Genomic DNA, 60,000 nt, shown 5'->3' with positions numbered 1-60,000 from the left:
CTCGACTGTGCACCATGATACCATTTACATATAACTTTCTATTTATAGTGACAAGACTCCTGCCATCAATTGGGTAATTCCTTCACTTTGAAGTACCTTGTTGATAGCAACGATGTACTTGTCATCAAGAAAAGCTCCTTTTGGATGACCACAAAAAGTACTGTAACATTTTCCAGCAGTGCTAAAGAAACCCAAAACTATAAAGATTGTGAATGTCAACTTCTTGAATGTCAAATTAATTAAGTGACTGTTCAGAAAAATGCAGTATTTTTAATCAATGCTACAGCTTCAGGTGAGAGCATATCCTCTTCTACAGAAGCAAACAATTGTGGAATCGACTGCACCAATGATACTGCAGTTGCAATCTTTACAAACAGACATTATGACATTATCAACAAGTCCAAATAGTTGTCTTCAAGTACCAATAATTCTCACCTGATTAGACACAAATCTTGTCCCATGCACAAACGTTTTAGTAGTCCATTTAAATTTTCAAAAAAGAAACAAGAAAAGGCACATAATGGTCTGGATCTATACAGAAACTCTGAAAGATACTGAAAGATATGCATTTTCATAGTGCAAGACGTTGGACCTATACACTGTTTGATACATATGATGCTATGACAACCAACCAAAGTTAGCACACATTACAAACTTAGGGTCCACTGTTTGGATATCATTATTTTCACTACACATAAGTAATCACATAAATACACAGATTTCAGTTACTCTACCAGGTGTGTACAGTGTACCTACAGTAGAATCTGCCACCTAATAGAACACCATTGTAGAACATGTTCTAACAAAACATTTTAGTAGCTTCTTTCCAGATTTTTCAAATTAATTATACACAACATATGCTTAATTAAATAAATTTTTATTCGTTCATTAATTAGTTAGTTATCATAGATACAAGACATACTAAATATTTCTCCAAATAACATTTGAGTCAACAAGAAATTAAACTAAAAAGACTTATTTAATTAGCAAGAATAGAAATGGCTGTTCCTGTTTTATAGTTTTTGAATAACAGCAACTAAAAAAGCCTTGTACATTTATAACAGTTCTGAGTTACCCACTGCATAAGTTACTGCCACAACAGTAATAACATGCAAGGTTCTGATCATTTACCTTGCACTAAATTTAATCACCTGTGTTAGCATTGCAAAGAGTTCTTGCTATAATCTCTCATGCTCCAAACAAACAACTACTTTGGCCATTGTGATCAGATAACACAATTGAAAGTAAAAATACCACATAATAGTCCAAGAATATCTTTAGAAATACTTTATTCTTGTGATGCCACAATGCTATCAAATTAATGAGTAACACATTATAATCATATGAGACTAACAGTATTCATATACGAGCACATGGTGTAAATTGGTAAATTGTATACTCTAGTATAGTCTTCACAAGTCGAAAATTGTACGTGATTATCTAATGACAAAACGTGGTAGGTGTGCTACCAGTAAGAGCAGCTACATAGTGTGTAATAACAATGTTACACAATAGAATAAAAGTTTAGTTACTTAATGAGTTACAGAAGGCACCATTAGTCTCTTGATACGTTTAATCATAGATTGAGTGTCTTTGATAGGAATAACTATTCCCATATTCATTTCCTTCCATCAAAAGCACCTAGCAGATAATCTAAAAGACAAAAACCTGGCTGTGTAGTTTCTAAAAACCATGTCAAACGTCTAAAAGACAACAGAGATATTGCAAACATTTGCAGTCTATTCTAATCAAAGAATAGACAGTAGCATTGAAATAGATCCTGGGCAAACAAGGTGGCATGCCTTGCTGAAATGGCGTCGTAAAAACCCTGCAAAGTTTCACAGTGCATGCAACATCTACGAAAAAATTTAGGGCACAAACGAACATGCATTCAAACTGAGTTCCTTTACTTTGAATGTATGTGCAAAGGTATTTCAATAGAGTAGTACATACCATAAAGCAGTTCACGCCTTTCATAAACTTCAGCAAAAGTTGTCGTGCTCTATCAATATCATTGGAAGATATCTTCATTCCACAAAGGAGACGACATTCAACAACAAGTAAGCTGTAATGGATATATAGAGAGTACTATAGTACTCTCTTGGCAGAATTCCTCTAAGCACTGGAAGAGACCAGTAAAACAGCCATGATCTATATTCACTAGCTACAAAAATATTATCTTACTGTTGAAGACAACCAATAAAATGTCTGATTATTAACAATACCCTTCCATGTGGAAAACTCTTCCAGCGTATGTGAATTCGACTAAAGTGGTCAGGTACTTTAATTGAAAGGAGACACTTATCGAGGAAAGTAAATTGCACAACATTAAGACTCTTACATGGCAAAGTTTACAGTAGCTATACACATAAATGTAGGTATTTACCTTCTCACCAATAAAGTAGATTTCATCGGAGAATGTCAGCCACCTGTCAAGCAGTGATCGAGTAATGCCCAAGCAAACTACATGCATCCAGTCAATAGCTGTTCCCTCTACTACGTCAAATCCTGGTAATGCTAAGAGTGGAGATACTACATTCAGCATTCCATTGACCTGCATCAAAACAAAAATATAACTGTAAAAATACATACATATTGTTAATAACTAATGTCAATCGTACTGGATGTCGTAGATCTACTGCCTCAGTCACATCACCAGCAACACTAGCATGGGTTCTGCAAATAGCATCGTGTTTAATTGGCCAATATCGATGAAGGTGATCACTGCCAATAGTAACGCCTGGATTATAACAACAAGGACAGGCATACTGTCCATTGCGCTGCTTCATGCAAGGACCATTGCCCTGGCTGGTAAATCACAAGTAATGAAAATCAGATTAACTTTGCAGTGCTGCAATCCTTCGGCTGTCTTGAAAATTTCTCCTACACGTGAACAATGAGTTAATAAAGTTGAAATAGCAAGACATAACATGTTACCATTTGTGGACAGTTCCTTCAGCTGACTCATCAGAGGTTGTAGAAATGCCTGTATAGGCGGTTTCGATGGATGAAACCAAAGAGCACAGACAATGGCATACTTGAGTGCAAATCTATGACATGGCATAAGAAGTAGACAAATTAGCACTTCATTTCATTGCCTACCTGTGTGCAGGAGGAAGTTCATTAATTGTAAGATGCACAGGCTAAAGAGACCCAGTTCGTGAAGTTCTAAAAACAGATACACCATCGGTGTTCAAAGTCAGTGTGATATTCCATTTCGATAATAATCCGGTAGTCATATTCCTGTATCTTTTGCCGCTTGTTATATCAGACATATCAGCATTATTTCCTTTCCTCAAAACTAGCAGAAAGTTTTCGAACAAAATTCACTGTCTACAAAAACATAATCAAAACAAACATAAAAATTAAACACTGCTAATGAATTCAAACCTTTAATTAAACAGTCGAGCTAAAGCATCTTCCACATAAAAAACAAAAATCCATATAGTTTTGCAATTGCTTCTTGATGTTGTTCCCTGCTACACTGGTATGCACTGTTTGCAATTAAGTTTTCACAGCTGGAACATACAAATGATTTCATTTGTTTCATAGGAGCACGGGTTTCATTAAGATATGATTTAAGGCATTATGAGGTCATAACATAGTGACCTAATGGAAAGTGAGCCGAAATAAGCTGCATTAGGTCTTTACAAGCTTGAGCAGACAGTGTATGATGCAAAATGAACAACATTATTAAAACTGAGCTGCTCCTTTTTGTTAGATGACAGCCAGGAAACAAGAGATCCTTGTCACCAGCAAGACTAGGTTCATCACATGAAAATGAACCAGTGCCAGTGTCTACCATGTCATATGCAGTCCTTTCATCATATTTATCATCGTATTGAAGTAGGATGTGAGTCTCCCTCTCTACTTAGATCTAATATTTGACTGTTTCGATCACTGCCTAGGCTGCCTTCAATGACGTCATCTTCAAAGATTATGCTGTAACCATCAGACTGGCAGCCTTCCTCGTTGTCCTCATCTGAAGGGCAATGAGACATTTGAATTGAGTTGTACTAAAAACGAATTGCAAGGATGGTGTTTACCGATAACATCGTCAACATCAAAGTTCGAATCTTTAGACTGTAAACCCTCCCCACATTCGTCTAAGCAAAACAAGACATTGACACAAAACCACTGTGTTAGCTGCTCCATTTGATAAAACAAGTTTTAGGTAACCACATTATAATTATTGAGCTATATATTATATGCATGAATATTTAACAACAACACTAAGTTCAGACATGGACATTAAGACGTTTGAGTTAAGAGACAATTCAGGGAAAGAACAAGAGGAGCTTGTGTTGTACCTACTACCATCTACAATTTAATTAAATAAAAATTATCGCGCTAGTTAATATAACTTGTTTCTATCTTCCTGTCTCTTATAGAGTTATACGAAATATAAACATGTCCACTTCGTTTGACCTACAATAATATCTATAATCTGACCATTTGCTGTTATGTCATCCTCCACAGCTGTGCTAAGCCTCTGCTTCAACACTAGGCCTACTTTCCCGTTCCTCAGCGATAAGGCCTTGGTTCTGACGCTTCATCACACAAGCATTGTGCTTGCATCTCGAAGATACTCTCTGGTTTTGGGAAGCCATCAGACAACTGTTTATACATGCGTAGGACATAAAATCCCGGATGTGTTTCAACACTGTTGACCAATGCAGAATTTGACGAAGGAGCTTCAGGATGCTGAGCACGTGGAATTCGCGCAGCCAGCGTCCTACAGTTTGCTGAACGGAAAAGTCTCTTATGGCTGGCAGAAATCCCAGGTCGAAAAAACCCTCGTCAACTTTGAATTGAATCGAACGGCTTTGACGTTACATGTGTAATGCTACTATACGAGTAGACAACACAGGCGAGGATCGCTTGGATACCAAGACAACGACACTCCTTGACGGTCAAGTACCGACTCTCAATATTTATGATTACAAACGTTTATATAGCAAGTGCACGCTCACTAATCACACTACTACTGTTACATATACCACTTCCTTCCCTCTTTGCTCCAAACATACTTCTAAGATACAATCAATTAACGCAAAACTCAACGCAACAAGTCAATTATTAGGTAATATCATAGTCTCTATGCCACACAGGTGGAACCCGGTTTCTTTCTGGACTGACTGGTAAGTGTATGTTTGGTTCTTCTTCTTGTAGCTCATGCTCCCTGTTCTCTAGTTCTGGTGGAAGTACAACTATCGATATCTCCTCTCCAAGCATTTCAACAGCTGGAGCCGGAAGACATTCTTCATCTTCAATTGCTTCATTCTTCTCAAGTCGACCTTTCTTTTCCTTGTACGTCAGTCCTTCTTGTTGTTGTTCCATGGGATGTCTATAACATGGTTTCAGTCTGTTGTAGTGCACCATTATGGCAGCTCTCTTCTTGACATTTTTCACCAAGTAATTCACGTCTCCTTTCTTTCTCAGTACCCTGTATGGCCCTCTCCACGAACTTGATAACTTCTTCACATGACCCTTCTTTACTGCCGGACTATATAGCCAAACCAAGTCTCCTTGTTGGTATTCATGCCTTACTTCAATTTTCTTGTTATATGACTTTGCTTGATTCTGTTGTGCCTCTGCCAAACATTCTCTAACATTTTCCATACCCTTCATCTACTTCACTTAGAGCTGAAACGTATTCTGACGTTAACTGTGGTACTTGCTCTTTTCCTTCCAAGATAACATCTAACCGTTGTCGTCCATCCCTTCCAAACATTAGTTTAAACGGTGTTTCCTGTGCTGATGACTGTTTAGCTGATCTGTAAACCATCAACACCGTCGCAATCCACTCGTCCCAATTCTTCTGATTCTCATCCACATGTTTCGCTAAAAGATCTAATAGTGTTCTGTTTAACCTCTCCACCAAACCATCACACTGCGGGTGGTATGGTGTTGTTCTTGCCTTTTCCATCCCCAGCAACTGTATAGCTCTCTCATCACTGATCCTTCGAAATTCCTTCTCTGGTCACTATGCAACACAAGTGGCACCCCAAACCTTGATATTACTTCATGGTACAGTACTTTTGCAACAGTGGTAGCTTTCTGATCAAGCAACGGAAAAACCTCTGGCCACTTTGTATAGTAATCAGAAACCACTAACAAGTATTTATTTTTGTTGTTCGAAACAGGAAGAGGACCCAAAATATCCATGGCCAGCATTTCCATGGGTGATCCAATCGGTACGCTCATCAATGGCGCTCTCGGATTCACCGCTGGTCCTTTCCTTCTTGCACACACCTCACAACAACAAACCCAGTTCATCACATCCGTAGTATACCCAGGCCACCATGCTCTCTCCTCAAGCCTAGCCAAGGTCTTCTCAACACTCATATGTCCTGCCTTGTCGTGTACCTCCTTGAGTACATCATGTATCATTGCACTTGGAATAACTAAAGCTTCTTTCCTTTCCCACCGTCCACCAGGTAAAGCCACGTACTTTTCCCTATGTAACACTCCATCCCTGATGCGTAACTGGTGATACAATCGTTTGTATGATCTCAAACATCCATCTTTACTCCAAGACCTAGGTGGCTTATGTTGGTGTTCCAGCCAATAGATGACTTCAGCTAATACCTGGTCTTGTCTCTGCAGCATTGCCATTTCATCTAACTTCCAATCTGTTTCAAATCCGACTGCATTTACAGAGTAAGGAGTCATTACCTCGTCCAGAGTCTCTGTACCATCGGCCTCTACTTTCTCTTGTTCTCCACTGTTCTGCCACCCCCTTCCCACTCTTCTTGACAGAGCATCAGCTGGCACATTTGCTTCCCCGGGAATGTGTTGTACAGAAAACTCGTATTCTGCTAGTGCGGCTAACCATCTAGCTAACCTTCCTTGAGGCTCTTTCATGCTCTTTTACCAGACCAGTGGTTGATGATCTGTTCTGAGCAAGAACGGTTTACCGTAAAGGTAACATCGGAAGTGGCCTATGGCCCAGACAATTGCTAGCATCTCCTTTCAATGGTTGAATAGTTCTTTTCATGTTGGTGCAATGTCCTACTCGCAAAACTCACTACACGTTCTGAGCCCTCAACTGTCTGTTGGAGTACTGCACCCAAACCAATCTCATTAGCATCCACAGATAACTCAAAAGGTAGACTAAAGTCTGGAAAAGACAACACAGGCCTTGTAGCCATCTTTTCTCGTATCTCTGTAAATGCTTTCTCACAGCTTACAGACCACTCAAATGGTTTCTGCTTCTTCAAAAGTTCATATAGTGGTGCAGCCGTCTCAGAGAAATTAGGTATAAATCGCCTATAATACCCGGCCATACCAAGAAAGGTTTTCAGTTGGTTCACATCCTTGGGACTTGGGTATTCGCTCACTGCTTTAACCCTTTCGCTATTCGGTTGGAGTCCCTTTTCCGATACTGTATGTCCAAGATACCACACTTCTGATCGCACAAACTGACACTTACTAGGCTTTAGCTTCAGATTAGCCTTTTCCAATCTTTCAAACACTAGTCCAGCCTTTGCATGTGCTTGTCAAAGCTCGACGAAAACACTATTACGTCATCAAGGTAAATGAGGCACTCCGGCCACTGTAACCCTGCTAGTACTACCTCCATCATCCGCTGAAAGGTTGCAGGCGCATTGGCCAATCCAAAAGGCATTTTGTTAAATTGCCACAAACCCTTTTGCGTAACAAAAGCAGTTTTCTTTTTGTCTTCCTCTGCTACAGGCACCTGCCAGTACCCTGCTGCCAAGTCTAAGGTAGTGAAATACCTCGCACCCGATAATTCATCCAACGTGTCATCTATTCTTGGGAGAGGGTAACTATTCTTTACTGTGACAGCTTTCAAACGTCGGTAATCAATACAAAATCTGACAACACCATCTCGTTTCTTCACGAGAACTACAGGCGAGGACCACGGACTATTTGAACAACTCACTATTCCTGTGTCCAACATTAGTGTCACCTGTTTGTCAACCTCCTCTTTCAGTGCGTGTGCTATTCTACGTGGTAGTTGTTTCACAGGCTGTGCTGTGCCCGTAGGTATTTTATGCTTCACTACCCCTGTCGTACCTATGTCCATAGGTCCTGTCGAAAAGACACTACGATACTTAAGCAGTACTCGTGACAGCTCGTTTCTTTCCTTGTCACCAAGATGGTCCAAATGAAAGATACTCAAAAAGTTCTCAGTGTCGTTCATCTCCGTACCCACCATTCCACACACTAAACCTGACTGCTCTACTGTACTCACCTCCTCAATGTCAACCAGTTCTGCTAATACTGCTCCTGTCTTCACAAAACTTGTGTCTCGAAGATTCAATAACTGCACTGGCACTTCACCTTGTTCTCCGTCTACTAATGCTCTAGCAACCATAACACTTGTTTTATCAACAAAACCAGCATTCGGCTCAATAACCCTTGCCCCAGTAAGACAGCATGGCCTCCCTTCAGAATCCACAATTTGACTCTTGATCATACGCCTACTGGTATCCGGCATGGTAAAGCTATGCCTTACTGCAAGAAAACACAAACCAACTGAAGGTGTCTTCAGTGGAACTGAACCTCCTGCCCAACGCAACAGTCTCTTCTTTAGATCCAAAACTACTGCATGTTGTGACAAGAAGTCGATTCCTAAGATGGGTCCTGGTATGTCAACATCAGCCACAACAAACTTGTGGGAGATAGTCCATTTACTTATCCTAATCACTAATGACAAACTCCCTGTCACATGAATGTTAGAGCCATCTACATCCTGGAGTGCAAACCCTTCAGGCAAAGAATCTATTTGCATGTCCAAATATGATTGTTCACGGCTAAATATTTCTAGCCATTTGTGTGAAATCACGGAAACTGACGCCTCAGTGTCTACCAAACACATTCCATGCCTTCCCCCCCCCCCCAATGACAACGGACACCAACAACGACGACGAATCACTAAATACCTTCTGAGTCCAACGACATGATGCAATGTGCTTTCCCTTCGGCTCACCAAATGAACTCTTGCTTCTTCTCGAAACCGTCTTCTTCATTAGAGGCTTTATTGTACTCTGCATTTGTTCCGCATCTGTCACTTTGTCACGCTCCAACACCATTCTTCTGCGAGAACACGCCCGTGCCAAATGACCTAACTCACCACAAACATAACATGGACCAATGTCCTTCCCACGATATCTGGATACATCATTAGTAGGACAAAACCGCTTGTAATGTCCGTACTCACCACAACCAAAACATTGCACTTGTTTGCAATTCTGTTGTGTCTGCTTCGCCTCCCCTCTTACCGGGTGTGATGTCTTCTCGAGAGTGTCCAGTCGATCTGATATAGCTCTCACTGCTCTCATAATGTGACCCGACGCACTCTCTTCTTCGTCGTCATCCTCACACGCCGTTACTCCAGCGATTCGCCTAGCTCGCAAGCCTCTGCGCTTCTCCAACAGCATCAACTCCCTAGCTCGCGTAACCGTATCTCCAAGCGTTTTAGGCGCTAGGATGAACAATTGATCCACGACAGGCGTTGGCAAACCCTCCAGAAAGTAATCGATCAATTGCCTATTACGAAGTTCGTTAGGCAAATTCGGCGCTGGCCGACCGATCAGCCGCTCTAACGCTCGTAGGAAGACATCCACATCCTCTCCAGCCTGCATCTTCCGGTCTTGCAGCTGTCGATGCGCTAATCGACGAGCTTCTTCTGTGTCCGGGGCAAAAGACTGCTTGATCCCTTTTACCAGCTAGGTCATCGTACGACTCGGCAGTTGCGTGCCTTTCATATACAGCGAATGCCCTTCCTTTCAGCAGCAGAGGAAGCCTTAGTAGTTTCTCGTCTGCATCCCAACGATTCGCCTTCGCGCAGATGTCAAAGCGCTTCACCCAGAGTTCGAAATCACCAACACCAAACGATTCTGGCAGCTGTGGCGTACTAGGGACTTGAACAACTACGTTCGGCTGCTCTTCATGCTGCACCTCTTCGGCCATTTCCGCGATGTTCGATTCCTGGTCGCTCAAATCCACTCAGGAAATCCAGCTCCTTGACACCAGATGTAATGCTACTATACGAGTAGACAACACAGGCGAGGATCGCTTGGATACCGAGACAACGACACTCCTTGACGGTCAAGTAACGACACTCAATATTTATGATTACAAACGTTTATATAGCAACTGCACGCCACTAATCACACTACTACTGTTACATATACCACACATGAAGTCTTGCCTGTTGAGGAAGGTACGTGTTCGTGCGTAGCATACGATCGAGTCGTATAATGCACGTGTTCTTTGCTTGCACAAAATCGCTTCAATCGGCCACAGTTAGCTCTGTGTTGGTTGAGGAACGGCAACGGGTGTCTGAGTGTAAGTATGGAAGTTGCGGACTGGCTGTGAACAAGAGGTGGTCTTCAGCTCTCTAAGAGAAGGAAGCAGCTTACTGGAGTTCAAACAGAGAGTAATACGAGGCGACAGTTGTGGAAAGAAACGACTCATCACACAGTAAGATCTAGACGCCCGTCCTGTCATGGTGTGGAGTTTGGTTTTGGTAATAACTTGTCTTCGCGCTGATTACTTTTGTATTATATACTGAGATGTCCAGTTGGGGTCCACTTATAGTGCATCAATCAGGACTTGCTGGATCATCTTCTGACAAGTTTATTTGTAAATATATTTTGTGTGCAGGACACCACAAGCTTCCAGCCAAACGGCAAATAGACCTAGACCTAGACCCATCTGTAAGACATTCAGACATGGCATATAATTGCAAACTGAAGTTGATTAGTGCAGCTGCTATCTAGGAACGTGAAGTCGCGCCCATGCAAGCAGGTAACAAACGCAAAAGGAAGTCTGATGTCATGATCAAGGCCACAGCTCACGAAGATAGAAACAGGATTCCTTTGAAACCAGCTGCCGAGGTGATAACTTGATCCTTCAAGGCTACTGACATTTACTTCTTCCGCATGCTAGCAAAGAAAACGAAAGGTGGAATCAACTATGAAAAGCCTTTTGATTCTTGCAAGGTGTGTTTGCAATCAAAATTCAAATATTAAATACACTTATCATAAAGTTGAAATCTTTTGTTTCTTGCGTAAGGCAAGAGTGTGCCATAGTCAAGATTCATCAGAACCATCATAGAGCATGGTAGGTCAATTGTTCATATATCTTAATTAATTAAATAATACTTTTTAAATATTTTGTTAGACATATTCTGAAGATGGTAATAATCTGGAAGTGACTGCAAAATTAGCTGATGTAAGTTTGAATTCATTTTTGTACAGAGCAAATACATGTAAAATTAAATTATGCAGCTGTCTGTGTAGAGATTGATGTCTAGATATGTACAAGAGTGTATGGATGGGTGGGTGGATAGAGATTATTACTAAAGTGATTTGGGTGGTTGTGTTCTTGAGTTATGTGCTGTGATTCCTGCAATTTTTAAGATTTCAAACTTATTCTTATACGTCATGGTAAACTATAGAATGCGAGACATCCTTGAATAAAACTCTTTCAATGTTTAACGATCTACTTCATGATGGATCTGTACCAGTCTATGTAACCAGTCTATGTACAGTTTATAATTGTGCTATTCCAACATTTTGTAGTCAAAGGAAGTGAGCAACAGGGTATACATATGAGATCACTGCATGTGTAGACCAGTTGTATAGAAACATGATCAACTCTTTGATATGATATATTTTTATACCTATCTCAAGTTACAGTCTAAGGGGTAGTTTTTAATTTACTTGGTAGCGTGTTGTGTAGAAAATTGTGTTTAGCAATCTGGTATGTACGTGTATTTGCATTTATCTATCCATTAATTCAACGTTGATATGATATAAAGTTGTATCCTACCTTGTGTCAGATGCATCACATATTACTTGTTTGTTTTAGTGTGGCACGCGAGAGGTATCCAAAGACTTTATTCAAACATTGCACAACGACATGGTCAGTGTTACGGGACGACTGGACAAGATCATCAGTCTTTTGGATTCTGCAGAAGTAATGGTTTGCTTGGAGGATTTCCCAAATTAATCTTAACTATTTGTTTTGTCTTTGAAAAGCGACAGACTCAAGCAAAAGAAGCAAAAAATATATGCCTGTGACACTCCAGAAAGAGGTTAGGAACATGTTGAGTGTCTATTGAACAAACTGCCCTTTGATTTTGCGTATTTGTAGAAGTTTATATTGGTGATCCAAGCCTTAACATGAGTGCCAGCAAGTTGGCTGTTACCAGAGCCATCATTAAAGCTGGTAGGAGGTCTCTGTTGGCCCTCAATCTTGTGGATATCTTGTTGGATCAGGATTGTGTGTGCGTCTAGAGTCTCCTCAAAAGAGGAACCAGAGTCTGAGACCTTAGGAAGGTCGAAGCCACAACAACTAATATGATTGCATCAGGCTAGGATACTGCTTTGTTTCAATACTTTATAGTATGTGCATTGCAGGAAATTGTTTTCATAAGTTTCCAATACAGGAGGCAGAGACAAAAAATGAGGCATGGCAGAAGATGACAAAGGCTATCACAGACAAGTGTTTGCTAGTTGCCAAAGCTATAAAGCAAATTAGAATTATTTTGAGTTAGACTGTAACTAGCAGAAGCAATTTCAGGATGATAGCATGTGCAGGTCTTGATTATGGAGTTATTCTACCTTTGAATATAGCATCACGGCTTGTTCTATGGCAGTTCTGGGTGAGCAACATGCGAGAGTATTGCTTATCACGTATTAATAGTACGTACTTCTTCAAAAAGTTGTCAAATGAATGATTATTTACAGAAGAAGATACCATCCTTAGAAACAACGGCAGATGTCACTAACATTACAGAAGAAACTTCGAATGGTAATTTCAAGTGATGTTTGCTTTATGATCAGTTGAATTAGCATATGCTAATGTTAGACAATGTAAGGCAAAGTGAATTTACAAATCCAACAGGTACATTGTTGCTGTTATTTCATTCCATAGTAGTAACCTAAATGTTTATAATCTAGACATTGATGGAACAAGACATGGTGATGCGCACAAATTTTACTGCACTGAAGTAACGAATCAATAGGAACTGTTGTATAGTAGGTCTGAGGGAGGTATCAACGCCTAAGAGGCCAAGAAGAAATGATAACATGTTACAGCTACCTGGTAATTTCAACAACATTGTACATTACTCATCATTGCTAACTGTTCCGTGACAGATGCTACCCTTCCACTGCACTGGATGTTTCTCTGTCTCCTCTGTTTGCTTCGTCTCTATCTCCTATAGGAAACGATGATACTTTACAGCTACCTGGTAATTTCAACTCGTTCAATATTTTATCATTGCTAACTAATTTCTCTGTAATAGATGCTCCCCTTTCTCCTACACTAGAGGCTTCTCAGTCTCCTGTCATACCTGCTCGTGCTTCTCGATCTCCTGCCATCCAAACTCGTTCTACTCGGTCTCCTGTCGTACAAGCTCGTGATTCTCAGTATGTCGTACATGCTGGTGCCAGTAATTCTACGGTCTGTATGCTGTCAAAAAAAGTATGATTTTTGTTCACAGTGTTGTATGCTATAGATACTGCTCAAGACACAAAGTTCAGCTCTGAGACGTATAGCACCTTCTACAGTGACAATTCCTGTTCGTATGCTGTCTAAAACAATTAGACCTTTGTTTACTGTGTTGTATGTTACAGATGCTGTTATGTGACCGAGGTCTTACGATGACTACAGTGCCTGACATGATAGCTCTGTCAGCTCTTGGTACAGTTCAGTCAACGACAACGTCAACAGTTTCCACAGCTCAGTCTACTGCTACTGCTTCTAGAGTTAGTTTGCTGGCTAAATATATTTTAGATTTATGTTTACGGTGTTGTATGCTATAGATGTCATTAGAAACTCCACCAAGTCTTTCGTCAACTACTACAACTCTTCCATCATATAATACTACAGCTGTTCAACCAGCCGTCGGCCCTCTTTTCCACATCCATGCTACCAGACCTGCAAGACTTGCCAGGCAGCAAGCTGTTGCTCAACCGCCTCGACTAGCTCCTGCTCTATGTACCTCCAGCACCAGCTCCAGCTTAATTGTCAACAATTGACAGTCTTGATAGTTACAAGCTGGAATGGGAGAAAGCTGACAGGTTGCTGCCCATTCCTATGTATGGTGGTCCGCCACCTGGAATAACTTTCCAAGACCCCGGCAACACAGAGCTGTCCATTTTCAGCAAAATATTTGACAATGAACTGTGGCAGCTCATAGTGGATTATACCAACTTATACGGGGAGGTTTTCCGTACAGCTGAGCAAGACAAGCACAAAGGTAAATGGGCACCTCTGTCAGTCGGGGAGCTACAAAGCTACTTTGGAATCATAACTGCAATGGGGATCACTAAATGTCCAAGAATAGATTATTACTGGCAACAGAAATACCCCACTACCTGCCACATAGGGATACAAGCGGTCATGTCAAGAAATCGTTTTCAGGCCATGTCAAGGTACCTTTAGCAATATTTATTTACCATATTTTTATTATGGTAAATAATATAAGTCACTATGTCATTCTCCGGGTAATTCCATATCTCGACAGAACCCAGGAACCTGCACGTGGGTCAGCAACTTATGACAAACTCTATAAAGTCAGAGAGTTTCATGACCTACTTGCAACAAAACACCAGCCCCTATACAACATTGGCCCTCAAATTGCAATCGAGGAAGCCATGATTTCCGTAAAATATTTTACTTGGATTTATGTGTACTTCTCAGTTTATGAATAAATATTTCTGTTTAGCTAAAAGGGCGGATTGGCTTCCGTTAATACATGAAAGATAAGCCAACAAAATGGGTCATAAAGGTTTGGACTCTCAGTGATGCCAGAACCGGCTACATCTACCGTAGTCTCGTATACAGCAGGGAAAAGCCTCACTGAGAGACAGCGTGGTCTCCTCGGCAACCGGGTTGTCTGTGGACTGTTACCTGGTTTCGAAGATACAGGTATCCATTTTTACAAACAATTGTTTCACTAGCATCTTCTCATTTCTTTATATACAGGTGTCCACCTGTACACCCACAACTTCTACAGCAACCCGAAGTTATACCTTCATCTGCAAGAATGCAAGATCTTTACTTGCGGGACCATCAGGCAGAACAGGAAAGGGTTTCCGCGAGCCCCTCATATGAGAAAAGCCGAGGAGAATCGCACAGCAATGGAGACAGTTGACTGGACAGAATCATCTCATCTCCACTATCCATCCTCTCAAAGAAAACAACACCCGGTGTCAAGTGCCATGCAGCAGAGGGGTACTCCCACCATCTTGAATTGCCCTGTCACAATACAAGATTACAATCTATATATGAGAGGAGTGAATAGAGGAGATCAACCCGTCAATATCTGCAACGCTGGCCCACAGACAAAAATTGTGGAATCGGATCTTCTGGCATGAATTGGAATGTGCACATCATTTATAACAGCCAACAGCCAGAAAGACGATCGTTTCTCATCTTGTAATACAAGCTGGTTCAACAGCTAATCGACGGAAAGACTTATAGACGACAGATGGGACGTCCGAGAATCCACCCAGTCCAGAAGCAACTAAATAAACTCCTGGGCCATAACGTCCTATACTCGCATACAGTGATACTTGATGAGTCTGCAGACTCTGCTGCGATACGACAAAAGAAGCTGGAGAACTTGTAGGTAGAGACATGCATGTCAAATCATAATGCTATGTTTGCAAGATACATTTGTGTTGCACTCCGACTAGGGATTGTTTCTATCATGTATACCATAACGAGAGAAATTATTGAGAGTAGAATTGGAAATAATGTAGCAATAAATTGTAATACTTCAATATATCACGTATCAACAACTACATTTGGTTCTTGACTATATCAAACATTATTTGGTGCTAGCAACGCCGCGCATGCTTGTTTGAATGATCATAAGTCAGAAAACACTAAGTACAATTGATACCACCACGTCTAACATGTTACAGAAGCGCCAGAGCATTACTAATACATATTACAAGTACTGTTCTGACCTTGACTATCCGTAAATTGGTTCCTCAAAATTACTCAGAATTGAAAACAATCCACAATCAGTAATCTATAGAAGAAAAAAATGTCAAATTTGTTTTTCGTACTACACAACAACTAGGAAACGTCTTACCTACCTAATCTTTGATGTCAACTGCTGTTGCTCTTTTCTCTATGGGTGAGAAAACGTTAGTTTCGGCAAGCGGAAGTTATGTTCCAGCAAGCGGAAGTTGTATTGTTCTTTCTAGAGTCGTTGCGACAAACTCTAAGAATCCAGAACAAACGTAACACATTACTCCAACAGCTTGGGAAAGTATTCTAACCGTTGCCAGTTGCATTAATTTTCAATATCACTGACTTCCAACCCTCAAACTTTGCTCATCACTGACAAGGTGTATTTGACCAAAAATACGCTGCAATCAAAACAAAGAAGACGAAATAGAATCCGAGTTTCCTTTATCCGCAGTTCTAGAAACGAAAAAGCAATTTACCTCTCTCGTCCAGTATGTTGTTTGTGCATACTTTCCCAGGGTACAGCAGCAACCTCAACTTCCAGTAAACGAATGTTCTGCTTTGTCTTGCTGGCGTCGTTGTCGCTAACTTCCAGAATCTAGTAACAACGCAAAACCGTGTATCAGCCAATTACAAACACATCCTGACATTCCGTGGTTTCAACCAACTGTGATTCGTGCTAGATCTGATTGCTTCACCGTTTTCAGTACTGACAATGTCCGCTAGCCAACAACTAGTTGAGAACCAATACAGCATCAAGGCTTCTTCTACGGCAGTTCTGGGTGAGCAACATGCGAGAGTGTGGAAGTAGAAATGGCGGCGAATCGAAAGCGTGCACTAAACGAGAACGAACGCATTAGTTGCGCCTTCGTCGAGAGTCCAACGGGAACTCGCATATCGACGCGCAGCCCCGGCGAACCCGAGACGCATTATCAGTATCCAATTAATTAACACGTATACGGAGTCGAGCAAGTCGGCACGTGCCTATATTATTAGAGCGACTATCCGCAGAGAAGGAGTGGCGAACGGCGCGTCAGATTCACAGTACAAACGTCAAAACTGTGACTCCCAACGTCGTCCGAACGTGGTAGCTCCCATGCGATAGTCATCGATCATGGCTGATGCGTAGCAAAGCAATATGATATAAAAATTGTGGCATTTTTGGACACGTTTCAGAACTAAGGTAAAAATCGGAAGTAATATTAAATACCTGTGCCATCCATTTCACCAAATATGGCAGCCAATATCTAGGCGTGCTAATCTGTAATATGACAATGTGAGAAACACTATAGGTGACACCTGCTCGAACGAGCTCTCTACAGTAAGCAGACGAGCCAACTGCTTTTCACATAAATGCCCACTTGTGCACGTAGAAGTAGAGTTGGGCGTACAGTACAATAGACTAAACAAGCTATTACGCAGAAACTGTTCTTCTATTTCAAGTTCTGTATTTGTCTTCCCTAGGCTATCAGCAATGTTGGGCGACGGGTAAGGTGATGCCAGCGTATTGCGTCATCTAATACTTTGCGTCCAGCCTTCTTTTTCGACTTGCTGACCTTATGAGGACAATCTAAATGTAAGTGAGAACACAACGAACTGGCGAAAACCAGAACACTGGTGAACGTGGTAGCCATACATGGAGCACGTAGGCGTGTTTGTACAGTAACCCATACCCCTATCTCATCGGATAAAGCTTCAGGACAAGCCACGAGCAGTCAGTCATAGGTATTTCGAGCGACAGTGACACAAGACTACGAATTGTGTTTCGTACGATTGGTATGTTTTAGATTTGCTGCTGTAATCTGTATACCTATCACTATGGACTAGCTCTAGGCATGTTTGCATTTAGCTTGATGATCGAGTTGTATGACACGCTTGAATGAGTTTTGTGCTGCTTATTGTTGTGTAACGATTACGATTGTGCAGATTGCGATACAATTGGATATGAAGAGACGTGAGTTGTTGCTGATGTTCTTGTGCGAGATTATCATAGCAGCTTTTGGAGTGGGCGTGGACTCTGTGCGCGCAACAGAAAAGGGAGAAATGGTACGAATGGATAAATCAGATGCTGTAAAACGAACATATGTACATGTACGTACTAAAAGGAGATTATGGCTTAATCTACTGCTTGCTAAATGACTTGGATTCTGCTATGTTTATCATTGACAATTTTGCCTGTTACTTGCTGCGTTTGGGATGGCAAACAATATTTTTTGAGTATAAAATAAAATAAAGATATTTTTCTTTTTAATTTTTCTGTGTTTAGGGTTCACCTGGTCATCCAGGCTTACGTGGAGTGAGAGTATGAAATGCCATCAAAGTTTTAAGTTTAGTTTGAAATATGTTTATATATTTTTGTCGTACACAAAGGGTTACAAAGGTGAAAAAGGAAACGATGGAGTTAATGGTTCTACTGGAATAAAAGTAATAATATCAAAATAGGTAAAATCTATTAATTAAATTTATAGTGCATGTGCATGGTGTTATCTTAGGGAGATCCAGGAGTAAGAGGAGTTCCAGGGCTGCAAGGGCCTCAAGTAAGCTGGACTTCCACCGTAGTCACATCTGATAAGAATCTAAATAATTGTGATAATCTTTAGGGACCTCCGGGCTCAATGGGGAATACTGGCAGACCAAGATTAAAGGGAATAGTTGGGCCAAAAGGTTCTGCTGGACCCCCAGGACGAGATGTGAGCACAATATCTTGTCGTCATTTTAGGGTATCTAATACGCAAACTTTTGTACAAGGTCCATTCGGACCACCTGGTTTACCAGGATTGAAAGGAAATCAGGGGCACAAAGTATGCATTCATTATTACTTGTTGAGTTGACGTGTAGAGAGTAGTAGAGTGATTGATTTGTAGGGGGAAAAAGGAAGTATTGGATTAGGTGTTGCAGGATCTGATGGAGATCCTGTCAGTTTGATTTGTAATGTGTTTAACAAACTGTCTGCTGCAATAATGACATGTATTTTGTTCTGTAAGGGTTCACCTGGACACACTGGCCCGTCTGGTTCGCGAGGGTTTAAAGGAGATAAAGTCAGGATTAAATAGAAATACAGAAGCGTGATGTATTACTTGTAATTCAAGTTTTGTGGGGTTGTGGTTACCGTTAGGGCCCACGAGGTTTAACAGGCCATAAAGGAGAGAGAGGACCTCAAGGAATTGCGGGACCTGCTGTAAAACAACTATTTCATTTATGTTTAATCATTTCGCTATATATTATTGTATATACTTTTAGATCGATGAAGAAACGAGAGCGACTATGAAGGTATGTTGTGATCCTGTTGATGCGTTCAAGATTCAACTGGCTTCTCTGGAATCCAAGTTAAACACGAAAGTAATGGATGTCAAATTGAGACTGCGTGGAGAAGAAAGTTTGATTTTATTTGTTTAGATTTCTGCTTTAGAAAGTCAAATTCGGGTGCGTTGTATAGCTTACAACTATATGATAAAAGTTGTTTATAAAGTTTACTTAATTAATTAATAAATATATGCAAAAGTCAATCTTTCCATCTTTGCTTTTAACGATTCTGTAAGTGTATTTGCACGAAATTGTTGTTATATTGTCTATTTGCAGGATGTTGCAACTCCTACCCAGCCAGCTGCTCACTTGTCTGGAAATGGGAACAGGGGTAGTTTTAGTCCAGGTCATTCCATTTGAATTGGTTTTATGATGATGTCATTTTCGTTGATAAATTTGTACGTTACTGATGTTTTTTTACTAAATTGTAGAAAATCCTGTAACACGTTGGCGCACAAGCAGCGGCTCAAATCTGTTTTCTCCTTTGTTACGTGGAGGAATGACTTACTCCAATGGATACCTTACTGTACCAACTGACGGCGTCTACTACGTGTACGCTAAACTGTTGTTCGGAAGAACGTCTTCTAGTTACCGATTTAACTACTTCTACATTGTGGTGAATGGCGTTGACAGTGCTCGTGGTTACCATGAGACTCAAGATAACGGAAATGTTTTCAGTGTGTACATTGGCAGGATAATCAATCTGCAGAAACGAGACAAGCTAGCTGTTAAAACAGTAAGGACGGGCGGGATAGAATACGACTCTGACCACTCTTTCTTCGGTACGTTTCGAATCATGTGATTGACATGCGTTTCTCCATCGTCTTACATCACCTAAAAATCTTGATATTACGTAAAGTTTTGCTAGGTCGTTGCAAACTGTAAAGCAGCTACAGTGTTTGTTATCTTTATAGCGCAAACTGCAGGGGTTTGCATTCAAGTGTTTTGTTTAAATTGTTTAGCCAGCAAGCACAACATTTGTCACAATGTCTATCTACAAATAGTAAAAATAAAAATCTGTTTTCTGTGTATTTGCGTCTCTGCATATCAAATATTTCGATTCATATATAGTTTGACATATTTCATGCGACTTGCTCGACATGATGATCGAGATAGTGGCATTACGTGACGTCAAAGATGACATGGTCTTTGCGTTTGAAAAGGGAGGATGCAATTGGCAAATTTGAGAATAAACGGTTGAGTGACTGGCATGAATCATCTTCACGTCGACGTCGCCAGCCTTTCGTGGTTGGGAACACGGACCGCCAGCTGCCATCGAAGTCAATAGATTTGGATCGAATACATCGAAAAGCGCTAGAATTTTGTCAAATCTAAGGCAAACAGAAGCAGTAACTAGAGATAGGTATAGGGTTTTTGTATGCATATCATAACTGAGGTGTCCGTTCTTCGCACAGAATTAATCAAGAGTGCGAAGTAAAACCCAGAAAGACAGTTAACAGAAACTCAAATACGCAGTTAATACCTAGAAAGCTTCTTCTTCAACTTTGCAAATCACCAGGTATATATATATATATATAACTTTGCCGCAACTGGACAAACTTCGCCAGACTTACTGGAGGGAAAGTCTGGTCGCGATGCGGGGATCGAAGTCCAAGTAAGCACATGTGTGTATACCGTACCGTACTGCAGGAGACGGTCATCAGACCGGGACTCCGACCCTCGGCCTTTCATGTTGGAATACCAACGAAGATATGCATGAGTTGGAGGGTAAGGGACAGCAAATCGCTTTTGAAGCTGAAGATTGCAATTGTTACAATGACCGCTACACGCCTACGGTGTCAATTAAATTTGGTGCTTTGTGTGTATAACTCTGCCCATAGCCACAACGCACGTTAGCGGTAACCATAGCGCTCACGACTCTGGGTGGGGTCAACTAATCTATCGTTGTTAGAAATATTTGCTTTCTTACATTTGTCGGATCTTCAACGTCTAGTGTCATCAGGTAACTTCGCCGCCAGATACCTTCACAGGACAAGCTACGCCAGACTTGCCGGAGGGAAAGTATGACCCCAGCGCTAGAATCGGAGCGGCAGTATGCTCATACATGTACCATGCCGTCCTGAAGGAGACGGTCATCAGGTCGGCCGCAAGGGCGTAGAGTGATATGGGCTAGACCGGGCTATAGCCCATCATTTGTAGGAGTGTTCATAATTTTTGAACTGTAAATACGTGGTAGGAGAAAATACTGTATATAGTATATACACCACCATTTTTCCAGTCTGGGTCTGCCCCTGATTCTACCGTATTAGTCAATTAAAAGCCGATAACCGTGGGCGTGTCTGTAAAAAGTGAGCGCTGCCTCGTGAATTGTTACTTCCATTTTTAGTGGTCACGCTTTTCTCTTGGGCCGGACTCCGGGAATTTCCTTAATTAATATTACCAGTCCCAAGCATGGTACTGTGCCAACTATCATCACCTACCTGACGATATGTGGCATTTCCATGCACCGTAAGAAGCTGAAACAGCAGCCGTTTATTTTGTGTTTACTATATAGTTGTGTTATAATAAGACGCACTGACACAGTCTGCTTCTGGCACAAAAGAACAAACATTACAACGTTTCTGCAACACATGGCGATATGTTACAAATGGTTGCATGGTCAGTAGTCTTCATTGCTTAAGTAGCTAAATTAATTAAGTTCTGTCTTTTAATTTCATATCGTTTGGACGTTTAGAAAGACTAGGGTGTTGCAGTGCGCTTCCGGGTTTTGATTCAGTAAGCTCAATTACGATATACGTGATCACGAATTACCATGCACTAACCAAACTAAAAGTAAAACATCTGTTATTCGTTATTTTCATCTTTATATTATTTTCCGCAGCAAGTCACCTAATACGACCACGCCTACAAGCACCCGAAACTGCAGGAATATCATTTTAAGAAATGCAAATGCATATCATATAGACAAGTAATACAGACTCTTGCAAGATTATAAATCCACCCTACTCACGTGACGGACAAAATGTGTGAATGGTGTAAAATGATACCAGGAGTTCCTTTCATGATTACTTTGAACTACCAACATATAGCAATACTCGTGTTCTTAGAGTTAGAGCTACAACTAAATAATTTTGTTCGTCTTTCACTAAAGAAATCCAAGTGCGTTTGTCTGGCAGTAAACCACAAATGTCCAATCTAAACAGTTTCCTTCGTATGCTTTCTAATACTGAGAGAACCTAACATTAAATTCATCGTTAAGTTGCTATAAATTGCCGTTTCGTCTTTGTTTGGCAGCAAATGAGCAAATTGTTTATGATGTAACAAACTCATTCTTATGATCTGTAATTGTTTGAGAAAACAAACAAAAGCACTAAATCTATGCACTAATTATTACAAGACGCAAAACTGTTGGCTTCAATGTTATTTCTTACTGTATAACGTAGAAATTCCTAAATTCTTTACTTCCGGTTATATTCTGTGATGGCTCAGAATAGTGCAAGTTGAGACAATGGCGCCAAATTGTCCTGTTTCTATACGCTGTTGGAGTTCACAGAGCGGCGAACGTCGGCAACCCTACAGTTCAGTTATAATTTTTTTCCAATTTCCGTCCTTGAATTGATTCTTTGCGTTGTTCGTGTGTAATCATGCCTCAAGGAAAGTAGTGCAGCCCCGTGACTCTACAAGAAATAGAAGTCCATCTTGAGAACGAGTTGTCAGAACGTGAAGTGGCAGGAGTTGTAGGAGTCTCTCGTTGAGTGATTCAGAATGTCATCAGACGCCTTCAAAATGGCAGCATCAACTACAAAAGAAGACCAGGCCGAGGTAGAAAAACAACAACTCGAACTGACCAACATCGAATTTGCTGTTCTTCGAGATCGCCAAGTCACTCTGCGAGAGCTTCAAGCAGACTTGACTGTCGTGACTGGCCAACCTGTGTCACATTCTCTCATTAGTAGACGCCTGTCAGAGAAAGGTCTCAACGCTCGACGACCTCGTAAAAATCTACACTGCGTTTCGACGAGAGAGTCGCTTCGTGCTAATGACGTCAATGTTCTTGAGTGGCCGTCTCGCTCTCCAAACGCCTCTCCAATAGAACATCTGTGGCTCTGGCTGAAAGTGAGGGTAAATCGTCTGCACCCTCGAACAACAGCCGATCTCTGGGCGGCGGTGCAGACAGCGTGGGCGTCAATTCCTGTTGATCTTGTACAGACTTTAGTTAACAGTCTTCCCCGTCGCGTAGAAGCGATACGTAGAGCTAAACGCGGTTGGACGAAATGCTAGAAAGTAGTGTGTAAATATTAACGAGTTCTTGCTTAGAAACCAATTACACTAAACGCCACAAATTTGTTTACTATGATAAAATATTCACTTTACAGCACATGCGCAGACAAGATTTACGAAGATAATGATGTTTTCCCCAACTTGGCAACTTTAAATTCTCTAGTCAAGGTGTGAAGGAGATTGAATTTAGACTTAGATAAACAGCAAATAATTTTGTAATGAAAATATAACTTAGAAGCTTCTCTGTGACTAACTAGACGGTCAAAAACACAATAAAATGTACAACAGGTAGGGTGGATTTATAATTATGCAAGAGACAGTAATTAATAACAGATAATATAAGATATACTGTATACCTATATAATAGACTAAAAATATACACCTATAAATTATTTGTAATGCATATATTAAATTTAACAAAAATTGTTAAGACAACATCGAAATGTGCTCTTTTATGAGTCTACACAAACAGCACAAAGTGCAAGCAACTACAACTATATTCTATTCTAGATATGCGACAAAACCCTCAAGAAGTATGCACTAGAAATACTCTACCAAAGTGTGTGGCATCTAGTTCAACTCGCTTTTTCTCAACGCTCCACCCCCATTTCACCGTTCACCTCCAACACTAGCGGTTGGTACACCTACTTAATTAAGTATAGGTATTGTGATATCGTCCACAAAGAGCCCGCTTACCTGTTGCTGGCTTTGAGACAACATGACTGCACACTGTCAGTAAGATAGTAATATGAAGAGGTGTAAAGTTCCAGCATTTGCTATTTTGTGGTCTCGGATCTAAAAAAAGGTTGCAAGTTCCCACGGTGAGTAGATTTGATGGTTCTAGGTTGTATGGTTGTTCGCATGCAGCATCGAGCTGCTAGCCTGCCTACTGGGCAACCGTTTGCCACTTGCACGTTGAAGCGTTGATTTGATTTGCATCTTTCGTAGAACGTGATGTCAGATATGCACACCCAAAATCAGTATGTAGTGACCGTTTTATAACGCGCGAGAGTACGTAATTATATAATATGTTAAGTTGAGTCAGACGGCGATGGTTGCCAACAACCAATAAAGCGGCTAACGTTGAGCTGCTGTATCGTTGTATAAGTCAATTTACGTAGTGTTATTGTCTATACAGTTTACTAGAGTTAAGCTCCACTAGATGCAGAATTTTTACTTTATCCTGTGTCTTTGTTTATTAAAAGTGGCCGTTTTTCCTTTGATCAAGGTGCCAGTCTCTAAAACGACAAATTTTTGGCAGTTGCTAATATTAATTCTTTTGGCTTAATTATTAATTGTCTAGCAACGGTTGTACAAAAAATCCTACAACCAATTCATCAATTTAGGACTTTGCATGCCTGAGCCCGTGATCTCAATTTCTCTTCACAACAACCTCCATAGACTATCACATTATTATCTTACTGACTTAAAGAAACAGCTACAGCTAAGAAAGTGATGACAAATCCTTGGGTGATACGTGTGCCAGGTTGGTGTGTCCTAACTGCCTTTATAGTGTCAATAACATTAAAACCAAACTTTCTAATTGGCAGATCTTGATCAACGAGCTCGAGTCGAAGACGCTGCCAAGCGTGCATGGAAACGGTCATCACAACATGCACGCTTAATTGATATCGATGTCAGCGTCTTCTATAAAATGTTTCCAATTCTAGTCTATAATAGGAAAAGACCCATTGACGACTTCATTGGTCCGTTTTGTGGTATTAAAGTAATACTCATCTCTTCTGAAAGCAGCTTACGAACATGATAACTTTCTATACTAGCTTGCTGAACATGTAGACCATTTAATATCGCAACGGCGTTCACTTGCTCTCGCAACTTTGTCTGCAACCTTTTGAGTAACGAATGCGCACAAAGGTTATTCTTTAGCTAGCTTGCAATATAGCATAATGCACCGCAGTGTTTCTACTTGCCATACAGTGACTCAACCGATACCGTATCTTACATACAACCATCTCAAGATTCTAGAGATGATTGACTTTTGAAATAAAACTTTCAGGTTAATCCTAAAGTGCCAATCACAAAACGCTAGCAAATAGCCATACCATGCCATCATTGTCGTCAAAATAATGACTGTAGTCGCGCTAAACGCCTCGCCCAGCCAGACCCCCAAATGTATGTAATATTATATGTTTACGTATGTATATTACCTTGTAGCTCAATCGGTGCTTGTAAAAGCCATGGAACCTTGGGTCAGAAGTTCAAGTACGGGTTAGGCATGATCGTAATTCCTTTAGACAAGGAACTTATAAACAGTTAACTCTTTTGAACAAATGGCTTTTTGACTGTGCTTTGAATTTAGGATCAACGGCTAATGTACTGATGGGACCTCCCGTGTCCGCTCCTCTGTCGTCGCCGTTGCTCTGGCCACAGTAGATCGCTGGAGCAGACTCAGTGTTCTACAAAATAATTAAGTGGCGCACAGGAGGATTAAGAGAGACTTGTCCTGGAAATAGCAGTCTCTGACGTTTAACGTTTGCATACTATTACCAGATATACGCAAACGCCAACGATAAAAATAGGCATATATATATATATATATATATATATATATATATATATATATATATATATTACACACGTTATTATTATTAACATTTCTGTTGACTACTACGTTCCGACCTCCACAGCTATGCATAATTGCATGTACAAGACTAGTATGAAAAGTAAACAGAAATTCAGACGGCTTCTGGACTGTCTATCAAGTTGTGTGTACTGTATATGTCGAGAATCGTCTTGCAGAACACTTTGCAGTGGTCACTTACTATATCATGTACATCATGAAACGTCACATCCATACAAATAATTGCTTACATCAACTCTTGCAAAACGTAGCAAGCAAAACACAACACATCTAGCGTATGCAATCCATTTCTAAATACGCAAAGCAGGCGTATGTGTTCATAACTTCACATCCACTGGTATTCTAGCTGCCTCTAACGATACTGTTATTATTGACAGTTGGAATCACAACAGAACTAACAAACTTCAAAATATTTGTGTATACACCGTGTCCTGAAAAGCAAATCTTGGAGAAGCCAAAGCTGACTATTCCGCAAAGAAAAAATCGATTGGTATTGCTGTTCTGACACATCATGGGACCTCCACTATCTCCTTTGCAAGCATCTGATTGATTGCCTCGAGCACATAGCATACTGTCTGTAAGATTTCCGTACAAATAGAGTTGATCGCAATGTGATTTATTTTGAATAGTAACTGTAGTCTCTCTCAAAACGGCAGATAACGCAAGGTGAGATGAAACGTATCTTCCCCATCCGATAACAATAGCCCTCCGACCGACATAAAGGTTTGAAGAGTTTTGGTAGTAAATGGGATGCTGATGCAAACAGATTGGTCGGACAAATCTGTTCAAAGTAACGTTTTTGTTTAGAGGTAGCAAAGCAAAATCATCGTTGTGAGTGACTGGGTTAAATGCCTTAGTTATTATGGCTCTGCTGACATTTGTCATGTAAGTCTGTTCGTGTGGGTTGTTTACATACAAATATTGTTTGCCAAGTTGAACTCTCATTATTTCTTTAGAAGTTCCTCGGTCATCAAAAACACAATGAGCGGCAGTTACGATCCATCGGTTGTTAATAAGAGAACCTCCACAAATAAATTGCCATACTGACATTGAATTGAATTTATAAATGGCCGCCATCCATGGCCATGCACCATGTGCCGATTTATCTCCCGCGTATATTCGAGAATGAAATCCAGGAAACCCAGAGATACCACATTGCTCGGTTATCGGCTCTGTCATGAACAAGCTCCAGTTAGACAAACATTTTAATAGATCTCAAGCATATATAGAGTAAATTAGCTTTCTTACTTGGAACGATGCTTAACGTAAAGTTGCGAAACAAGCGGAACGATTTGACAAGGAAAACGTGTCTGTGACTTGGTGAAGAAGCAAGAGTGTGTAACTCCACTTTATTAACATCCGATCCTATTCCAAAAGCGAATACTTCTATTACGTTCTTCTTTAAACGTTTGACGGTAGCTGCAATGCTCGGACCCATGTTCCTATAACCGTCGGTTAACAAGATCACAACACGCTTTGTATATGCCAATGATTTCTCAGATGTCTTGAACATTTCTATTGCCCGTAAGAGTGCTTGACCAGTATTAGTACCGCCGTCGTTCTTATAAACAAAGTTGCTAACCGAGCGATTGAAGTCATCGAAATTGTCTGTCAAATTTGAAATGATGTAAATGTTATAGCCAAATGCAATAGCGCCTACATTCGTACGCAATGGCGAAACGGGAAAATATCGAGCAACCATATTTGGAAACGGTTTTAAAGTTTTTTCAAATTGTCGTCGAGTAATGCTTGCTGATGTGTCCATCACAAAAATTAGATCTAACGCAACGTTCATCCCTCCATCACTGGGCGAAGTTAACTTGCTTTCGATCTGGCCGACAGGTTGAGCGGCAGCTGTGAATGTGATTAAACGGTTGAAGAAATTGTCCTGAAAGGATGAAAGTAAATGCCTTGCATTCTTGAAAGTTGTAGAAACAACTGCAATCAAGGCAAATACACACCATTTAGGCTTAAATTATTCAGATGTAGCCACTACTAAAAATTTTCCAAAGTGTACATTGCAAAAGGATAAGCTGTAATTTACTAACATTTCAATTACACTTGATTGCTTATCCAGGATAAGCTTATACGTATTGACACCGTTTTGAACAAGAAACTCGATACTGAACATATGCTACTGTATACTGTATTGCAACAAACCTCAGTACACGACCATCGTTATATATACAAGCATATTACGTATATGACAACTATATTATGAAGTGCCATGCAGACGCCACGTTGAACTGCTAGTAGAAAATCCCTAATATATAAAATCAAAGTAAGTCTACTAATATTTATGTGCCACCTAAATGTACACTCAAACCGTATCATCAGACACGTTGGAGCTCACCCCTGTCTATACATAAACGTAATATGTCCGTATCTCAAAGAAACAGTTCGATATCAAGTGGTTTTGCGGATAATAGTGTTGTATATAAGGACTACGTTTTTCGCTCCAACCAAATGTCGACATGTTAACTTTAGATTTGTCCGCTACAAATGTCAGCGCACACCACTTCCAATACCCTTGGCATTTTGCACCTTCTTTTCCAGAGATAGCAAAAAACACTATAGTTTCTAAAAGGTTAAATACATCCATGTCCTTAGAGTAAATGTTCGGTAAAGGGATTGTGTTTGGATATAGAAGATCCAAATGGAAAATTGATATGGTAAATGGATATGGCAATCTGGATATGGAAAAACCCTAACCCTTAACCCGAACCCTAACCCTTTATCGTAACGACAGTTTTTTGCTGTGCAAAATTGGACATGCGGAATGCCTTCAATGGATATCGCAGTATACCATTTTTTCAAAAAAGTTTAGATTAAGTTACCGCAACATCTTGCTTGGGTACAATGGACTTATCACTGTGCTAAAAAGTTCTGGCTTGTACGCAAAGGTCATGGACTCTGCCGCAGGAGCTCAACAAGGGACAAACATGGGCATCTTCTCTTTTCATGAGTGTTGATGGATCTCTTGAAAACCTTTGGTGATATTCCAGGTCTCATGACGCAACTGCGGTATTTTTTATTAGGGAACATTTATTGGTACGAAGATGCCATTAAGAACCTGTGGGCATCCCTATCAAAAATTGCCCTGTATTTTGCATCTACGTTAATTTGAATGAATGTGAAGTTGAGTGGCCCTGGGGTTCAAGACTTTTTTTAAACTTGACCGTTAAGCACGTCGAGTTTAAATGAGAACTCTCACCAAAATCAACAATCTCTCAAATGAAAACTGTCACGCCTGGACACAACTCCTAGTAACCGTTTACTGCACACTTCTACCATAAAGAAGAAATAAAGAATTAAAATTTTTTGTGTAGGCGTGTTTAATACCCGTATGTTTCTTTCAGACTAAATCATTGCGGTTTAGCAAGGAAGACCGATACCTGTGAACTTTTCAAGTTAAAGATTGTGAGATATAAGGTAGCTAGTTGTGATTTATTGATTAAAAGTAAACTAGGACCCCAAACTTACTGTAATGTTTTTGTTCTTTATTATTTGTTTAGTACACTTGTTAAACTTAATTAGTTAGGGTAGTACTGGGTTTCTTTGGTTGGTGTTACTCTTGTGAACCAAAAATGAGTGCGATTTCTCAGTCTTTTAAGCTCTGTTTTGAAAACGTTTGTCATGTGTATGAGACGTTACACATGAGGTTGGCCTCCTCCAATTAGTCGGCACTCCACTCAGCGCTGTTTTTTCATAGTAGCGGTTTTTAAATTGTTTTCTGCTGTCATGGCAGAGTGCGGGTTCTTCATTTGAGCAGATATTGCCATAATTATACGAATCTGAGGTAGACTCAGACGAGCTTGAAACTCTAAGTGCAGAAGATGATAGTGTATTAGATACTGAACATCTAAAAAAATCAAATGAGGCACAACACAGACTAGTGTTCATGTGGACACTGCAATGCAATGAGTACAGTCAAGGAGTGCCTTTTTTTCAAACTTCACGATTAGCAAACGGACTTTCACAACCTGAATTAGTTATGAATTAGTACAAGTTATAGGATTCCAGCATATAGGAAGTAACACAAAAAGATAAAAAACAAAAGTTCCGTCTTTGCTTCCTCGATTATTCTCTAGCTTCCTCCCTCTCTCCATCCTTCACTCTCTCGCTCTGTTTATATATATATATATATATATATATATATATATATATATATATATATATATATATATATATATATATATATATATTCCTCACTTCGGCGTCCCCTCCACAACCCTTTGTCTATTGTACCCTAACTATCCCCCGTCTCCCTCCTCCGTTCATCCTCATGTTTCATCTACTTTTCCTTCCTTCTTCTCCCTCCTGTTTATCGTCCCTGTGTCTCTCTAGATTCGTGTGTTTTGTAATGTTCTGTTGTGTGCTGTGTGTGTGTGTGTGTGTGTGTGTGTGTGTGTGTGTGTGTGTGTGTGTGTGTGTGTGTGTATGTGTGTGTGTGTGTGTGTGTGTGAGTGTGTGTGTGTGTGTGTGTGTGTGTGTGTGTGTGTGTGTGTGTGTGTGTGTGTGTGTGTGTGTGTGTGTGTGTGTGTGTGTGTGTTCCCAAAGGTATGATGGTGGTACATGGACTGCGTTACGGTTCCTGTTCGAATTGAAGTCCGGCTTCTATATGACTTCTGCTACTCATTCCTCCATCCTTTTTCTACTTAACATCAGAGTACACAGGAGCCACACAGCCGGCGTAATGCGACGTTATTCGGCCACATGCTTTTATTACTCTATGCAAAGCACCCGCAATTGGACTCACATTGCTGTATGCGCACTGGGTGCTTGCAGCCCGTGCTGTTCTTACGGATCTTCAATACATATGGCTGCAAGCAAAGCTATGGATTGCTTCCGTTTCACGAAGACATTGTCAAGCAAGAACTAATATCCTGTAGTTACGACAAGCCAACGAAGTGATCAAACATCACCGGAACGAAGACTACAGTTTGAGAGTAAGCAAGTCATTTCTGGAGCTAAACTGCTACATGCGAAACTCGCTGACGTCCGCCATCTTGATCACACATGACAACATGAAACCGGAAGAAGACAAGATACTCGCTGTAGATATAAGAGCTGAACAGTACTAGCTAGTGTGCGTAGTGACTCTAGCTAAGACACGCCATCAGATGGGCGGTTTATGGCTTAAGGGGAGTGCGTATGTGCGTGCGTGCGCGTATGTGTATGTGTTCGTGCGTGTGTGTGTGTATGTGTTACATCTTTTTAAATAGATTTATACTCAAAACTAACCTTGTCTGACGCAAGTAGGAATAGCTGGACTCCAATTTCTATTTTCAGTGCATATAGCACGCGTTTCTCCCACTAGCCTGTAACCAATATTGCATGAAAATGTGACCGTACTCCCTAGCATGACATCCGTCATCAATGTCGCTCCATTCAGTAGATTCGGCCGAGAGCACCGAATAGCTACAGTAACAACAGGTATGGCTGCGATCGCTCAGCAAAAGAAGCACCTTTTACAATGCAATATACCCATACAACTTCTTGGATGTTGAACATACAGCCGCCGTCCACTACTGGAGCACATGGCTTGCAAAGTGCCGTCAGCAGAGTAGCCTGTGTCACAGACCAACATTACTACACTTTCGGAGCCATTACTCTTATAAACAAATCGTGCGTTACGCACTGATAGCGATGGAAAACACTGCAGTTCTGTAACACAAACACAAATGAATACTGCACAATTTCAATTCGATTGGAAATGTATTTTTCTCTACCTATACACGCAGACTTTCCACTCCAAGTTTGAGAAGATAAACATTCTCTTCGGTTAGAACCGACGAGTATGTAGCCTGTGTTACACATGACTGTCACGACTGTGCCTACGTTCGTATCGGTAGAGTTCACTTGACCGTAAGGAATATAAAGACTTTCACAACCTGATATAAAATAGGAGTTTACACATTCAACACACTAATGTCTATTACGCCACGTATATATACATGCACACTTCATGCACACCAGCTTCATGTACATCTTTCATATTTCAGCGATTGCGGGAGTCGCCTAAATTAACCTTCATTCAAAAAGTCAAACCATAATGAGTTAGAAATTTATGAATGAACTGCAGTAACGAAATCCTAGTAAATAAACCAACAACGCATGTCAGATATCATATGCTTTCTGTTAAGCGAAATGCCACAACACCTCAATATGCCGAAAAATTCTTTCCTAAACACTAATTTTTAGGTCGTCCAAAAGCATCCGAATTGTTAGGTAAGCTAGTTCGGAGTTTGCATTCAGCAACTTTCAGCGAAACGGTACAGGACTGAAACATGCCTAAAACTGTCTTACGTATTACAATGATGTACCTTAAGGTACAGATGGGTGTTACATAGTATATGATAAGTTTGAAAACCATTCAAGCACAACGGTTATGCCTATCATGCTTCTTTATTATATCCTAAAAAGACATAATTTATACAAAACGCATCTCTATTCAGTGGCGAATCCAGAATTTGCAATATTGGGCGTTGGTCTATTTCCTTAGCTAAAATTAAAACAAAACTTACAGTTTGGTCAGCTAGGGTTGTTGCAGAAGCTCCGTCTGATCAAGGCTATGTTCTTGATTTGAGCTTAAGAACCTGAGTAATTTTTATTACACCAACGTCCTTTTTCCGAAATGGAGTAACGTATGCTACCAAGCAGCTGTGTTCTCGTGTCTGACAATTTGTTTGCATATATAGTTCCAACCTAAGCTGTTTTAGCTAAACTAAACACTTACAATAGTTGTGCAATGAGTACTAAGCATTGGCAGCCTACAAGCAATGGCTAAAGCTTAACAGAAGACAAGTGACTTGCGCGCGCCATCTGGATCAGCTACTGCTCAACAAAAACTAAATATTTACTTTCAATTGGCAAATGTGGAACGAGAATTTGAGCTGAGAATCGCCGAAGGCTGTCTTCTCCGCTCCGAGAACGTGACGTAAAATGCAAAGTGGTAATAGAAGTAAGAACAAATCTAAACGGTAGCAGTCGACCCCGCAACGTCGCATTGAGTTGTTTACTTGACGTTACTACCACACTGTCCAGTTCCTCCAAATCAAAATCGGTGAAGTCAAGATAAGTTGGCTGGGATGATAAAGCACACACAGTCCACATTCTTCTTGTAGATACAGGATAAGGTTGAGGATATTCTGGAGAAGTTATGCGATCTAAAACATTTACAAATCTCTACATTGATTTATAATCAAATTAACTAACAAACTTGACATTGTCATATACATCTTACCAATACTCTTAAAAGATGCAACAAAGTCCGAGAAGTCTAGTTGGTATGTGCTGATATATCTAACGAAAAGAGATTTACTGCATGACACGACGGATTCGTTTTCGTAATTTCCATCGAGCAACGCAATGACAGTCCCCGACGAATCTCTATCGTGAACAGTAACAAAGTCGCCAAGATTTGCAGTGTGCAGCGTGTGAAAATTAACGATCATTTTAAGACCAATATTGCCTCGAAGATACCATCCGCAATCGCTATAGACTTTGGCGTTGCCATGTCGAAACCATCCGCTAGACCCGACAAGATATAATGGATTTCCACTGCAAGGATCTACAGCTAACAGAAAACGTAACATCAACTATACCAATCACAAACCATATGCAAATAGCACAAACAAACAATCGCCATGTAAGTTCAAATTATCTTTGTAAATGCCAGCAGACAATTCATACTGGAACAAACAGTTTCTCCACTCCAAGCTTTCGTAGACAGACATTTTATCCAATTGGAACCGACGAGTTTGTAGCCTGGGTAGCACTTCACTGACACGACTGCGCCTACTCTTGTATCAGTAGAGCTCAGTCGACCATTAGAAATACGAAGTCTTTCACAACCTAAAAACGATATATACTTTAGCAGTCTTCATGCATACATAGAACTTGACATCACGTTTTCTATAAATTTTAGTGACGTATTCAAAGGTATTTCAAGCGTTTTCATTAATACAAAAATATTAAACAAAAAACAATCTACTAGTTAACTGAAGATAATTACAACTAACCGACTTCTTGTAACTCATCGCTCATAGATAAAAATGGTACACTCAAAAATTGAATATGTACACAAATGTTGAATATGAACTTCACCAATATTCCCAGCTATGATTTCAGTATTCAAAAACACATTCAACGTCACAATTACCGCAATGAATCTTAATAGATCGTTTAACATACCTCTATCCACATGCATACTTTGCTGACAACGATGAAGGTTATCAATTACTTGTTCCTAAATTTCTGTATTTCATAAAGATTCGTTTAAAGAGACTAATTTTGCACTAGCAAATACCGCCGAGACAGAATGGCACGTGCCCCGTTTGAAGCTGTTTTTCATGATTTTTGTTCAAAATGTTTGAGGCAAATGATGCTGTAGCACAAAGTCCTCAATAGCTGTCTGGATAACAAACCTTTTATAACTGACAACGAATTGTCTCATGTTGATATTTCCTCACAAAAGTACTCTTTTTGTGAGGTCATTTTAGAGTATTCGTTGCTACGCTGCCGAGAAGGATTTTGCGTTGATCTCCACTTCTTGACCGTGATAAAATCTAGCTTTGCATCAACTTCTACACAATAAGGCTGGACCAGTGGTCACAATATTGACGCTGACATTCAGCTGAGCATCAACATCAAAGACACCACCTTGACACAGGCAACATCCTTTGATGCTAACGCTGACGCTGACGCTAGAATAAGATTCATTTATTCCAGCGTCAGCATGAGAGTCAACCTAGGCGTCGGGGTCAATATTGTGAACCAGGCTTTTGACAAATAGGAGTAGGGGGCGTTTATATGTAAGTAGTTTAGTTCATATGGTGGTTCACATGCAGTCTGAACATTAAAGGAGGACAGAGCCATATGTCATGAGTTTTGAATCCCCGTCCAGCAAAGATCCGCCAATGTGCTCCTCTACCATAAGATTATAGCTGCATACACAAATTTAACTTTGTAGTCATAGAATTACCTTGTTTGACGCAAGTAGGAATAGATCGACTCCAAGTTTGATTTGAAGTGCATGTAGCATTTCTTGCTCCCACCAGAGTGTAACCAATATTGCAAAAGAATTCCACCGTAATTCCAAAAGTAATATTGGTCTTCGTGAATGCTCCATTAGGTAGACTCGGCACAGGGCAACGTCCAACTGCAGGGGCAACATATTTACTGTAACATGTTTTATAAAGAAGTAACGTCCAAAACATGATATACTTAAACATTTCGTTGGACCTCGTACTCCTACGTATCGCGAGTTGGGATAGACGTCATTCCAGTAACAAGAGAGGACAAATTGCTTAGCATAGCCGTCTACGTTGGGGTGAGCATAGTATCCTTTGTCACATACCAACTTTCCTTCTACACTTCCGCGGTAATTTAGAAAATATATAAACTTTCCGTTGCTGGCCGATAGTTGCGGCAAACAGCGTTGTTCTGTATATAACAAACGCAGATGACCAAAATGCAAAGTTCAATTTACTTTTGTAAATATTGTCACATTTACCTTGACATGTTGTGTTTCCCCCCCAATATCCACCCCAGGCTTTCCAAGGTAAACATTCTCTCAGGTTAAAACCCACAAGTGTGTAGCCTGCGTCGCACTTCACTGATACGACTGTGCCTACGATCGTATCAGTGGAATTCAGTCGACCATTAGCAATGACAAGACTTTCACAACCTGCAAGAGAAAGACGATGCAACAGCAATTTACACACGTACCACTGCAGCATGTAATACGCAACGCATATAAACGTGAACGCATTTGTAAGTGGAATACTTGGATTTGTAACTAACTACATGTATATAACCCAACAGCACATGTCAAACATTATACAACTCTTTCGATCATACGTTAAGTATTTGCCTTTTTGGCAAATTGAGCGGCTGGCTGCAAAGTGTATCTAACTGCATGAAACATTACCGTTAAATTCAATAAACTATATTACTAAGCTACGTACTAGGCAGTCCTCAGCTTTCAGTAAAGCAATATATACAGTAAGTGTTGTCACAAAAGCCGTGTGACTATAATATACCCCAAAATAGCAGATACACATGTTCAGCTGCAGCCCTTCTCAGTTTCTCTGCGTTTCTTAGGCCAGGCTCAGTCACGAGCCTCAACCAATTCCGGACGACATGACACTGCCCACAAGATTGCATAATAGACATCTACTTCTCCAAGGCCCTCCATTTGTTGTATGTCATTTTGTTCTAAAATCTTCTTAGAATCTATTCCTTTCTCGTGTGATTGACTAATGCGAGTTACAGCATGACCGGTTGTATGAACTTGTTCAAACTAAAATGTTAGATTGCGTTATATTTTTGGTCTCTATTTGTATTGTCTCATACATTTGGTTTTTGAAAGTTGACCAAGATAAAATATCTGCAAATTCCGGCTTTCTAAAGACCAGCAACATTTATTAAAGACAATAGTGCATGTATCTGTCAGTCTGTTGAAGTCAAGTACAGAGCAAAGGCGTGGTGATCAGACTGTGATAGAAATAGCACATTAATTAAAATTTAGCCATATTTAATTGAAACGGCTAGTAATATCTATAACAAGGACATTGATCTTTAATAACATAATCGAGGCTTAATCGACATTAGCTATGTTTTGCATACTATTTGGCTAAGATCAAAAAATAGATCCGCTTTTCAAGGAACCTTAAGCCGGGTTTGCATTAAACACGCAAGAACTCACTTGTCTGCGTTTGTGTCTTGCGTCTTTGCGTCTTGCGTCTCCTTGCACCATTTTTGTGTGCACATTAAACCTGCGTTTACATTAAGCTCGTTTGCGTCTTGCGTCTCCTGGTTAGCGCGGTAGCCTTTCGTGACTTGCAACGACGTAATATAACGCACGATAGACATTGCAATGTTTTACGAAGAAGCTGTTTTTACTTGTTGCAACACCAATTTTAGCGCTTGTCCTGTGTCGAAAACTACAACAGTGAAAGGGAAAAAAGAATGGCTTGCTTCAGTTCCTGTTAAAAGGTTCCATAATGAAAGGAGCCTATAACAATTTGACACAGCAAATGAGTCTCGGTAATCTAAAAATACAATGAGACAACAAAAGTTCTCAATTATTGTCCTTCCTTTAGAAAATACGGGACTCATTACACCACGAGTGAGGTTGAAATGGATAAGGCGAGACGCAAGACGTAAGAATAGAAAACTAGTCTATTTTCTTGTCTTTCGTTACGTGTCCTTCCGTCTCTGGGTTTTACGTTTGGTGTCTTACCGGGAACAGACACTCGAGTACGTAAAATAACGCAAGAGAACGTAAGGTGCACGTAGAAACTCCTTATGTCTGTAATGTAAACCCTGCTCGGCTTTAGCAAGTGATGTCTCCATTCAGATCGCTACTGTACTTCAATAGCTTGAACCATTAATGCACATCTGCGCTATTTAATGATGATTTAGCATTCTCTGTCTGGACGCAATTACTCAACGCTAGTCACTAACGTATACTTACTTCGAATATGTGACGGTGAACCACCAAACTGGACTGAAAATCGTCGAACACTCTTTCCTTTCCTCAGACTGCCCGAGTGAAACAATATCGACGTCGTGGATGTAACAACTAATCTGAATGGCGGCAATCGTCCATGAAACGTTGCACGAAGACCTCCAACCGACCATACTGTCACATTGTCCGATTCCTCCAAATCAAAGTCTGTAAAGTCAAGATACGTTGGCTGCATTGATAAAGCACACACTTCCCACACTCTTGTTGTCGATACGGGATAAGGTTTGGGATATTCTGGAGAAGTTATGCGATCTAAAATGTACAGGAATCTCTACTAAAGTTTTATTAAAATATTAAACATGACATTCATCACTTACCAATACTCGAAAAAGACGCAGTAAATGCCAAATTGGACGCTCCGTAAACGTTGCTATGTCTAACAAAGAGAGAATTACTACAAGATACGACGGTTTCCATTCCTTCAAATTCATAGACTCTAGCAATAACAGGTCCCGACGAGTCTCCATCGCGAAAAGTAACAAAGTCTTGCCATTTTTTATTGTTCTGTATGACCAACATGACCATCACTTTGAAACCTACATTGCCACGAATTTGCCATTGGCAGTCCCGGTTAGAGGCATCGTTGGCAAGTTGAAACGTCCCGTTGAAACCAATTAAATCCAATAGATTTCCATTGCAAATACCTACAGTAACAAATAAACTGCAACAAAGAATATGACTACACCAAACACAAACAGTGCAATCCACTACCAGTAGTTCCACCTTGGAAAACTCAGGGGCGTAGCCAGGCATGTTTCGACGTTGCCCGGAAACCCCCAAGAGGGTGGGTGTGTCTACTGCATTGCGTAAGCCCCTCTTCCGATTCGCGAAACTGTAGGTTTTAGAAAAACAAATTACGATGAAGAAGCGAGAACAGTCGTTGCTACTGTCACCGTCGTTTGGTTTCGTCAAGACAACGGAAGATGAAGCTGAAACAACAGGTAACTCGTTTGTTGCCTGTATTTTGCGCTACTAGGTTATTTGTAGGTCAGTTGTGAAGCATGCTCTATGGGCTAGCTGACCTGCACTTAATTCATCAAATAGAGTTTGTATCAATCTTTGTCGCAACAGGCCTCAGCAGTCGTTTCCGTTTGTCTTCCGCGTCATCTTCCGTACTTTCTCGACCGACTTGCAGTAAACATGCTACCCCGGTTCATTCAGCAGCCTGCTGCTCCCAGTGTAACAATTGCCCTGACCTAGGAAGGTACAGTACGGATTATCTTTGCTCACTCACTGATGAAAGGAAGTACTGGCTTCTCACTAACGCCTTCCGGCCAACTTTCGCATTCAAGTTTCCTAGCAAGAAAGAGTACGGTAAAACCAGGTCATTTCAGCGTCCATGGTTAAAAGAGTACCCCTGGTTGGCCTACTATCGGATTTTCGATGGGAGCTTCTGTGTGAACTGTGTTCTCTTTGCCAAAGGCCGCTTGTACCTTGGACAGTTGGTAACAACTCCAATGACATGTTTTACTCGTGCAAAACAAACACTTCAAGAACACAATGTGCAGGCGACTCACAGAGTAGCAATGGAGGATTCTGCAGCATACATAGGCCAAATGGAGGACGGACATTCGTCTGTTGAGCAGCAGTTGCAAACTCAAGCTTTCGATGTCATTCAGAGAAACAGAGCCATTTTGAGGAGTATTCTCAAAGCAGTTATATTCTGTGGTAGGCAGAACATTGCTCTAACAGGTCATTGTGAGAGCAAGCTTGCAACAGATGAGGAGTCTAAGCACATGGGCAATTCTTGGAATTTTCAAGCACTCCTTCGGTTTGGTATGGATGCTGGTGATCAAATTCTCAGGGAGCACCTTGCAACTGCGCCTAGAAATGCGCAATATCATTCTCCAACTATCCAAAATGATTTAATTGCAGCTAGTAGCCAATGGATACAGAAAAAAATTGTTCAGGAAGTTAAAGATGCCAAGTTTTTTGCAGTATGTGCAGACGAGGCTGCTGACGCGGCCAACATAGTCCGTCGGCCAACCCCCCAAAAGACGCTTCTTTATGAAGTTGCGTAGCCCCCCAAGCCCGGAGAAGTTTTGATAACTCTAAAAGATAAAGTAGTATGACAGAAGTCCAACTGCACTTGTTTGCCTCTCCATACCGGGGCCGTTAGGTAGCAGCACGTCAACAAAATTAGGGGCGTGGCACACACGTCAGTAGACCAAGCTTGGTAACTCTGTTGTCGACAGAGCACTCCAAACGGGTAAAAGCGCATCATGCAAACTACTGAGGCATAAAGCATCCATTGTGAACATGTTAGCTCGCAGCATTAGCCAAATAGCTTACGATCTAGTATCACACGTGATCACATGACACGCGATGACGAAACGTTTTGAGTTGTGCATCTGTCAACTTTTCTAGAGACCTAAACTAAACCAGATTGTTCATTAGCAGTTCAACTTCTATTGAGGCAGCAGTAGAACAAACTGTAAGCAAATAGAAAGCCGTACCAATGCGAAGTAGGCTGCCAACAGAAAGCATAGATGTCTCGGCAAGCAGGCATCACGTAGAATGAAAGCGCTGCACAACTACCTTGTTGTGGACTATGAAACGGTGTCTGCTGTTCTCCTACGAATGGAAATCAACGGTCTTTCTGTAGTACTCTTGTCGAACCTCAAGTCTCAGACACGTGGCCTCATAACCTCGTCGCTTTGTCATTTGGCTGCCTTCATAAGAGTCCAAATTATTTTCTGAACGTGTGGAAAACAAGTAACACGCCAAACAGACGATGATCTGCGTTTATTTACGTAACCTCATGTAAAGAATTGTGATGCGGGGGCGTAATGACTACTTCCGGTACCGTGATCGAAGTCTATGGTACAGTACAGTACAAGCATTCACTTCCAGATTGTGGTCTAGATCAACTTCCAGTTAGCAATATATAAGTAAGAGCTTTCGCCTAACTACATTAGTTTATGTGTGAGCAAACTACTTGTTGTCTCCTTTCGACCAAGTGTTCTTACTCAGCTCTAGCTCAGCTTTCAACGGTATCAGAGGTGAAGTTGTCAACTGAACAGTTATGTACCAAACCGAATGTCAGAGATTTATTGTTGCATTATTGTTGACCTTGGCAGATCTCAAATTCAAAATCATTTCGCAGTTTTGTTTTGAATATCATCAGATGTCTTTGCAGAGAGTAAAGATAGCAAAAATTGACTCTGAGCACTGCCTGTGCCATATTCGTCATGATATTACCGGTCCTCTCACGGCTCTTACACAAACCAGTTGGAGAACGTTGCAACATGCAGCAAGCATTCCCTTAGACGACGTCTTTACGGTTCCTCAGAATTCTTGCACAGATGAATCGAAACCGATAGGAGCTTATCACAGACAATGTTAACAAGCATACACGAACAAAAAGGCTTTAGACAAACTTCAGTGCAGCCGACATGTTGGCATCTTTGAAAGTAGTTTAGTAGCAGAGTCGCATAATATTCTTTGCAAATCCACAAACTGTAACTGGAGTCGGAAAAGTAGCTCTATCGTTGCATGACGAAGGCAAACTCAACATACAAACAGAAGAATATGAAGACGACCAAGACCTGCATTTAAGGCCAGAAGTTGCGGCAGATGTTTCGATATACCGACAACTATCGTGTTTCTCACAGGTACAAAAAATCGTCGCCGCTTCATCAACTGGACGCAAGTAGGAAGAAGTCTCTGAAGAGAGCTTTGCTTAATTAAACTTGCCAGGATACCATGCGTTCGCAGGTAAAGGCAAAGTTGCACCACTGGAACTTCTAAACAAGAATGAGTCGTTTTGCACTGCTATGCAGCTACTTGGAAAAGCTTTGACAGTAACATGGATGTTTTGTTTAAGAAATGTCAACCTTACGTTTGTAAGATCTACGGTTACCATGACGTCGCCACCGACATTACTACTGTGAGGTATTCCTTATTTTGTGCAGCACAGCTTCCTCCTACCCAAGCCGCTCTGAAGATACATATTAAACAAGCAAATTATCAGCCTGGTGTATGGCGACGTGCAATGGAAGCTAATCCTGATATACCATCTTTCCACAATCAAGGTTGGCAGATTGGTGATGACAATGAGGCAACTATTGAATGGACGACGAAGCCACCGGCACCTGTTGACGTTTTGAAACTAATCAGTTGCAGCTGTAAAATCTGGGTGCAGCTCTAATTAGCTAAGCGCTGCTCTTGCCAGCGAAGCTGCTTGCCATGTACAGATGTGTGCCAATGCGACAATTGTGAAAACCCTATTCCGCGTGAAGTTTTTCAGGCTGCTTCCACTATAGCATCTGCGAATGAGTTTGCAGCTGATAATTTTGATGCAAACTCTAGTGATAAACATGATGAGTAGGTGGCTCTTTACATTTCATTGGTTATTAATTAATTATGTGTAGGTTCTCTATAAAATCATTAGTCCACTAGCTAGTGACTAAAATGACTCTGAGCGATTTAGTACAGCCGTAAATTTAGGCAATTTATGTCAGTAACGCTTACGACCAGTTTTCGATGGTCTTATGTTAATTATTGTACACTTGTACTAACGTCTAGATAGTTAGTATTACAAGTGCGTGTGGTACATCCGGGAGTTTGTCACGACTTGTGAGGTATTTACTGTCTTTCCAAACGCCCAGGGTCACGTTACTGTTGCAAGGCAGTCAAACGCAGCAGCACAAGTGTAACAGCAGTGTAGGAGTTTTCTTTCATCAACAGAACTACTGGCAATGTGAGAAATACTAGCTGGAGACCGCACTTCATTACCTCCAGCTCTAGAAAAGACAGCTGCACTAGTTGAAGCCTTCGCGTGATATAGCTAGTGTATACAGAGCTTATGCATGGAACCACGTTCGTCTCTTACTCTCGGTTCGCTGTTGCTGCGAATTTGCGTGAGCGTGGTCTCAATCAATCTAGTTGTTCTTGTTACTCAGAAACGGCCCCGTTTCAAGATGGCAAACAATCGCAAATGCACTCGCATGGTTTCTCTTCGGCGATTGCAACTACGGAAACTTCCCCGGGTTTGGGGGGCTACGCAACTTGTCGCTTTCTGGTGTTGGCCGACGGACTAACAAGGAACAGCTTGCACTCATCATTCGATTAGTTGATAAATCAGGTCTTGTTCAGGAACACTTCTTGGAGTTTTTGCATTGTGCTTCTGGCGTTAGTGGCGAGGCAATTGCCAAGAATATACTGTGTGCGCTGGAAAAGTACTCCCTTGATGTCAATAATCTACGTGGACAAGGTTATGACGGAGCGGGGAATATGGCGGGAAAGTATCAAGGAGCCGCTCCTCGCATTCAGCGCAATCATCCTAAAGCAAAAATTTATGTCCACTGTGCAGCTCACATCCTCAACCTATGTATCGTTGCTTCTTGTAAGATGCAGGGGATTCGCAACATGCAAGGCACTTTAGATCAGATATACCTTTTCTTCAGTTTGTCTCCAAAACGAGAACAAGAGCTTCAGGTACATACAAAAGAGCTACATGTAGATCAAGGTCGAAGAACAAAACTGGTTAACACATGCAAAACTCGTTGCGTTGCCAGAATGGAATCTTTCCAAGTTTTTATGGAACTGTTGCTTTCGGTAGTCACTACACTGGAAGTTGTCAGCACTGGTCAACATTGGAATGCAGAGCCATCTACTAAAGCTGCAACTCTTCTGACTTCAATCACGCAGTTCGAGTTTGTAATGGAGTTAGTAGTAGCACATGCCTGCTTTGGCTTTGTGAAGGGTTTGACAGTTTCCTTGCAAGGCAGATCCCAAGACATCTGCTCCGCCTATGTTGAAGTTGATAGCGTCAAGACTGCTCTGTATGAAGTAAGACAAGACATCGAAACATTCCACAAAACATTTTACGCCACTGCAGTTGGTTTAGCGGAGACAATCAATGCTTCATTGCCTTCAATTCCACGCCGTTGCGCTCGACAGACTTTTAGAAGTAATGTGCCGGCCCTAACCCCGGAAGATTACTATAGAAGGGATTTAACAGTTCGATTTCAGGATGAAATAATAGCACATATTAATAGTCGCTTCTCTGAAATTCAGAAGAAGGCGACGATGGCTCTGTCGCTCGTTCCGTCTGTCCTAATGAGTCCAGAGCATAAGCAGAGCACGACGGACCTTGCACACCAGCTTGCCGAGTTCTACGCGGACGACCTCCCCAATCCATCAATACTTCAGCAGGAGCTACACGTATGGAAGTGGAAGTGAAAGAGCTTCTCAGCTGAGCGACCTTCGTCGCTTTCAAAGTCTCTTTTCCATGCTAATGAGACTATATTTCCAAACATCCGCCAATTGTTGTGAATTGTCTCTACCTTGCCAGTCACCAGCTGTGAATGCGAGAGGAGCATTAGCGTTCTACGGAGGCTTAAGACATACCTGCGTACAACAATGGCTGAAGAGAGACTGACTGGGTAGGCACTCATGCACGTTAACTATGTCATGGATCTGAATTTAGATGAAATTATTAACATAGTTTCTAGACAACATCCTCGTAGAATGCTTCTGCAGGATACTTTAGTTAGTGACAAAGAAGGTTCAGAGTAATAGATTATCTTCAGACCAGTTCCATATCAGGGCCGGATCCAAGATTTTGAAAGAGGGGGTTCACCTTGTAGCAGTTATTTATAGCATTACTAATTTTCTCTTTTCTAATAAAATTATTTGAAATTATTGAACCACGTTTATTGGAAAAGAGGGGGTTTCAACCCCCTGAACACCCCATCTGCATCCAACCCTGCATATAGTGCAAATACGTATGACATTGTTGGAGTCTATGCGTACGCACACTCGTGACCTGATACTGGCTAGTGACTTAAATATTTAAGTTAGAGGTCAAATCATTAACTAAAGCTAAATTTACCGGCGATCCACCCATTGCAGGCGTGGTTTTGGGGCGTGGCTATTGCTGTATCAAATCCGAAAACCCCCTTTCCTTATTTTTGGGCATTCCTGGCTACGTCCCTAAAAACCAAATAGAATAGTTCATTAAACGCTGTGTATGCTTCAAATAGAACGACGTTGAGAATCTAGGAGTTGCAGAAATCCACCTAATTCAACTAATTAGGTAAAACAGACGCAATGTCAATTAAAATATAAACAATAAAACTTGTCATTCACTTACAAAAACCATGCGCTTACGCTTGAACTGCATCTAGCAAGGACGCATCAGAACTGTTAACATAGACTGTTGCCGATTGTTGGTCAGCTGTAACAGTCACTTTTCTAAAATATTAGTAGTATATAGACCGCCGTTTCTGGAACACCCTCTGTAAAGCTTCTAGGAAGCCAATACTGTATATATGGACTACTCGTTTCTGACGCACTTTTCTCGCTGCGCTAGTTTTCTTTGTCCCTGCGTTCGTGTATCCTTGCGCTGGAAATGTTCCTACTCCTTAGACTTCACTTCTTCACCAACTACTTTCCGTTCGTGAGTCTAAAGTATGTTTATATCTTGTCTATCTAGTGTCCTCCTTCGTCAAGGGCGCGCACCCTCACTAGGCGCCAGAGACGCGAAAGCTCGTATTGAACGTCTTTTTACACCAATGTGATTTACAGTATATATGGTTATGTGCATAGTGGTAGGATCTTATGTTTGACCGATCTGTTGAGTGAGACCAACAGAAACTGAGCGCTGTCAATAAAGCGTAACAATCCGAGAGAGAATGAGAAAGATTTTCCGTGTTGCTGGAAATGCAGCTGACGTTGCCTTGCACGTTAGAAATGGCTTGCATCAATAGATGACTGTCGTATCCGCGAAGACTGGAAGACCATGGGAATGGTTGTACAATCGCATCTGGAGATTGCAAGCATTGTGTGCTACACAGCTATTTCTTCCCGTAATGTCACAATGGTCGCGAACGCAATTCCGATAGTTCTTCATAATGAGAGACTTGTCGCAGATGTAGCAGATATCCGTGTCATCCCCTTGGGTTTACGTTTCGCCTTGGGTCCACTATTTTGCCGGGAGACTGAAAGTAGCATTTCTTGTCGGCAGCTTCTTTGTGTTAGCCCGTGTTCTGGTCAACACCATCGATGGCATCTCTATAGGTGTCCACGACTAAACGTTTATCACAGATGAGGCGATATTTTGCACTTAGTGATCTATCCAATCTTGCGTCGTCATATCGATGGGGTTTAATTTCTTTGATATTTTTTATCCTGGTTTCTTCTCTTTGTAGACTCCCTAGGAAGTGTTGAGTAGCATTGAGTTTTCGGTATACGACAGGCTGTTGAATTTCTCCGTCGCAAGGTACGACGATGTAAGAGAAACCAAAGGCTTCGTGATGGGCTGTCTTCTGGGTGTTGCTTTTGTTGGGATCACATGTGGGTCCTTCGACGTTGTTGATGAGAGACTCAAAGTTCTCGTAAAGATGACGTAAGGAACTTTGAGTTGGTTTGGTAATTCTGGGAAGTGAGTTTGTTTTGCCTTTTTCAGGCATCTCTACTGAATTGCCGCGATGTCCGATACCTCGAAAGTCGTGTTAGTGTTGTTCGAGAAGGTCTTTTCGCGTGTATCAGTGTAGATAGCGTTCACAGAAGAATATGCGATGAGTATGCTTGCTATGATCGTTGAGTAAGCGATTGAGGTTTTTGATTCAAGTGTAGTGTTGCTTGAGTCCTTTGCCGGTGAGAAGGACATTGATGCTGATTGATGAGTCAGACTTTGCTAGTCTGAGTGGATAGACACTTCTGTCCAATCTGAAAGCGTTCACAGCGAGTTTGGAATTTTGCTTCTCCATGAGATCAATCTGTTTGATGGGAGTTGGTTCCTATATACCATTCAACACAGTCCGTCGGGTATTTGCTAAGTCATTGGAGGTCGCGTTTGGCTGGAAAGAGTGCCCAACGTAGAGCCTATCGTACACATCTGTCGTCTTTGTATTTGACATAGACGACGGCCTTCTTGTTTTGCACTTCTTTGGGCAGTCGATCCGCCAAGTGCGTTATTTACGTAGGCGAGGTCAAAATATATTTTCTAATATCCAGGGATTATGCGTTTGCTGCAGAGGAGACGCCTGATCGTTTTAGCAAAGACGAGAATAGTTACAGCCAGCAACGTGTGCTGCAACTATGGATATTATTAAATATCTATCATTTTTACGAGTTTGGCTGGAATCAGCTGCGTTTCAGATGGGAAGGAGCGCGAACACTTCCGGGGGTAGGTGACTTCTTTGCCTGTGCACTTTTGTCTCTTGGGCTATTTCTGTTCGAAATTGCATGCAACAAGTAGAAGACACGAATTAACGTTGCTGGTGTTTTTATGATGTTGTTTGCACTGGCGTTTTTTGCCAATTCAGGTCTAGCAAAGTGCCCCACCTATCGACTGTGGTCACGCACGGGAAAGTGTGTAGAGACCACATTTCTGCGCCTGAGCAGTAGTTAGCGGGCTTCTCGATTTTCAATCGATTAGAGCTGATTATCTTGTGTCTGTTCAGCGATTTTCTTGATCTGGGTCGCGTTTCTAGTTGTGTAGTTGTATTTACCAATAGTTCTTGGATTTTATTTACTGCAACAGCCAGAGGTAGGTGACAACTATGCCTACTCTTATTGCCGTTTTCTAACTTTGATACTACAATTTGTATTACAAGAATAGTCCTATGTTTTCCAGTGCTTTTCAACACTAAAATGAGCAGGTGGAAGAGAGGAGAGGATGTTCACCCAGGGAGGAATTGTGTGTCATGTAGTGTTTGTGGAGGCAGATTTCGTCATCCAGACAACTGGAACGAAGAATTCAAGGAGTGCATCATGACGTCGTCTCAGCTTGATATGCAGTCTTGCTTTTGTCCAAAGTGTAGTAGATAGTTGAGAAGAAAGTGGAAAATTTTTTGCATATGTCTACATATGGATGCAGATGTGCCAAGACAATTTGAGGAAGAAGAGCCCTCATCATCTAATTCTTTGTCGGCAAGTGTCTATTGCCTGTTGTGTGGTCTTTTATGTGGTGGCTTTCATGCTATCATTGTACTTGTCTGTTCATCATTTGTGCGACTAGAAGAAGTCCATTTTACTCCTTCAAAAATCCAAATTTATCAGAGTCATTTCCTAGAGGTTGTTGAAATAATTTTTAATAAAATTATTCTAAATAAATGTTTTGTAATGAGTTGTAGACTATCTTAACAACAAAAGCAATAATAATAATTATTATTATTATTATCCTAGGATTAATAATAATAATAACCCGGATATTGATGGAAGATGGACGTCTAGCTGTATCGCTCGTCTCAGAGCTAGCTGAGGAGCGCGTTCCTTGTCGGGAAACCAGGACAGGGCTCGAAAAGTCGGCATCTGGAATCACTGGAGCTGTTCGGAAGACCAGGAATAGTTCTGGGCGTAGGGCGACTGGTCGAACTATCTCTCGTGCGGCGTCTGATTTGAATTTGGCTTCAAATCCCGCTGACGAGACTACTGTGATGCCCACCGTTCCTAGCGAATCTTGTGTTTCGGCTAACAGGAACGGCAATGCAACAAGACGAAGGAAATGGACGCGACAAATGAATAGGGAAGTGATGTTTTGTTATTACTACGTGCTGTTGTCATGCAAGTTCTCTGCTTTCAGAAAACCCATGCATCAGCTGTGGTGTAAACGAAATCCTTCTCTGACTGACGTCTCTGAGCAGCGTTTGGCAGACCAGAAGCGATATCTCTTGACTTCTGGAAGTCTGACTGAATCAGAGTTGGAGGAGATTAAACGCGAGGCCGCACAGGATGGAAAGCCCGTCTCAGGTTTGTTATCTGTTACGACTGATGTTTGTCGTGGTGTGCAGATGTCGGCGTTGGATGTGGTTTCTGCTCTATCAGCTGATAGCTCAGTTGTCACGCCTTTGCTTGACAATGTGTCACCTTGCATGGCTTCAGTCAGGATGGCGCCTGCTGCACGTGGTGGGAAACCTGTCCTGTCAATGATGCAAGAGGATCATGAGTTTGCTAATCACTTGGAAGATGGCTCCCTTGTTCAGTCAGTCACTGTTCTCTCTAAGGACTGCTCATCTGCAAGAGATAGTGGTGATATCCTATCCGTAGATGACACTTTGGATTCAGTTCAGTGCAGTGCTGTTGGGGAATCACCATCCCCTTGTGACCCTGTGAGCTCTGATCTGATGACTACACATCCTAGTATAGCTTCTCGGCTAGAAAAGATGGAAACTTCTTCATCTCAACTCAGTCCAGACTGCTGCCAAACGGAGGATGGTCTTTCGCTTGATTGTGATGCTGCTGTGGACCCTGTACTTCGTCGAGAGTTTCTTGAGGAGTTGCAGAAAGTCAGGCAAATTCCTATCTGTGAGAGACAATGCCTTCCAAGGATCTTTGTGAACAGTGGAACCCTGAAGCTTATTGGTGATCTTAACACGATCATCAGTTCGTTGAAGGATGAACCAGATATGAGTGAAATCAGTTACCTGGTATACTCTGCTGCTTCGCTAGTGTCCAAAAGGCGGGGCTTAAAGACGACGAAGTCAACCAATTCTCAAACACCGACATGGAGACGAAGGCTGGATATGGAGATTCTCACACTTCGACGTGCGATCTCACTGTTGCTGGAGGTTAGAAAGGGTTCATCGGGCATTCGTATGTTACATGAACTCCGACGTCTTCGGCATCGGTTGGGCATTTCCTGTTCGGAGAGTTGTGAGGTCTCCATCAATCGATTGAAAATGGAACTTAAGTCCAAGGTCGAGCGGACCAGGAGGCTGGAGAAGAATCGTAAGAGACTTCGCCAGAATGGTTTGTTTCAACGAGATGCTGGACGGTTTTACAGAGATCTGGATAAGCAGACTATCCGGGTCACTTCCCCGCCATCCGAGTCTGAGATCGAACAGTATTGGGGTGGTATCCTAGAAACTGAGGTACATCACAATGAGTCTGCCTTCTGGCTGAGACGTCAAACCGATGACGAGACGCACCGGAAAGATGAGCAGCAGTGGTTACCTATCTCAGACAATGAGGTCACATCGTGTCTCAAAAGGATGGGGAACTGGAAGTCTCCTGGTCCAGACAAGGTTTATGGTTTCTGGGTCAAGTGTATCACGTGTCTTCACACTGATCTGACTCGTAACTACAACCTGCTGGTTCAGAATCCAGACTCTGTACCCGACTGGTTGTCTCAAGGAATAACTACTCTGATTCCTAAGAATGACAAGACTGACCAGGCCAAAAATTACCGGCCTATCACGTGTCTGTCTGTCTTCTATAAGACCCTCACCTCAGTCATCAGGCAGAGGATTGCAGGGCATTTGGATCAGAGAAACCTCATGGCTCCGGAGCAGAAGGGTTGTCGACAGGGATCTTTTGGTGCAAAGGATCAGCTGTTGATCAACAAGCTGCTTACCGAAGACTGTAGGACCAGGCACAAGAGCTTGAGCATGGCTTGGGTGGACTACCAGAAAGCCTATGACAGCGTGCCACACAGTTGGTTGCTCCAATGTCTTCAGCTGCATAAGATCAGTCCAGTCTTGTGCGGGTTCCTGTCACGTGTGATGAAGAGTTGGAGGACATCGATGGTGCTTTCTTGCGGGAATAGTACTATCAAGACAAGGCTTATGCAGATCAGGAGGGGTATTTTCCAAGGTGACTCACTTTCTCCACTTCTCTTCTGTATGGCTCTCAATCCTCTGAGCAAGGAGCTGAACAGAACCGGTTACGGCTACCGGATGACCACTGGGCATGGTGAGACTGCCAAACGTCAGCTTATCAGTCATCTACTTTACATGGATGATCTGAAGCTGTATGGCAGAAACTCTGATCAGTTGGACGGGTTGTTGCACACGGTTCGTACCTTCTCTGATGACATCCAGATGAAGTTTGGTCTGGACAAATGTGCTGTTGCACACTTTGTCAACGGCAGACTATCTGGACACAACTCTGGGGTGACGGTAGGAAAAACGGACACCATCAACTGTCTGGAACCGGGTCAAGTCTACAAGTACTTGGGTGTAGATGAGAGTAACGGTATTCAGCACAGCATGATACGGGAGAGACTCCGTCGCGAGTACTTTCGCAGAGTGAAGGTGGTTCTCCGGACTGAGTTGTATGGTCGGAACAAGATTCTAGCCATCAATGGGTTTGCACTACCGGTTCTCACTTACGGTTTTGGCGTCATTCATTGGGGGTGCACGGACCTGCAGCAGCTCGATCGTCGGACCAGAAAGCTTCTCTCTATGCACGGAGTCCACCATCCTGCTGCAGACGTTGACCGACTGTACGCTTCTTGCAGTGATGGGGGTAGGGGGTTACAACAGATTGAGTCGACATATCAAACTTGTATTGTGAGGCTGAACTGTTACCTTGCTGACAGTTCTAATCCTTTTATGCAGATGATACGGGAGTGTGACTCTGGAAAATCTTCACACTCGATCAAGCGCATGGCTTGTCGGTTTACTGCACAGCTGCGGAGGAGTCTTGCTTTGGACGACAAGTCGCAGAACTTACACAGGAGTGCATCCATCTCGGTTGAAGGTGGCTTCGAGCAAGCGCCTAAAACAGATGCGAGACATTACCGTACGTGTTGCAGTTCTCTTCGTGTGCGGTCCTGGAGCGGGAAGCCTATGCACGGGCAGTATCGTCGTCTCACTGAGCAACCGCCTGTGGACATGAAAGAGACCTACGGATGGCTAAAGGCAGCGAATCTTCCTGCTGCAACTGAGGGACTGGTTGTTGCTGCTCAAGACCAAGCTCTTCGGACTCGGTACTATGAGCGCAAGATTCTACATCGTGATGTCAGTCCTACTTGCCTCATGTGCAGTGTAGGCCTGGAGACAGTCGACCACATTGTGGCAGGCTGTAGTACTTTGGCACCAACGGACTACACTGATCGACACAATCAGGTGGCATCCATCATTCACTGGGACGTTTGTCGCCATTTTGGGGTTCCAGTGGAGAGCAGATGGTACCGGCATCATCCTGATAGGCTTGTGGAGACGGATGACATTACTATGATGTGGGATACCACCATCCCCACTGCCAGGAAGATCAAAGCCAATCGTCCAGACATCTGTCTCAGAAATAGGAAGACAAACACTTGTCTTCTTATTGATATCAGCTGTCCTGCTGATGGCAACATTGGCAAGAAACATGCTGAGAAGTTGGCGAAGTACAGCGACTTGCGGGTGGAGATAAGCCGCATGTGGCATTGTCGAACACTGGTGGTTCCGGTGGTCTTGGGAGCCTTGGGCACAGTGCACGCAGGTATTGCACGGTGGCTGGACATTATTCCAGGTCATCACAACCTGCAGCACTTACAGAAAACAGTGCTTCTGGGATCTACTCGGATCCTTCGTAAAGTCGTGTCTTCTTTCTAGACAGCCGTGATGGTCTAAGTACTTCTGAAGCAGGGTTTGCTTCCGGTACTTGTAATAGACTTTACAAACCAGACTGATCTGGTTGAGCACGACACATAATAAAAATAATTAATAATGAAAATAATAATGAAAACCGCCGTGGCTTAGTGGTTAGCGACAATGGCTACAACTCCATGGTTTGGGGGTTCAAACCCCAGTGACGATAGTAAATTATGAAACTTGTCTGTCTTTCTCTCTCGTGTTTCTCTAGCTTTATTCATGAGACTATGACTCGCTTCAGTCGTTGGGAAGTTTCTGTGGTCTGGCGAACGGTCCATTGACGATGACGTTTAGTTCTTTCTTGGTAGTCGTTGATATCCACTAAGCGTGCTGTCCACGAGTTCGCGGTCACCGTAATGCCTGCAATCTATATCGAATTGGCTAGTCATTGATCGCCGTATGGACTTCACGGAAACATGTACCCCGCTAGGCTCACATGCCAGGTTGGTGGGCGCCCAGATGGGGTAAATACCCCATTTGCCCATTATGGAGGAGCATAGCGACACACAAAATATATATGCACACAAACAAGTTCTGTGCACTATGTCTTCATGAGATGTTGTGTCATTTCAAGGTTACTGAGATTTCACAGAGCTCATTTGAAAGGAAAGACCTGGAAAGATCTACTCCAACTAACGTGAAATCACTTGATAGAATTGAGACACGGAGTCCTTCAAATTATTGTCTTTGCTTGGTTCTTAATTAAGCTTGCGTGTGCAACGTTTGTGTTATGGAGTTTTATGAATGTTAGAGTGGTGACCATACACTGAACAGAATCTAGGTATGGTTGACAACTACATCACACCATAGTTCTAAAAGTTAGAGAAAACAAAGAAAAACATTCCTGGTGCACTGAAAGTACGCTTGATGTGACCAATTTCCGAAAAACGAAACGTCTTGTATTTACCGGTGTTATACCTCCAAAATGCCCGTAGTCGTTCGCAGAAAAGATTTGTGCAAACCGTCTCTTGCCGATTTCGAATTCGACAATACCGTTGCAGTACAGGCGAATAGTGTGCCCACCATCTTGAAAAATGTCGTAGTGTGTGTCACGCTCGTTCTCTTAAAGTAGTCGATTCTTTCAGAATGTCAATCCCACGAGACGACTAGGCACGCAAATTGGAAAAGAGGTTCAACGTCGATGCGATATTCCAAAAAAGATGTCTGTGTGGCTCTAGAGTACCCGTACACTGCAGTCTCGGATATCGGGTATCTGACTGTCCCAGGACGTACATATGATGATTTATTTATTACTTTCTTCCTCGAGTGCCCAACCATCCACGTGTACTCTTTTACGGGGGCGCGGATGCCCTCGCTACAAAATAAATAGAGCGCCGTAGCCCACTTGGCGGATCGACTGTGGGAAGTGGGAGATAGGAGCCGCCATAGATCTGTTGTTATCGTGCAATGTGGAGTTGAAATCTTGTAATGCCATCTACCGTCCATCTGCTTCCTTCGTTGGTAAACCGTTCTAGTGTTTCCAGCATGGGTTGCAATCCTCAGTCCAACGTTTCTGTAATGTCTACGGATGTAAGAAGAGGTTTCATTTTACTTCTGAGTATGGGTTCATTCTATTTCTCTAGTCCTACGGATGTCTGCTGTAATGACGAACATCGAGAACAACTTGGAATTTCACACCGTTTAGGAATAGGATTTTCTTGACGAAAGTGTGATGAATCTGTGAACGCTCGTTTGCAGAAAGGCTTGAGGGTCGTGCTGATCTTCTGGCACATTCATCTGCTAACCTCGGAGAAAATTACCTACAGCGTGAGGCATGTGTTTTACATAATTGCATGTTCACCCGTTGAGTAAAGGTAAGTTTCACACGTGGAGCTGGATTGGTCTTCACACGTAGAGCAGGAGTAGGTTTCACACGTGGGACTGGATTGGGCTTCACATGTGGAGTGGTTACAACCACTGGTTGATCTGAAGTGAGCTTCACAAGTGGGGTAGCTCGTGGAGTTGATAAACCTTCTTGACTCTCACATCGTTGTGTCATAGATGACTCAGTGGCGGTGATACTCTCATCATACTGCTCAGGAGTAATCAGTACTTTAGCTACATGATTAATGAATCGCTTGATCGACGCTTCCATCGTTCTATATACTGTAGAATTCATTTCTCTAACAGGGCACAATTTCTTGACACTTTGATTCAGAGACTACCACATAAACGAGATTATATATAGATTATTTATTTGTCTAACAGAGTAAAATTTGTTAGCGGTCATGACAGAGAATATCACACAAACGTGCTTAGAGAGCACACCTCTATCACCAAGAACAAAATGACGCTATCTATGCATGCACTGCTTTTATAGTTGACACGTGCATGTGGGATTTCCCCAAATTTCCCTAGTTTTCCGGGGCATTTCCCAATTTCCCCACATTTCTCTAGTTTTCCCCACATTTTCCCAGTTTCCTCCAAAATCCGCCAGTCTTTCCGGGAATTCCCCAGGTTTTCCATGTGCGCAATATCAGAAAAATGACTCTATAGATATAGACTGTAACAGTGTGTATATACCATCGAGCACATATGGCTAATAGTTGTTTGCGTCTCGGGCGCTGAGGGGGGTGCACGCCCTCGACGAGGGAAGATAGTAGATAGACAAAACATACACATACTTTAGACTCACGAACAGGAGATAGTCGGTGAAAGACTAAAATAAAATGGGTAGAACCATCTCGAACGCAGGGATATACTAACGCAGGAACAAAAGTACTATCGCATTGAGAGAAATTCGTCAGAAACGAGTAGTCCATATAAACAGTATTGGCTTCCTAGAAGCATTACAGAGGGTGTGCCAGAACCGGTAGTCTACATAGCACTAACATTCATATGTAAGGGCCGGGCGATTTTTTTGGGCTGATTTAGGTTGAGAGTGGGTGTTGGCAGGTAGGCGGTCGGCGCGACAACTAAACCCACCAAGGCGACGTTTAGAACGCATCGCTTACAGTTACAATAGTTTCTTACAGATACAAACACAATTCAACAGCGATTGATTGCTATATTAAGACGAGACCCCATATCGGGACCACACGACAGTGATCGCTGTATAATTAAATGAGCCTAGACCAAGATTAGCGACGACCACAGACATTATCAAGACTAAGGTGTAGCGAATTGAAAGTTTTTCAAAAGGGCTCACAGTTTTAAGCCTCAGTCTAACTACAGCTGCTTTCTCTACTGATCGAATTCAAGTAAATTGGACGACAGGTAATGTGATCCATAATAAATATAATCTTTTTATTTTTTAAACTCATTTTTGGTCAGTTTTACATATTGCTTAGCTAAATTCAACTGTACATCGACATGCAGTGTGTACATGCATGCATCGAATTGCTTACTTTAGGTGGCAAATCTAATTTTGTGTAAAATTGCACATACACACGTACATACATACATACATACATACATACATGCATGCATACAATTGTGTGTGTGTGTGTGTGTGTGTGTGTGTGTGTGTGTGTGTGTGTGTGTGTGTGTATGTGTGTGTGTGTGTGTGTGTGTGTGTATGTATATATATATATAGTAGATTGCTCTGATGACGTTCTAGACTTTTCCTGTAGAGTGGCGGTTTGGGTTGGTTTTGGCTTAGTTTTTATAAATATATGCACTATATATGTATATATATATATATATATATATATATATATATATATATATATATATATATATGTATGTATGTATGTATGTATGTATGTATGTATGTATGTATGTAGGTATGTATGTATGTATGTATGTATCTAAATTTTAATAGCACAGTATGTGTGTTGTATAATATACTGTATAGTATGCTGTATAATATATTGTATAATATACTGTATAATATGCTGTATAATATACTATATAATATACTGTGATATACTGTACTATATATTCTGTATGATATACTGTATAATATACTGTATATATATTGTATAATATACTGTATATATGTTGTATAATATACTGTAAATATACTGTAAATATACTCTATATAATACTGTATAATTATAGTGTATAATATACTGTATATATTTTTGCATGGCGATTTTAGCCAAATGAGTGCTGTTGTATTAATTTATTTCTGCTTCTATGCGAATGAACATGTGTTCTCCATTGTCATAGACTGTAGTCAGTTTCTGGCCAAGAGAAAAGGCGATGCACGTCCCCTACCCTAGGATTCACAGCTCTGTCGGAAAGAATCTGTTGATCTTTGTTGTTTTCGAGAAGTAGGTTTGTTTTGAATATATACTTGACGAGCGGAAGAAGCGGAGTGTCCCATGTGAAACACTGTCCAACGTATTGGGCCGAGACTACAACAAAAGTTACCATTGCCAGCTGTTTAATTACTCTACATAAATTTGTCAACATCACCAACTTAATTAATTAAAGAAGACCTGAATTTAGTGCTGGAATAAATTAGAATACAGAATTAGTCAAAAAGTAACTATGGCATTAAATTTGTGTCATAGTCTGAAATATAATGTGCAACCGTTTGATTGGAGTCTGAAGCTGCTTATGTCGATTCAACGAATACGCCAAATATTTTCGAACGTCTATCTTCAATGTACCATTACAGTATTCATGCAGGACCTGAGGTTTGAAGAGACAACATTCCTTTGTGTGCACATTAAACATCAATCAAGACAGATGGTAATACACCTACTTACTCGTCAGGTGTCTATAAAACAATATATGACTACACTAGTGCAAGCTACGCATATACGTAGCCAGTCATGCTTTCTTTTAGTACGACATAAAGCCATAAAATTTGTTATTAAATTAGATTAATAGCTTGAGTAGCACACAAAATGTATGTCATTCTGTCAAAATTAAGTCCCTCACACTCTGTTCATTATAATTACTTTATTATAATACAGTATATTAAACAGTATATTACACAACATATATACAGTATATTATACAGTATATTATACAGAATATATATTATACAGTATATGTACAGTATATTATACAGTATATATACAATATATTATACAGTATATTATACAGTATATTATACATTACATATACAGTATATTATACAGTATATTATACAGTATATTATACATTACATATACAGTATATTATACCGTATATTATACAGTATATTATACAGTATTTTTATACTGTATATATACAGTATATTATACAGTATATATACAGCATATATACGGTATATTATACAGTACATTATACACTATGTTATACAGTATATATACAATATATTTAAGCTACGAGCATAAAAGAAGGACACCACAATGAGTGGTGGACTGCTTCGCGAGAAGCTCACTCTAAACGGGCTGAATTGACTTCCGGTCTTTCTGTCGGTATGTCGCTATGTACCTACCTACCTATGTTTGTTTGTTTTTAAGCGTGTGTCACTCTCGGGGAGTTTGTCGAGCCCATCAGCAATCGTTTTGGGACGCGAAACGTAGGTGACGTAATACTAGCTTGTCAGCGTGAACGACTCTCGGCAATTTGTTGAGCCAATCAGCAGACCTTTGGGACACCAACAATGGGTGACGTAACAATCCCGCGCATTATGACAGAAAAGCCGAGATGTCGTAAACCTCCATTTTACGGTCAAACTGTCGTCAAACCGAGAAGCGCAGAGTAAAGTTCAGGTAATAGTCGTACGCGTTTGCTACCTTTTACAAGAGAATCGCAAAACAAACAAATTCATCGTTCTTCAAGAAGCCAAATTAGGGTCCCACGGGACCATGCATCTAGCTAAGGGCCTGTTCATCTTTTTTCTGGTAATTTCTGCATAACAGGAATCTTTCTGGTAACTAGGAATACGTGCTAAATCCGGTCAGACTGCGCTAAAAGCAGCTCTATTCAACCTATAAACGAACACGAAGTTGCTTCCACCTGTCCAGCAATCACAACACAGTCACTGCACGTGACCACGTGACACTAGCTATCTGCATAGTAGGAATATCGTTAGAACTTTTCTTCTAGTGCACCGACCGTTTCTATCCGCTGCTTCCCACTTTTAAACAATAAGTCAAACGTTTCTGCACTCGTTCAGTGTTTGTCCAGGCTACCGTTGACGAGAATCAGCAGCGCAAAGTACACGTGGTCAAGCACGACAGACGCCATTTTCTGCATACTAGTAATGTCTCGCCAAATCGCTACAATTCAACTTGACGAAATAAAACTTACATGGAATGCTTATGGCAATATATACAATCATATCACAAGGTATCTCATTATTCTGACGTCATCTTCTGCAAATACCAAAATTCGACCAAACGATCAATTTCTGACGTTTTGATGACATGCAGTCACTTCTGCTGATAAAAATTAACGTCTAGACATTAGCTTCTTGTGCAACGTTTGGTTTCCTCGTATTTGCGAACGACTGTCGTCTTGTAACAGGCCGCGCAAAACTGTAGTACGTGGTGAGTGCACGTGACCACGTGACACTACCTTTCTGCATAGTAGGAATATCGCTAGAACTTTTCTTCTAGTACTCAGACCGTTTCTATCCGCTGCTTCCTACTTTTAAACAATTAGTCAAACGTTTCTGCACTCTTTCAGTGTTTGTCCAGGCTACCGTTGACGAGAATCAGCAGCGCAAAGTACACGTGGTTGAGCACGACAGACGCCATTTTCTGCATACTAGTAATGTCTCTCCAAATCGCTACAATGCAACTTGACAAATCAAGATTTACATCGAATGCTTACAGCAATGCATAGAATCATATCACAAAGTTTCTGATTATTCTGACGTCATCTTCTCCAAATTTCAAAATTCGACCAAACGATCGATTTCTGACGTTTTGATGACATTCAGTCACTTCTGCTGATAAAAATTAACGTCTAGACATTAGCTTCTTGTGCGACGTTTGGTTTCATCATATTTGCGAACGACTGTCAACGGTAGCCTGGACAAACACTGAAAGAGTGCAGAAACGTTTGACTAATTGTTTAAAAGTAGGAAGCAGCGGATAGAAACGGTCTGAGTACTAGAAGAAAAGTTCTAGCGATATTCCTACTATGCAGAAAGGTAGTGTCACGTGGTCACGTGCACTCACCACGTACTACAGTTTTGCGCGGCCTGTTACAAGACGACAGTCGTTCGCAAATACGAGGAAACCAAACGTTGCACAAGAAGCTAATGTCTAGACGTTAATTTTTATCAGCAGAAGTGACTGCATGTCATCAAAACGTCAGAAATTGATCGTTTGGTCGAATTTTGGTATTTGCAGAAGATGACGTCAGAATAATGAGATACCTTGTGATATGATTGTATATATTGCCATAAGCATTCCATGTAAGTTTTATTTCGTCAAGTTGAATTGTAGCGATTTGGCGAGACATTACTAGTATGCAGAAAATGGCGTCTGGCGTGGTTGACCACGTGTACTTTGCACTGCTGATTCTCGTCAATGGAAGCCTAGAAAACACTGAACGAGTGCAGAAATGTTTGAATTATTGTGGAAAAGTGGGAAGCAGCGGATAGAAACGGTCGGTGTACTAGAAGAAAAGTTCCAGCGATATTCCTACTATGCAGAAAGCTAGTGTCACGTGGTCACGTGCACTCACACGTACTACAGCTCTGCGCGGCCTACACAAAATGACAGTCGTTCGCAAATATGATGAAACCAAACGTTGCACAAGAAGCTAATGTCTAGACGTTAATTTTTATCAGCAGAAGTGACTGAATGTCATCAAAACGTCAGAAATCGATCGTTTGGTCGAATTTTGAATTTTGGAGAAGATGACGTCAGAATAATCAGAAACTTTGTGATATGATTCTATGCATTGCTGTAAGCATTCGATGTAAATCTTGATTTGTCAAGTTGCATTGTAGCGATTTGGCGAGACATTACTAGTATGCAGAAAATGGCGTCTGTCGTGCTTGACCACGTGTACTTTGCGCTGCTGATTCTCGTCAACGGTAGCCTGGACAAACACTGAACGAGTGCAGAAACGTTTGACTTATTGTTTAAAAGTGGGAAGCAGCGGATAGAAACGGTCGGTGCACTAGAAGAAAAGTTCTAACGATATTCCTACTATGCAGATAGCTAGTGTCACGT

The 60,000-nt window shown here is 41.4% G+C and overlaps 3 protein-coding genes across 3 annotated transcripts; 1 reads left to right on the top strand and 2 right to left on the bottom strand.

The window, feature by feature from the left end:
• Positions 1–5,038: 5,038 nt before the first annotated feature.
• Positions 5,039–5,416, bottom strand: LOC134188440 (uncharacterized). The gene has a single exon (XM_062656607.1). The coding sequence runs from the start codon at positions 5,380–5,382 to the stop codon at positions 5,080–5,082; it is 303 nt and encodes a 100-aa protein (XP_062512591.1). The 5' UTR covers positions 5,383–5,416; the 3' UTR covers positions 5,039–5,079.
• A 20,879-nt stretch (positions 5,417–26,295) lies between these two features.
• Positions 26,296–35,269, bottom strand: LOC134188501 (complement C2-like). The gene is made up of 9 exons (XM_062656663.1): positions 35,103–35,269; positions 33,363–33,973; positions 32,980–33,285; positions 31,849–32,010; positions 31,604–31,783; positions 31,361–31,537; positions 29,907–29,978; positions 27,365–28,054; positions 26,296–27,288 (listed from the first exon to the last, which is right to left on the bottom strand). The coding sequence occupies exons 2-9, from the start codon at positions 33,712–33,714 to the stop codon at positions 26,459–26,461; spliced, it is 2,769 nt and encodes a 922-aa protein (XP_062512647.1). The 5' UTR covers positions 33,715–33,973; positions 35,103–35,269; the 3' UTR covers positions 26,296–26,458.
• A 13,424-nt stretch (positions 35,270–48,693) lies between these two features.
• On the top strand, positions 48,694–52,745 carry LOC134188499 (uncharacterized). The gene is made up of 3 exons (XM_062656662.1): positions 48,694–49,993; positions 52,539–52,658; positions 52,716–52,745. Exons 1-3 carry the CDS (start codon positions 48,728–48,730, stop codon positions 52,743–52,745), a joined length of 1,416 nt encoding a protein of 471 aa, XP_062512646.1. The 5' UTR covers positions 48,694–48,727.
• The last annotated feature ends 7,255 nt before the right edge of the window (positions 52,746–60,000 follow it).

This window comes from Corticium candelabrum, chromosome 13, assembly GCF_963422355.1.
Source record: "Corticium candelabrum chromosome 13, ooCorCand1.1, whole genome shotgun sequence".
Taxonomy (NCBI): domain Eukaryota; kingdom Metazoa; phylum Porifera; class Homoscleromorpha; order Homosclerophorida; family Plakinidae; genus Corticium; species Corticium candelabrum.
This window is presented reverse-complemented; position numbering and strand designations above follow the sequence as displayed.

What these genes read in the sequence shown, in the direction of transcription:
- LOC134188440 (XM_062656607.1), bottom strand. Translation starts at nt 5,382, where the DNA reads ATGGTGCACTACAACAGACTGAAACCATGTTATAGACATCCCATGGAA.
- LOC134188499 (XM_062656662.1), top strand. Translation starts at nt 48,728, where the DNA reads ATGACTACACATCCTAGTATAGCTTCTCGGCTAGAAAAGATGGAAACT. An exon ending in GGCACAAGAGCTTGAGCATG is followed by an intron (nt 49,994 to 52,538) that starts GCTTGGGTGGAC and finishes TGTCATTTCAAG; the next exon opens with GTTACTGAGATTTCACAGAG. An exon ending in CAAATTATTGTCTTTGCTTG is followed by an intron (nt 52,659 to 52,715) that starts GTTCTTAATTAA and finishes TATGAATGTTAG; the next exon opens with AGTGGTGACCATACACTGAA.
- LOC134188501 (XM_062656663.1), bottom strand. Translation starts at nt 33,714, where the DNA reads ATGTTACGTTTTCTGTTAGCTGTAGATCCTTGCAGTGGAAATCCATTA. An exon ending in TCCACATTTGCCAATTGAAA is followed by an intron (nt 32,011 to 32,979) that starts GTAAATATTTAG and finishes ATTTTATATCAG; the next exon opens with GTTGTGAAAGTCTTTATATT. An exon ending in ACATCCAAGAAGTTGTATGG is followed by an intron (nt 31,538 to 31,603) that starts GTATATTGCATT and finishes TTGTTACTGTAG; the next exon opens with CTATTCGGTGCTCTCGGCCG.